Source organism: Pseudochaenichthys georgianus, chromosome 8, assembly GCF_902827115.2.
Source record: "Pseudochaenichthys georgianus chromosome 8, fPseGeo1.2, whole genome shotgun sequence".
NCBI classification, from domain to species: domain Eukaryota; kingdom Metazoa; phylum Chordata; class Actinopteri; order Perciformes; family Channichthyidae; genus Pseudochaenichthys; species Pseudochaenichthys georgianus.
Window position 1 is genome coordinate 30,577,123 of NC_047510.2, and position 62,957 is coordinate 30,640,079.

Below are 62,957 nucleotides of genomic sequence, written 5' to 3' on the forward strand. Positions count from 1 at the left end.
AAAGAAGGCTGACATCTTATATGAAAATAAGGCATTAAGGAATACGTGTATCATTTTCAACAACTATTGGAAAGATTCCCCTTCATTTTGGTACAGACATAAATGATCTGGATTATTTTTAAGTGCTGATTAGCAACTGTAAGCATCTTAAACCAACATTAACCATGTCTTTGTTAGCATGCTGAAGTTAGAATTGAGAGTTGCTACAGCATCTCCCACCGTCTTTTAAAACATAGATACCAGGAAATAAAAAATACATATGGAGAAAAAATAGAACCTGAAATGCATTGAACATTACGAATGTATTATGTGTTATATTTTTCAACTTATATACTTACTTATATAATAGTACTGTATTTTGGTGGGAGTATTTAGGTTTATTTTAGGGTTAGCGGTAAAAAGAAAAAGAGAGATATAAAAGAAACATGATGTATTGTGTATTCAAGGCTTTTATTGTAATTTGTCAATAGCTACAGTGTAGTTGTGACAATGAAAATCTTAGGTCAAGCTCCTCCAACTGTGCAAAACAATAAAACAGATAATAGTGCAAGTAAATACAATTAAATAGAATATAATAGAAATTGTGCCGAATAGTCTAAATACAAGTAATTGGAATATTGATATATATAAGTACAAGTTACAACCAGATGAATGTTATGGATGTTCTTTCAGAAGTCCAGGTGTTTAACATTTGTAATATGGCCATTTTATACAGATGAGTTGCTTTACCTGTCTGTGTTGGCCTTCACACAGGAGGTAGGAGAAGGTGAGAATCAGTGAGGGAGTAAAGGGGGCCAGCAGGTCAGACCAAAGACGGGATTCATCTCCTAACACAAATAGAAAGGGAGGGACAGCATTACAGGTGTATTTGTAACAGTCAATCTAAAAATTGCTCCGTGAACTTTGTTTCTCTCCGTCGCTTTGTGCAAAGTGGCTGAGCCTCCTCCCAGGCATTCCTGTTTACAAGCTTGTTTCCTGATGACGTTGATCTGAATGTGTCACGGTCCGTCATCTGGTATTCCTCTCAGACCCCTGTTTGTATGCTGTGTGAGAGACTTTCGTAGTTAATCCTGTCCTTATTAATTGCTCAAAATGACCTTTTAACATGTATTATTTAAGAGAATAATATACTCGTTCCCTTATCTGATTTAGGATTCTCCTTATTGACCCTTTTGGTGATGTGTTAGAGTTTCTAAATCTGTCTGTTACGTGAACATCCTGAAACAAAGGACATGACATTGTTTTCCGGAGTTTATAAAATCACACATGTGAAATTGTTGATCTCACTGTCATAACCTTAGAACAAAATGGGAAATGGATATTCAAATTCAAATTTCTATTTTGACAAAGGAAATAGACCCTTAAAAGGAAAAGGAAGTGTTGATGTGTGTAAACGGCATTAAAGTGTTTCGACATCTGTTTGGATACAGGAAATGGGACTTGTAGGTTTGGAGGTTATGGAGTTACTTAAGGCCACTGAAAGTAAAGTGAGCAACGCTGGACACTTCTCAACGAAAGCTATCTTGGCTACGTAGCGGAATTTACACTACTGGTAAACAGGGCCGTATCCAGGATTTCCTAAATACCGAGGTCCAAACATGTTAGGGGGGTTCGGGGATTTTTGGGATTTTCATGATCTAGTTAGGTGCTTTTTAAGTCCTGTGGGGGGTCACACATTGGATAATATATTGATTTCAAACCATGTCAGTGGGCTGACAATGTCAGCATCAATTATTTTTAAAGTGTAATACATAAGAATCAGTTGATTGTTACTATTAATGATCTGGACATGCAGAAGAGGCTAAAATGATCACAACACAATGTCAACATTCATTTTCCATTTCTTTCTCCTTTCCATAACCTGCAGCGTCTCTTCCATCGTCTTTAGTCTCTCTGTCTTCTTCCTGTTCATTACTCTCTCTGTCCTCTTCCCTTTCTCTTTGTTCAATCTCTCCCCCGCTGTTCACTTGTTGCTCCTTCTCACTTGTCTCCTCCTCACTTGTCTCCTCCTCACTTGTCGCTCCTGCCAGTGAATCAAAAGCAATTCAGCCATTTAGTTAATTTCACTCGTTTGTTTGCATTATTTTTTTTATTTAAATCTGTTTTGTTTGATTCTCAAAGATGTAAGCAAATTGTGTTTTATACAATTGTATGTTATTATGACATCATAACTGCAATAGATGTATGTTTTAAAATTATGCCTATTGTAAATGAAGACTATTGTTATAGATAAACAGATAGATAAATAGATGGGCTTATGAAGCCTACATTATTTTGTGTACCTGCAGTTCCTCCACAATGTTATATCTTCAATGTTTTACTCAAATTGAAATGAAAGAAAAGCATTACAACGTTTGTTAAAAGGTAATCCTTCTGACATTGGATGAACGTAATTAACTTTAGCTCTCTAGCTAGTTTATTCTTTCACACACAGTGACGTCACGAGCTACCCACAATGCAACGCACGCCATATATATAAATATGCCATTTTCCTGGAGGTGCTAATATCCTGGAGGTGCTAATATAAACAGTTAGCTAACGTAGCCAGGCAGAGCGCACTAGGTTTTTTTTCTGAATTAACGACCGAAGAAATCGCTGCATGTCTTCGGATTACATCTCTGGACTTGAGGGGTGTGCTCTAGGTCGTTACCAGCGTAAACTAGAGCTGTGTGGGTTGTCGGATTGCCTTTACAGACTGCCTGCAGATGTATGGAAAAACGACTCTCGAAAGTGGCCTTCGGTTGATTTTGGCAGCGTCTACGTCTATCTTCTGGAAACACCAGATGAATACCCCACTTGTCACAATAATATTATCATGCTATTGCATATATGTGGTATTTTAGAGTTGACTAGATATTGATTAAGGCAATAGACTATGATATTCTGCTTGCACCTCGCGTGAAATGGCGGATACCGGAAGTACGGTGTCGCCCTCAGCCCAAAACCCGTATGTGTGTGTGAAAGAATTCACGCAATTTAAACCAAAGTATAGCCTATAGCTGCAATATAAGTTAGTGTGCATGTTGTCGGACGTCCACTGACTAACGTAGAGCGTTCACACAGGATCTGCTGGTCATATGATGTCCTGATGAGCAGGAACACAAGCAGCCCGCTGGACTCAGATCTCTAGATACCTCATCACTCCTCCGCTGCTCCGATGCAGGGCTGCGGAGGTTTGTTGATTGTCTTCTTCTGTTTGCTTTAACAGAGGCTACGTAGTTATGCAGCGCCCCCATGGTCAGTAAATGGAAGTACTACAAAGAACCCCGTTTAGTGCAATTATTTCACAAGTGTTGTTACACAGCTCGGAAAATATTACCGAGGTCCGGACCTCGGTGACCTCAATGGTAGATACGGCCATGCTGGTAAACACAGCAATATACAAAAATATATACTGTAAAAAGCACGACCAATCATCTGAGCCGGCCCGGCTAAAGCCTACCTGCCTGTCAGCCTTATCTGTGCACAAACTTATCTCGTGCCCTCCTTGCGCCTTCGTGTGTGTTGGAGGAGGGGCTCTGTAAGGAAGTGGCCGATTTTTTTCCGGCTGTGTATTTTCACATTCTAGCGCACTCCAGCTGATTTCTCCAAAATTACCTACCCCACCTTTAAGTAACATACATCTATGCTGGTGTTAAATAAGTGAGCCACCGTAAATGTTCTAAGCTTAATTTAGCCGCAAAGATTGTAGCTAATATCTAGCTAATTGTAGCAAGGGTAAGTGGCCGTGTGTGATTGTAGACAATGCTCACAGGTTGAATATCACACACACTGTGCGAGTATTCCCACTGTACGGCGTGTATTAATGAAAGTGCAAATTGAGACAAAGCATCCGCTGCAGGACGTTTAGGGGGTAAAGCTCTTGTTCTTCTCTGAAGCACCTGTTTTAAAAGGCTTCACACAGGCCCGGTGGTCAGTAACTATCACTTAAAAGCACCTCAGGTGGTATATGAATCTGTGTAAGGTCTATTTAATGGAAAATACAGTCCCTAAAGATCCACTGAAGAGACATTAAATAAAAGGTCAGGAGGCGGCAGGTAGTTAATGTGACACACCCACGCTTAGCATCTTTGTAATTTGGTAGCGCTTCTCTTTGTTGCCATGCCGTGCAGCTGCTCGCCAAAAGTTAGAAATCCTTAGAGCCCCATAAATCTCACAGATGTCAAGTCCTCCGTGCAGATTCTTGGAAGGCTTTTATATGGAGATAGTGTGCACACCTGCGTTCACAGCCGTATGCCTACTGCATATACACGCCTACAAACAGTCCACACACACTGCAACAAACACACACACTCTCAGAACTCGGTACAGTATCTCACACATACTTAGTAGGACGTTTTAATACTTTGGTTGAGTGGAGGACCCTGTAATCAAAGCGAACAATCAGACAGGTCCAGACAGCCCAGAGGGAAGACTCAGCGAATACCAAACTGCATCCGAAAATGCTTTAAATATCTCTGCCGTACCTGCTTATTACAATATAAAGGTGAGTACTTATCTTATGGATTTGTGGTTGGCGAGGGGATAGAGGAGACGGGAAAGAGCGAGTCATAGCGCCACTTTCTATTTGGGGGATTGGAGGTAGAAAAAGGATATTTATCTGTTGGCAATATTTAATAGGGTGGTAATGAGATATTTGGTGGTGCATTTCAGTTTTAAATATGTGAAATATAATGCAATAAGGGCAGGTTCAGAGCAGGTAGGTGCATAGGAGAGGGAGGGGACATAATGTTTTAACAAGGAGGAGAGGAAATGAGAGGAGTGGTGCTAAATGAGAGGGTGAGAGCGAGGCGTTAGTTGTTAAAGAGCTAGGGAGAGTGGAAACGGGGAAATCCAGGCTTTACCTCCCAGGAGACGGGGGGAGGAGGGGAGGAGGGGAGGAGGGGAGGAGGGCAGGGCAGGGCGAGCGGGCATGAAGATCTGCGACTGATTCTCAACTGCCGATGAGGGTCGTTGAGTACAAACCGGCTTGGCGTATACTGCCGCGGTGATTTCCATCCCCTCCTACTCCAGATACAATGAAAATTGTGTCTGAAAACAATGCCATCTGCAGAGACAGAGTGGGAAGACACTTTGGAGTGGCCCAGTTCAGCTGCAGCCAGGGAACTGTGTCAAGGATGTGATGTCTGACAGCGACAACACAGCAGGGCTCTGTGGGGATTGTCTCTATGGTGGGCCTGTAGTGTGTGTCTCTGTGTGACGTCTGAAAACACTTAAATAACTGTCCTTTTTCAGTTGTATCTTGTATTGTTTGATTTGGGTTTTTTTTTTTTACAACTCTTAAAATGTCCCCTATTATGCTGTTTTTCATCAATATATCACAGGTGTCAGATATATACAAAACATGTCTCTGAAGTGTTTGGCTCCAAACCCCAAACAGATCATTGCAGCATTACCCATAATCCTCTCTGTTTCAGCCCTGATTCCAAAGTGCTGATTCTCTGTCTGTTACTTTAGATGAAAATAAGGAGCCCCTCCCCACGCCCCTCTGAGAGACATTTGGTTAAAAAGAACAGTTGGTGCTCTAGGAGGAGATTCAGGTGATCAGGGGGGGGGGGGGGGGGGGGGGGGGTACCTTGGTTGCTGATTGGCTAATGGTTACACAAGCCAAAACTTGTTATGACATCATAAAGTGGCCAAAATCTGATCAGCTCATTTTCAGACAGGTTTTTATAGAAATGGATCAGGACAAAAAGAGAGAGAATCTTTTTTCCTGAACATTTCAGAATCTCTTTCCATAGAAAAGACATGAAAAAGTGGATTTTGCATAATAGGTGATCTTTAAAGAGGAACTCAATTGGCAAGCATTGAATCCAAAATACTGCTTCTGCATGCTAGCTGCCAGTTGTGCAAAGGAGCCAGGGTTAAAACAAGGGTGGGTAATCTTGAGAAGTTAGCGAGTACGGTAGAGTTTGAAATAATCAAACCGTAAGAGTCAGTTAATGTTGCAAACCCTTTTCCATCTACAGTATCTATAGCAACGTCACTAAACCTATAGCAACATTTACGATAAATTGTCAACACTAACGGCCCTACACACGGCAGCGTGCGTTAACGCTTCAACGCTTCTGCCCATTCACTTTGAATGGGGTGACGTCACGATTCGCCAAACTGCATTGTGGGAGCAAAGCGTAGCTTCTCTCGCGGTGCTCGCTGCAAAAGTAGAGCAATGTTCTACTTTTGCCGCCTCGACGGAGGCGTCAGCCAATCAAATCCCGCGTATGCAAATCTGACAGTACAAGCACTAGCCAATCAAACCGCGTGTTGGGAGAGCCAGACCGCAGTTATTTCCCATATGTCAACAAAAGGAGGAGAAAATGATCGTGGCGGTTGGGAATCACCCGGTACTCTATGACCAGTCCCTCTTTACATACAGGGATACAAACCGGAGGAGCCAGGCATGGGGGGAGGGGGCAGAGACAGTGGGTGAAACTGGTAGGTTTTCGCTTGTTTGGGGAGTTTATATCAAGTGTACTTCGTTTGAATGGACAGCTAGCAAGCAGACAGTATATTTAGCCAGCATGGATGTAGCATGAATGCTTTGCTTTGTATGTCCGGGGCGGGACATTCATGTGATTGGTTGTTGGTCGGGTTGCTCGCGTTGACTCCCCAAGCTCAAGACACGCCCACCGCCGTGTGTAGGGGCCGTAACAGCTAACCTCTTCAAGCCTTCCTCTAAAGCAACTCATTATGTTTATGAAAGTAATCATATCATAATCAACATAAACAACAAACATGGCTTTCATTAGTAGCTGTGAAAAGTATGTTTAGGACTTCTCACAGTCCCACAACAGATACCGGATCTTCTTCTCCTCACTGCTGAAGAACGCACGACAGCCATCATTCAGCGACTCACTGCACATTGAGTGAGCCGAAAAACAATAGCCAATTTGGTTAGTTGCAAAAGGGAAGGACGTGACGCCGTCTTGGCCCGACCCCAACCCTAATGTAAGGTAATGGGTTGTTTATGTCTGACTTTGAAAAAAGCAAAGAGAGGTTGTGCCACAGGCAGGGGCGGACTGGCCATCGGGACGTTCGGGACGAATCCCGATGGGCCGGTACTGAAGTGGGCCGGTCGAACGATGTGGGCCGGCCGGTAACCGGCAGGGCTCGACATTAAATGGCCCGCTGGCCCGGAAGCACTATTTAGACACCCCGGGCCAGCATAACGTACTTTCCACTTGCCCGCTCGGCCCACTAAAAATATTGCTTTAAAAAAATGGTCCTGTGGTATTGGTATTTTGACTAGCAATTTAGTTAAATAGTTTCGTTTATCAACGCTACAACATAGCGCTCCGTGAGTCGGTTGTCGTTGTTGGGTGATCGGCATCTATTGCACGTTTCTGGAAGTGTTTCCTTGTACGATGTGAGGGTCTAAGGACAGAGGGTGTCGTTTTTTCTCATACTGATATTCTGAACAATCTGTGCTGTTGTATTTGCTGTAAAGTGTCTCTACTGTAGGCTATTTTTATTATATGTACAGCACTTTGGCTCGACCAAAAATCGTTTATAAATGTGCTATATAAATAAAACTTGATTTGATTTGATTTGAAAAGCAAACAGCTGTTTGCTGCGGAGCGCAGCGCGGGAGCAGGCTCCCGTGAGCGGGAGCGCGCTCCTTCACTACAGACTATCGCGCCACCTAACCATTCGCCAAATGTTTTTAATACCAGCGGTAACCGGGCAAGCGCAAAACACAATCTTCAAAAGAAAGTCACCGGAGGAGTTAAAGGAGAGTGACAGGGAGCATGAGAAGAAGAGGCAGAGGGAGAGAAAGTTTCAGCCAGCTTGATCGATGGAGTTGGCTGCAGTGCCCCGTCCTAAAACCCTTTTATAATCTATCGATTAGATTTATGATTCGAAAATTATAAAAGTAGGGTAGACATGTGGAGATTATCCGGCTGAACAAAACGTGCATTTATCAAACGGGTTTGTTTTCCACAGACCTTATTTCCAGCTATTTTCCAAAACCCTTGTCGAGGGAACCAGCAGCTTACTTCCTGGTTTCAGGACGCGTCACTGGCTGCACCTGATGCCAATATAAACAAGGTATTCTGTCGGCTCTGTACATCAATGCCGACCGATGCTGACAAGTAAGTGAAGAGTAGACAATATAAAGGTATTGGCGAAATGTTCCAGCAGTTCAGGATAATGAAGGTTCTAATCAAATCAGTTACATATAGCCATTACATGTCTAACTCCTGATGACAGGAAGGCAGAAAGTGCATTATACTCATACTAATAATAGCAGACATTTTTTAACAATGACCACAATATCATTATTTTAATAAACCAAATATGAACAATTGACATTATTTACACTTAAAGGTGGGGTAGTTAAGTTTGAGATACGGCTCGAGATCGCTAGAATTTGAAAATACACAACCGGAGAAAATCTGCCTCTTCCTCATAGAGCCCCTCCTCCAACACACACGAACGCGCACATGACCAATGAGGGCACGAGATAAGTGTGTGCCCCGATGGAAGGCTGACAGGCAGGTAGGCCAACCAATCCGTTTAGCCAGGCCGGCTAAACGGATTGGTTGTACTTTTCACAGTATTACGGCTTCTACAGATGAAATTTTTTTATGGATTTGTTGTCAAAGCACTTCAGATATTCATTGCTATCGGGATGTTCAGAGCATTCCATGGAATATAACAACAAGTGTATCTCGAGCCGGTTTCTGAAACTTACCTACCCCACCTTTAATGTCTACCGCTAATAAATTGTCTACCCACCCCCCCCGACAATTTACTAGCGGTATTTACTTGTGGTACCGCGGTGGGCCGGCGGTACCGAAGTGAGTCGGTCGAGAGTCCCGGGCTGATTTGTAGTCCCAGTCCGCCCCTGGCCACAGGCGAATGTTGGGGAAAAACGACCGTCGCATCACGAGCTACTTCCATCCAATCTTATCAACATCAATGTGGCAGGCTTGGAATTTCGTCATTTTAGGGGCAAGGCCATTTGGCCTTCCCGTTCACATTTTTTTTAAGGGCACAAAGGCCACATGACAGGGCACAAAGGCCACATGACAGGGCACAAAGGCCACATGACAGGGCACAAAGGCCACATGACAGGGCACAAAGGCCACATGACAGGGCACAAAGGCTGTTTGGTTAAATTACGCTGGTCAATCAACATGACTGAAAAGTGTAGCACTAATGTCAACACCAGTCGTTTTACAAACGGCTGAATAGCAATAGTGTTTCTTAAACGTATACGTTAAGTTCAGCCATAAACCACATAAGTCAGTCAGGGGTAGACAGTAAGGGTACAATGGTATTGTCACTGGCCCCACCATTGTAACCACTGGCCCGGAGCATTCGTCCACCAAAGAAAAATCGACTAATAATGAAGAAAATTAACACATTTGTTGCAATAATTTATGCACTAACTACATTACTACTTGTACTACAACATTTTAATCATCAGTTCTTCCTCATTTTCCTCAATTGTTCATATTTGGTTTATTAAAATAATGATATTGTGGTCATTGTTAAAAAATGTCTGCTATTATTATGAGTATTATTATTTGTATAATGCACTTTCTGCCTTCCTGTCATTAGGAGTTAGACATGTAATGGCTATATGTAATTGATTTGATTAGAACCTTCATTATCCTAAACTGCTGGAACATTTCGCCAATACCTTTATATGGTCTACTCTTCACTTACTTGTCAGCATAGGTCGGCATTGATGTACAGAGCCGACAGAAGACCTTGTTTATACTGGCATCATATTGAGAGGTGCAGTGACACGTCCTGAAACCAGGAAGTAAGCTGCTGGTTCCCTCCACAGAAAGCAATGGGATTTCTCCACAGGGTTTTGGCAAATAGCTGGAAATAAGGTTTGTGGAAACAAACCTGTTTGATAAATGCACGTTTTGTTCAGCCGGATAATCTCCACATGTCTACCCTACTTTTATAATTTTCGAATCATAAATCTAATCGATAGATTATAAAAGGGTTTTAGGACGCGGCACTGCAGCCAACTCCCTGTCACTCCTTTAACTCCTCCGGTGACTTTCTTTTATTTGAAGATTGTTTTTTGCACGGCGCTTGGCCGGTTACCGCTCGTATTAAAAACATTTTGGCGAATGGTTAGGTGGCGCGATAGTCTGTAGTGAAGAAGGAGCGCCCTCCCGCTCACGGGAGCCTGCTCGCGCTGTGCACATCGTGAGCAGCAAACAGCTGTTTGCTTTTCCCCCCAACAACGACAACCGACTCACGAAACGCTATGTTGTAGCGTTGATAAACGAAACAATTTAACTAAATTGCTAGTCAAAATACCAATACCACAGGACATTTTTTTTTACTTTTGACAGGGGCACAAAGGCCACTTTGGCCGTGAATTGCATTTTTTTTAACAGGGCATCACGGCCAAAGTGCGGGGCAACGACGTCGTGGCCGTCGTGAAATTCCCACCCTGTGTGAGACCCTATAATGTGTCTCACCTTTTTCACTTTTAGAAAACGGTTGCCATGGACAGCTGATTGTTTATGAATCAAGACTGCTGTTAAATTGAATGGGAGCGTAATTGTGTAGAAGACGGCTGGTGATTCATTTGGATGCAGGGGGCGATCAGAGAGCCTTATTAATTGTAACGCCGCCCCCGCCGCTCTCATCTGAATGATGCTACGCGGACGTACCGGAACTCTCTTCTTCCTGGACTCCACATGGCTTCAACAGCAGCTGCCTTCCTTCTCTCCCTCTCAAACTCTCTCTCTTTATGTTTAATTCCCTTCCTCATCCTGCCTCTCCTCTCCCTCCTCTTCCTCTTCCCTCCACCGGGTTTGTTTGTTCTCCCTCCGCTCCCAGGTGTCTTCCTGCTCCGCTTCAGCTCCTTTTTCCGCTCTGACTCAGGTACAGGCTTCCCCCTCGGCTGCAATACACAACACGCTGATCAATACACACACGCGTGACACACTTATTGACCTGAAACACACACATACTGTTGTACGTCACACACACACACACTACCTCATTCCAGCGCCCTCTCTCTTTCTCCCTCATCCAACAATAACACAACAAACCTGGCTTCCTGTGCGTGGGGGAACAATAGTGGGATAGCTTTGATGGCCAGAGGTGGTTTGTTGTAGACACTCTCTTATCGGCCCCAGCATCAGCAGATCACCTATAGATCCTGGCAGCATGTGTGACTGTATGGAACAGCTTTATCCCTTCCCCAGTGTCAGGATGTATAGCCGACAGGGAACTGCTTTACCAGACAGAACAACACATTAAAAAGCTTATTGTTGCAAGTGTGCTAGCTCCAGGTGACTTTAATGGTGTGTGTGTATTGTTCTGAATGTCCGCATGCTTATAAAGAAATGGGAAGGAACGCACTATGTGGAACATCTTACTTCATTAGGATGTGAGAAAAAGGGTAACTGTATTCCGTCAGAATTCCATTAAAAATACACGTCTGACGTGTTCAGTAAAAGGGATCAATTTAAAATAAAGAACAATGTGTGACCCTTTTTAAACTTCCTGAGCGGCGTCACTATGTAACACTCACACTTTTATTGGCTAGCGCTCCAACACATTGTACGTGATTTTATAAGAGGCGGGACATCTCTAAGGGGTTGACCAATCACAACAGAGCCAGCTAACCAATCAGAGCAGACTGGACTCTGGTTTCAGACAGAGGGTGAAAAGAGGTGCTGCAGCACAGACAGTATGAGGAAAGAAAGAGCTTTGTGAACATTAAAGCATGCAGACATGTAGTAGAGACAAATACTGATATACACCTGAACATGAGCAGGATAGGGCCCCTTTAAAAGTTGTTGTGAAAGTAAATATAGTTTTACTACTTTCATGATAAACCCTCTGTATACTCTGTATTAAAGAGGTCGCTTAGATGAGCGGGGGAGTGCATCTGACGAAGAGATAGGTTGTTGTGCTCCCTATCTCTGTTTCTTATCCTATATCTAATAGAACTGCTCGGGTCTTGATAGATTGAGTGGGAAGTTCATGAGATCTTTCGAGGGTTATCAAGAATCACTTTTATCCAATGACCTGTCCCCTCTCTGTCTGTGTCTGTTCTCTTGTTCCGATTAACCCAGCCACATCTTTGTTCTTGTTTTGTGTCTATATCTACGCCGGGATCCGGAGTCGAGGCTGATCCTCTTGCTGTAGTCCTGTGTCTTGGATCCTCTATCCCGAGTTCTGGATTAAGTCGTGGACTTCGGGTCGTGGCTGAACCTGTCTCTGCGGTCCTGCCTTGGGTCTCGTCATGCTGCTTCCTTGATGGCTTCCTCAGGATTGTAGCTGACATCCTCGTGGGTTCATCTTCTTATTACCGACACATGCATTTCCTAACATTCGGTCTATATGCTGTAAAGTGTATTATCTCTTCGATTTACACACGGCATCTATTGCACGTCTGTCCGTCCTGGGAGAGGGATCCCTCCTCTGTGGCTCTCCCTGAGGTTTCTCCCATGTTCCCTTTAAACTGTGGGTTTTCTCTGGAAGTGTTTCCTTGTACGATGTGAGGGTCTAAGGACAGAGGGTCTAAGGACAGAGGGTCTAAGGATAGAGGGTGTCGTTTTTCTCATACTGATATTCTGAATAATCTGTGCTGTTGTATTTGCTGTAAAGTGTCTCTACTGTAGGCTATTTCTATTATATGTACAGCACTTTGGCTCGACCAAAAATCGTTTATAAATATGCTTTATAAATAAAACTTGATTTGATTTGATTAAACTCTTGTATGAAATGCATTTAACACTTCCACATATATGTCCCAAGAACATGTCCTCACAAGGTTAGGAAATACATACAGGCAGTTTGTGGGACATAGACAAACATACACACACACACACACAAATATCCCACACAGATAAATACTCACACAGGGATCTGAGTTTTGGCATTTGGTTAAAAACAATAAAAGTACACAACACATGTTAACACATGAAGCACACACACACACACACACACACACACACACACACACACACACACACACACACACACACACACACACACACACACACACACACACACACACACACACACACACACACACACACACACACACACACACACCTCTTGTTTCTTTCCTCTGGTGTCATGTGTATCAATACTTCCATTGATTCAATAAGCAACAGGCGTTACCGGGGTCAGTGTTGGGATATCAGTTGCCCCTGGCAACATATCCATCGGCCCGCCCCCACATCCTACACACAGCCCCCGTCCCTTCTGTCCATGCACTGCACTGTAAACCCAATGATGCCCTGTGTGTTTGTGTCCATCACTATGGAGCTACGGCAGCTGTGGACAGCTGTTTAACTGTGTGTGTGATTCTGTGTGAGTTATTGAGTGTGTGTGTCCTGCGTGGGAGAAAGGAGGCGATGAGTCATGGCACACATACCACCAGGACACAACAGCTCCCCCTGTTGTCGGGGCAGGGAAACCCCGGAGGTGTGGGTGTATTGTCTGGAGAACAGAGATGTGACCGTGACATCATAGGACGTCTCGAAGTGGAGGAGGAGGAGGAAGAGGAAGAGGAAGAAGAGGAGGAAGAAGAGGGGAAGAGGGAGGTGGGAAACAGGTGGAGGCAGCATGGGTTTTCTTTCTTTCCTAACGTTAGGAACAAACTGGTGAGAGCAGAATCCGTCACTCATTCCTGAGTTATCGTTATACTTTGATAACTGTAGCTCTCATCAGCTATTAACTTTTATGAATGAGCCTCACTGTTAGACGTTTTCTCTCAGTGGGATTTAGCAAGAGCATTGATTGAGATGTGATGCAGACGGATGAAAACGCGTACTGTTGGATACTTTCTGTGTGCATGTGCTTTTCTGTGCACTTCTGTTGCCGTACAGCACATGGGATATCATGTGTGTTGTTGCCTGTGGTTGCATCGGCCCCTGATTATCACGCATGAATACAATAACTTGTGAGATGTGTTTAATTTCCTTTGCTGTTTTTTTGCTGAAAACATTTCAGTGGACTAAAAACTGTAATATTCAAGTTTCCTCTTTTCCTTTAAGTCAGCCGTTAAAATAATACGTCTTAAAAGGTTCATTGTGCTATACAGTGTCATCTGTTTTTAGCGCAATTCTCACATGCATGTTTGCCACCGCTTAAATCACTCTAAAAAAGACAAGTCAGCATTCACACACACACACACACACACACACACATACCATGTATACATCACTTCAGGGGACATTACATTGACTTACATGCATTTCCTGGAGACTTATCCTAACCTTAACCAACACATGCCTAACCCTAATCCTAACCAAGTCTTCACCCTAAAATTAATGATTTCCCTTATGGGGACCTCCAATTTGTCCCCATAAGGGAGGCGAGTCCCCACACGTGACTATGTAAACAGATGTAGGTCCCCACAAGTATAGTAATGCTAGACCACACACACACACACACACACACACACACACACACACACACACACACATGTCATAACTTTATACAAATAAGTCCGTCCACCACTCACACCACTTTGACCAACCTTTCAAACTAGGCAAGGTAGTTCTAAAATAATTCTGCAGTGCATTTCTTACCTACATGTTTTCACATGAATACATTCTGGCAGATGCTGAGCTGGCCACCATGTTGGATTCCTGCTAAAAAGGCAATCAGTGACCAATCAGGTGCATGTAACGATTGGTAATACACCATGAGTGGTCCGTTGAGTAGAGTTACGCAAGACGTTGGGAGTTATTTTGGATTCAGTATCTGGCCCATGAACATTTCGACTTGTTGACTGCAGGTACCGGGACTTGAACCACCAACCTCTGATCCACTGTTGATACCCACTGAGTAACCTCTGCCCTCGCCATATGGTGGCATCGCAGGTGATTTCAAGATGTGTGCGTGTGCGTGTGTGTGTGTGTGTGTGTGTGTGTGTGTGTGTGTGTGTGTGTGTGTGTGTGTGTGTGTGTGTGTGTGTGTGTGTGTGTGTGTGTGTGTGTGTGTGTGTGTGTGTGTGTGTGTGTGTGTGTGTGTGTGTGTGTGTGTGTGTGTGTGTGTGTGTGTGTGTGTGTGTGTCTGTGTTGCATCCAGAAAGTGTGAAGCAGCATGTATCACTCTTCAAGCCTCCTTAACCTTTGTTGTAAGCCGGTCCAGTTCACTAAAACACAAACACACACACTTATACACAAGGACAGGACCCTCGCACGCGCATCAACTCGTACGCACACACACATGAGCGCTGCCCAGCAGGGAGAGGAAGCTGCAACACAATGATAAGGTCTGGGAACACAATGGGCTCCGCAGCGCACAGACAGAAGCCAGGACCAGTTTAGCTCTGAAAGGTCAACAAGCCTCTCCAAGCTTTCATTCAGTTCCCCCAGTTATCATTGTTCACATTATAATAATTACTCTGATGGCCTTTATTTTGCAAATGTTGGAGAGATCCGGAAATACCAATGAAATATGAAAATGCAAGCCAGACCAGTAGAGAGAGAGAGGGGGGGAAAGGTTACTTTTGTTGGGAGGGTTAACTTCTTTGATGTGAAGTTTCCCATGGCCTGGCCCAGCAGCGGATTGGACTTCAGGTTAGGGTTAGGGTTAGGGGTAGGAATCTTTAGTGTGCAGAACAGATTCATTTTGCCGTCATGATAGGGAATGTACTATAGAATGAAATAGAATAGTGATACTGCAGGGACTTAAGAGGACAAATTACGCACATTTTCAGTTTCATATTTGTCTTGTGTGTCTCTCCTGGGACATGTCTCCATGCTTTAAAGTTCAAAAAGCTCACAATTTTTTTTTTTGCTTAGTATTTCGTGAGTTTTCCGAATGTAGTGAGGACTAATGGGTACACATCAAATGAACATGAAGATCTTTTTTAAATGTGCTGTACGCACTTTGTACGCATCAGTGTTCCTTGGGGTCAATTTGACCCCAGGCTGTTTTAGTATAAAACATAACAATGTCAACATTTTACACATATTTGTGTTGATTGTGTAGGATGACATTGAGGTGACTATCACATGCAAATGTATCATTGTAAAAAGAAACGACCCTCTGCTTTAGTTATTGGTCCTTTAACAACATCAACAATATCTTACTTTAACTTTTTATTTCAACCAGTGAGATTTGATGGTGATTTATGTATTTTTGATAGTCACATAATAGGAATTGTGGATGTATAAAGGGGTCTGTGGGGGGGAAGGTCGGGGTAATGTTTTATTTAAATGGTTATTTAGGTAGTCAACTAAGATACCTAAAGCACCAGAGACATACATTTTGGTTACAATTTGGAATATTTCAAATTGACCCCAGAGCATAACGGTACGTCCACACAGCAGCTTTTCAAAAATCTTGAAAATCTTGGAGCTGGGTGTGTCTGACAGCTTGGGGATTTTTTGCGAGCAATGCGACCAACAACCAATCACATGAATCTCCCGCCCCCGACATACAAAGCAAAAAACCCCGGGGATTTTATGCGAGCAATATATATATATATAAACTCCCCAAACAGGCGAAAACCTACCAGTTTCACCCACTGCCTCTGCCACCTCCCTCCATGCCTGGTTCCTCCGGTTTGTATCCCGTTAATAGTTCTGGTCGTAAAGAACCGGGTGATTTGCTCCCGTAATTTCTCGTTTGGAATATGAGGAAATGAACTGCGGTCTGGTTCTCCCTGCTTACACGCGGTTTGATTGGCTAGCGCTTCTACTGTCAGATTTGCATAAACGTGTTTGATTGGCTGGCGCTTCCAGCTCAGCTTCAAAAGTTGAACATTGCTCAACTTTGGAATCCTGGAAATCCTGGAAATCTTCGCTTCGCTCCCCCACAATGCAGTTCGGGGAAAAGCGAGGCAAAGTGACGTCATCCCCATTCAAAGTCAATGGGCAGAGAAGCGTTGGAAGCGGTGGAAGTTTCTTCTGAAGATGCTGTGTGGACGTACTGTAAAGGGTGTAAAGTAAATCTGAGGATAACAGGAGGGTTAATTGGTTTTATTTATTTTAGCCTTTGCAGACCATTTACAGTACATGCACAACAACCTATATTACACACAACCAGAAAGGGAAATCCCTTTAATGTTACTGATATTACAAAGTAACACAAGAGGCCACACCACATTAAACATCTTTCATAATAGAAGAGTATGTAGAGCATCTCCATACTTTAAATTTGCATTTTCTTAAACACTGTTTCCTTCTTTACAGCAGAAGAAAGTTTATCGATCCATTTGGTTGTCACCTTTCTGAACGTTGCCTAGCTCCAGTCTGTTTCTCTAAACTCGGGGCATCCAGACCAACATCTGCTGCACTGACTATACCTCACTTCAAACACCCAACCTTTCGCTCTGAAGTGTGTAAAACAGCCTTCCAGTGTTGCAACTTATATGAACTACAGTGACGGAAACATGCAAGCAAAGGGATGAATAGGGCTTCATTGACATATTACCGTTTACATTGATAATGCCATCTTTGTTGTCGTGCATCCCATAGAGTGCGCCTGTGACGAGCCTCTCTCCGTAACCGCTGATTCTGCATCAAGACATCAATTCAGCCCACGAGTGGCGCCGACCTCCAGAGTCTGTCTGGGCGGACATCGTTATGATCCTCAAAGCAGCAAAGGAGCAGAGCAGGTCACAGCCCACTCCAAAATGTCACAGCTCTTACATAACCCCCGCATGTATTTTGTGTCGGGACAAGCCACATATACTCGCTCTGAAGTCTTCCAACGAGAGAAAAAGGTCAAGACATTTCAGAGTGGGGAACGGCATGCTCGCCTAGCCTCATGCAAAAGGTTAGCATGGAAACAATTACGGAATGACCTCGTCTTGTGTCTTATTGATTATCTCACAGTTATTCTTTGTAAGTGACCTATGAAGTTGTGGAAGTCTGAGTGTGGCTTTGTTAAATTGTTGTGGTGAGTGGGCAACGTGAAGCCTGTGACCTCAGTGGGGTGCAAAGGTCACTGTCACACAGCATGACTCGTTTGGAGGTGTGGACTCAACCACGTGAGTTGGACCCGAATCAAATCATGACTTCAGAATCGTCTGGATAGAATCAAAAAGGACGTGCAACTCAACTTGGACTTGAAGACCAATGATTTGTGACTTTATTTGGACACGAGCCTTTGACTTGAAAATACTAAGATTAAAAAGTGGGGGGGGGGGAAGGTCCAAATTAAGTAGTTTCGCAAAAAGTAATAGAGAAAAGTTGAATCAAATGGGTATTTCATAGGCAAATAAAAGCATGGATATATTTATACATAGTTCAAATGGAGCTGGCGTTAACGGCCTTGTTCGGGGGGGTGTGAAAATGGTGCCACCAATCATTTCCTAAATAAACAAACTTATTAAACCAACGCTATTTATTTCCAGCGAGCGGACGACTTGTTCAAAAAGACTCAAAGTAAGGACTTGAATGCACTTGTAAAGCAATGACTTGGTCCCACCTCTGCTGTATTGAAGATGTGGTCGTTTTATATATGAGTCAGAATGAACACTGAAGACATATCATGGATTCTATCTTTCAGTTGTAGTGTCACCGGTCAAATCTTTTGATGCCATGAAAGACAGTTTTATTTTTTATTTCGTGTTCAATGCCAATAAACCTGACCTCTGCCCAAATCCTTTTCCCTCTCTGGTAAATATTTAGCAAAGCCCCGAAGCAATGTCTCTGGGGACAAACAAAGCGTAAGACATTGCTGCCAACTTCTAAAAACAGCGTTATTAAAAACAGAAAGCCTGAGTAATGCAACCATAGACATTAGTTTCTCACCATCTGAAAAATGTCTAAAGCAAACCAAATATAGTTCTGCAGGACAGGGTTACATGTGAATATCTTCTCCAAGCTGGATGAGAAACTGTAGTTGGAAAGCGTTGTTTTTGTTGCCATGAGAGTGGTACTTTCTACCGTCTGAAGATCTGTTTTTCTACATGTTCAAAAGCAGTAATCTCACCCAAGAGACAGACAATCGGAGCCTCGTAAGTGTTAATGACTGTTTGCTGATGTTTCAGGCAAACAGTCGTCTGCGTCGAGACAAAGGAATTATTTTCTGAGTGTCAGACAGAAAACTTCACAGCGTTCATGCATTTTATAACCCTGCACGATACAAGGAGAAAATACCCATATGTAAAGTAAATGGTACCATATACCGGCTCATTAACTACAACGGTTCGCACACCATGAGTTTCAAATAGATTTTCTATCCTTCACAAACTGCAATGACGCCCAGAAGCTAAAGATTGATCCATACATTTATGCTGCGCTTTGAAAAATGGTCAGAACCATTTTTAAGTTAGTTAAGGAGTTAAAGTTAAATGGTGTCAAATAATTTTCGAAAAATAGATTCTTGTTCACACAGTGTTAGTTGTATGAAAGCTATGCCAAGTTAAGGTGTTTATGGGGATTTTGGAAAGTAAAGCGCAAATATGATCAGCTGCTTAGCTTAGCATAAACACTGAGAACAAGCGGTCAACAGCTAGCCTGGGTCCATCTAGGATAAGGGTTATTGTAAGTCGCTTTGGATAAAAGTGTCAGCTAAATCCAAGGTAATGTTATATCAACCCACAACATAATCCACGCCTATAGCCAGCAGCTGAGTCATATTGTTACTCAGTCAAACTAAAAGCTAATTGTCCTTGTAACACAATAATATCTCATAAAAATATATAGCATCTTTATTAGTGAGCTTGAGAGGTGCTCGGGTGCAGATTTGGATACCGTTGGATTGAGTCAGGCTAGCTATCTCCCAGTTGCTTTTAGTTTTGTCATGCTATAAGCTAACGGGCTGCTGGCAGTAGCTTCATGTTTCTTGTAAAAATAGAAGAGTTGTACGGTCTTATTTACTTCATGTCGGCAAGAAAGGGAATAAACATATTTTCCAAAAAAGTGCTCTTAGTTTATTTTATTAGCTTTTCTTTTTTAATGCTTAATGTCTTTCATTTTTTTTTGTAAAGCACTTTGAATTGCCTTGCGTTTAAAAGTGCTATATACATAAACTTGCCTTGCCTGTAATTACCCACTTTTTTCAAAATGTGTCCAAAAAGTCTGACCTCAGGTCAATCCAGAGAGTGAGGCATTGATATGTGCATACTTTAATATTCATAGATAAAGAATTTCTCAATTAGAGAGAAAACTTTTTACGTGGGAAAAAACATGTAAAAAACAATATCATTCATAACAATCTAGTAATTTACATAATTAAAAACATGTCTGAAGGGCAACTTCACTGAAATCTATGACATGTGTGTGTTGTTGGTGACACATCACTGTGAGTGTGTGAGTGTGAATAAGTGGCTCTGCATCAGTGCACACGCATGTAAGCGGGAGAGGGCCATGTCCATGTGCTTTTTTCCCTCGCTCGTTAAAAGCAAATGCCCCCCCCCCCCCCCCCCCCCCACCATCTCCTTCCCCGTCCCCTCCTCCTTCTTCCCCTGGCCCTCTGTCTTGTGTGATCAACAATAGTCTATTCTGTGCCGTCCCGTGCGAGTGGAGACACACCCAGAGCCAAGGCCACGGTGCGAGGGGAGATTGTTGGGCGGGGGCCAAGAGAGCGGGACACTGGCTCGTTTCTCGTCTGGGAGCGTGGACCCCGCCTCCAAGAGGGAAGAGGAGGTCCCTTTGGCAACACCAGTGCTCATTTAATGTGGTGATTTCCACACCAGGGGTAGTTCTGGAGTTGCAAAGATTCCATGGAAAGATTTGGGACGAGCTAAACCCATTGAGTTAGTGGTAGCACCTGGACCATGTGTGCAGGGTGCATGGAAGTTAGTTAGCAAGCTAGCAGAAACCATTAAAGCCTTTTTTCAACTCAAATCAGTTTTGGGGCCATATCCCGATTGCATGCAGGTGGATTTTGGACAGCTTGGACAACATAACAACACTTGCATTTTCATTTTTGCAGATCAGATTTCTACAATGTGACTTTGTTTAGATCATCAGCGTGTCTGATTTCACACTCCCCACATGACACTTTTAAACAATTTCATTTATGTCTGCATAGAGAAGAACAGCAAAAGGACATGCATGAAGGTGCCATAGAGTACATCGACAAACCATGTAACAGTGACAAGTCTTCACAATCAAAACCTTGGTATTGACCTACTTACCTCCATTTCTCATGCGTCCGCGTCATGTGGTGGTTAGCCACAACATGACGTCTGTGCTATCTCTGCTTGGTGATGTCTGGACACACATATCAAATCTGATCACTTTGAAATAAGAGTGTGGAGAGTCGCCATTGCAATTAGATGGTTGAAATGAGCTAGCTAGTTAGCTAAAACAAAGTTATGAGTGATGAGTAAATAGTAAAAAATTATAGGTACCGTACTTTTTTCGGACTATAAGCCGCGACTTTTTTCCCCATTCTTTTTGTACAGCTAACGGCCACTAGGGAACCTCCTACATCTATGGATTTCACAGGTACAATTAACCACCTTTAACTCTATGGGCTCTATGACCGGTCCGCGCCCGCCACCTTTAAGGGGCGGGCAGGAAAAGCTGGAGGCCGGAAAAGAGTGAGACAGGTAGCGCGCCAAAGTAAAAGTGGAACCGAGAGACAGAACGAGAGCAAGACAGACGGACAATTTAGCTGCTGCGGCTCATATGCAGGTGCGCTTTATAGTCCGGAAAGTACGGTAATAGATAAACAGATAGTAAGCTAATGGTAAGAATCAAAAAGGCTAAAATGAGCTAACAAACCATTAAAATAGTAAAAAGAAAATTGCTAAAATTAGCAAAGTAGCAAAGAAATAAAAAGAACTGCATAAAAGATTGAAATATTCAGGTGGTAATATTACAAATGCAAATAGAACTGTTGTAAACACTGACAGTTCAATTTGATGCAAAAATTATTGGCACAATATCTGTTTTCATACAATTAGCATAAAAGAGATCCAGCACCATACCGCCCAGTTATTAATCTAATCTTCTGTGTTTCTCACCTCCTGTCTGGTTCTTGGAGCCCCAAAAGTCCCCACCTCGTCACACACACACACACACACACACACACACACACACACACACACACACACACACACACACACACACACACACACACACACACACACACACACACATACACACACACACACACACACACACACACACACACTGGCCACAATACAGTCTCTGATGTGTGCAGGGCCACATGCTGAAGGTCGTTCTATCGACCCGTTATTCTCTATCATGACAATCTGTCCCTAAGTGCCACAGCTGGAGCCCCCACTCACTCCGCTGCCTCCTCTGATAAGACCAGACCCTTCATTGTCTGATAACGTAAATATGACACACCAACACACCATCCCTGTCTGCACCAGCCGGCCTAATTATATAATTATCCCTTGTCTGATTGTGCCCGTGCAGCTGAGACGAGGGAGGGTCTTTTGTGTGGCCGGAGGAATGTGGTGCGCTTGGCATTTTTCAGCGAAAGGGCAGCTTTCTGGAAGACGCTGCCAAAGGAGCGGAGAGGAGGGTGAGATCACGGCTGCTGGTGCCCACTCTTCTCTCTTTTCAGTCTCTATCACTCAGTCCATCTTTCTGTTGCATGTCTCAAGGTCTTTATATCTCTCTCGGGATCTGGCTCGGTCACTTCTGGACAATTCCCTCTTTTTTCTGGGCCTGTCAATCTCATCCTGACTCTCTCTACCCCCCTTACCTCAACCATTCCCCCTAACAGTTTAGTTGCCAGCAGTGGGAACCCGGAAATGTTGAGTATCCCAAGGTTTTATGTTAAAAATCTATAATACAGGTTCCCAGCACATAGAAACTGCCGGATGCTAACTTGCGTATGTTGGGCAATGTGCACATTTAGCATAAGTTGCGTTAATGAAAGGGTTACGGCCCGTCCACACTACAGCTTCAACAAAAGCTTGGAGCTCGGCGTGTCTGAAGCTCGACCAACAACCAATCACATGAATCTCCCGCCCCTGACACACAAGCAGCGGTTTGATTGGCTAGAGCTTGTACTGGCATATGATTTGATCGGCTGATGCTTCCACCGAAAGCTTCAGAAGCTTCAAAAGTTGAACATTGCTCAACTTTTGCAGCCTGAAACGCCAGGAAAGCTCCGCTCTGCTTCCCACAATGCAGTTCGGCGAAAAGTGACGTCACCCCATTCAAAGTGAATGGGCAGAAGCGTTAGAAGAAGCTTCCAACGCCGCTGTGTGGACGGGCCGTCAGGGTTAGGGTCAGGGATTTGGTAGAATAAGTGTTTTTGAGGATGCTGAATCCATTTCTGACATTTTCAGGATCAATTATGGCAGTTTTAACCAGAAGGTGGCCATATTTGTACTCTCTGTACCATGAGTAGTGTTGCGAACATAGGATAGCACAAGATGAAAAATGTTTACCTCTACTTTGGACAATTTGTTTTCAAATAGAAAGCAATCTGTCCAATCCAAATTATCCAGAGTCCCCTAAAACTTTAAAATTGACCTTAATTTCATCAAAATCAACTCACCCGGAGTACAAATATGGCCTTTTTTCTGGTTAAAACTGCTATTTTAGATACAGAAACGGATTCAGCATCCTCAATAACCCCCAAATCCACTGCAAATGTGTCCAAATCTGCCAATCCATTTGTTAACCATGGTCCACACAGGCTATAGGCTAATGCTAATTCAAGCTAATGAATGCAACTCATGCTAGTTTTGCAAATTGCCAAGCAAGTTAGCATCCTATACTGCACATGTCTTACATAAAACGTTGGGGTACTCAACTTTTCCAGGTTCCCAATAGGAATATGAGCTGGCTAACAGGCTTAAACCTTCAACTCCATGTTCCCTCTCCAAGTCTTCAAGTTTGGCAGATCCAGCTGTCTTGCAGATAACGTGGCCTTTCGAGAGGGAATGCGATGATAAGAGCGGACGGACTGTTTCAGAGAAGCCGTGTCTGATAGTGAATGTGGAGGCGAGCGCTCCGCCGCGTGTTAGGAAAGCATTGCCATTGTTTCTGTTAGCTAGCTGTTGAGGGGATAAGAGATACTGGAGCACGAGCAGGTGTTAGCAGAGATTACAGCATGCGCCTAGAAAGCATGCACCTCTTTCTTGAATCAAAGTCAAAACCAACAAGGCGGGCGTCACATAAACTCGTATCCTACAATAGAAAAACCAGACGTTTACATGAAGGGCCTCCCAGTCTTTGCATGTCGTCGCTACAGGTGATTCTATGAGCTTTATTACTTTATCGCCTTTTATACTCACTAATGAAAACAGCAGGGCGAAGGGTATTTTGGCGCCAATGCTTTGCCAATGAATTCCTCTGTATGAGCTGCAGTGTAATTCAAGAACACAGTGTCATTCCAGCAGACCCAGCACAAAGAGCACTTTCCCAAAAAATAATTAGGTTAAGCGTCAACTTTTCCTAAATGCATGTCTAGTTTTTGTAGGTGAAACAGCCAGTGGTGGAAAGTAACAAAGAACATTTACTTAAGTACACATTTTAGGTACGTGAGTATTTTTATTTCATAATACTTCTACTCTACTACATTTTGGAAGCCAATTTTGTACTTTTTACTCCACTACATGTATTTATTTAAGATGTATTTACTAGTAGACATACATTCAGATTTTTATACACAATACTTACAGTAGGATTTTTTTTTTAAATATGATTATTTGGTATAGATTAAACCATCCAACATTATATTTCAGTAACTAACCTAACCCTAACAACGTTCATGAAGGGGCTGACAGAATGTGCATTAGCAGCAAACAAGATGTTTTCTGTTAAAAAAATATTTCACAGTTCCATCTTTTTAAATTTCTTTAAAATAAATATTTTTTAATTAGTATTTTCTGCAATGAGTACTTTTACTCCTAATACTTTAAGTGCATACTGTGGTGACCACCTATTTAACCACTGGGACATAATTCAAACTTGGAACTACAGTTGCGGTTATTGTTCCCACACGGACATGTTATGGGTTACCTATAAATAGTGTGTGCCCTCTTGGCTCTCTCTCTTGTCGACCCGGGCTGCGACCCGACAACATGTCCTTTACAACTTGTGAATAAATAACTATTCTTGCACCTTCCTTGCACCGCCTCTGACTCCATATCTCTCGGCACTACACTGGTGACCCTGATACGTCTTGAGAAGTTTCCGGGACGGAGCCGAACACGGCAAAAGGAACTCGAGTTCCTTTCTCGAAATGCCGGGGTTTGATTGGAGACGTCCGTGGCTGCCACCGGCACGCGGACTGAGGCTCGGTGCGCTCCGCAGAAGGCTGGAGACGTTGCTCGCCGTTCCCGCATCGGCTTTCTATCCAACGGGGGGACGATGCACGGCCTGCTGGGTCGACCAGCAACCCCATTGCTACCTCGTGGGTTTGTTCTTCGGGGCGTGCGGCTGCACGTCCCGGCTGCTAACCACGTGGGGCTAACGACGGCTGGCAGCTACCCATGGCTGCCAGCTAGCGGCTAACCACGTGGGGCTAACGACGGCTAGTGCTAACGGCTATCGGCCCTTTTGAGTTTTTTTTCTGGTGCCGGAGAGGAGGTTCGACCAGCCGGTTGACCTCGTGTGGACACTCACCTTTTTCACCACCTCGACGGCGGTTCCAGACGCCACTCACGTTATCATCGACGCCTGGGCGGTGCACTCCTGGACGCCGTCTCACCTCGACGGTTTTGGACGTCGCCCATGCTGCCATCGGCCCGTGGGTGGCGCGCTCCGGAGCCTGTATGGCCTCTCCTGCCTTCCGGGGATATCCAGACGCCACTCACGTTCATCGACGCCTGGGTGGCGCGCTCCGGGACCCTGTCTGGCCTCTCCTGCTTCCCGGGGATGCCTTCATGCCCGCCGCCGCGGCACGTCTGCCTGCGGCCGGGTTGCTCTCCTGCTTCCCGGGGGGACTGCTCCTCTCTTCCGGGGATACCTCGACGCCTGCCGAGGACTTTGTGCCCGCCGCCGTTGTGCGTCTGCCTGCGGCCGGGTTACCCTCTTTCCTGCTGGGTTCTCCGCAACACCTAGTGCGGCCCCCTTACGACGGCCCGCCCCCGGTGTGGGTGCTCTCGCCCTCATTAGGGCCCCTGCCCTCTCCTGTGGCCCCCCTTTCGTGGCCCGTTCCATGGCCCGGTCCTCACCTGCGGCCCCACCCTCCTCGGCCCTTGTGATGTTTCCTCCACGGACGTGGGGATATATTTTTTTGCCATGTTTGAATTCTGGGGGGGCTTGTGTGGTGACCACCTATTTAACCACTCGGACATAATTCATACTTGGAACTACAGTTGCGGTTATTGTTCCCACACGGACATGTTATGGGTTACCTATAAATAGGTGTGCCCTCTTGGCTCTCTCTCTTGTCGACCCGGGCTGCGACCCGACAACATGTCCTTTGCAACTTGTGAATAGATTACTATTCTTGCACCTTCCTTGCACCGCCTCTGACTCCATATCTCTCGGCACTACAATACTCCTAATCACGTTTAACTAAGTTCCATTCTCAATGCAGTACATTTACTTGATATTGAGTATATTTACAATGTGGTATTAGTACTTTTAGTCAATTAAAAAATACTTTATTCCACCACTAACATCAGCGACCTGAAGTCCATGTTGCCAATCAGCTGTAGAGTTAGAGAGAACAAGTTCATCAGAGACCTGAGACAGCATTGTTAAACTGTTAGTAGGATATCTGCGTGCCGTGTGCAGCAGGAACGCTGGTAACCAATAGCACTTGAGAAATTCCCACAGAATTCCAATCTGCCAGTCTGATCCCCCCTCTGGTGATCGCCCAGCGTGGAGTATGTGAAAGAATGCTGTCGTGACAGAGCAGGACACCGGGGCCCAGTATTCCCAGATCAAGCATCCTCAAATGCCCTCAGAGCTTTCTTTTTTTTATTGACATACAACAGTAAAAATCGGATCACGAAGTACGACCAAAGACGGTGCTCAGAGACCCCGAGATAGTGTTTAGATAAACAGAGACGCTGGATGTCAAGAGTCGGACCTCTCCCACTTTCGGCATGCCTGAGAGGGCTCCATTGTCTTGCCCAGCAGCTCAAACAGCCCTGACTAATTGTGATGAATGTTCAACCTCTGTCTAAACGAGGGGAATCTTTCAAAAGACATGCCGGCACGGGGCCAGAGGAGCATTTTCCCATCAGTGAGACAATCAGCCAGCGTCGCTACACAGCGCCGCTGCTGGTCAGGGCACTTTGAGAGAAAGGGAATCTTTAAAGTGCAGGTAGGGTTTTATTTTGAAGTGCCATGCTTTTTGGTTGAGCTTTTTCCGATCAAAAATCTTTGTATTGCGTTTCGACAATACATAAACAGTGTTTGTCCTTTAGAGATGGAAAGCTAAATATATGCATACAAATGAGACAGTGGTCTGTACTGATTGTCTGTATAAAGAGAAACAAATAATGACAAAGAACACACACAAACAATAACAATGACTAAAGGAATCCCCTTCTGTACATTCACTGCCAGTGAGCCTCATACACACGATTGTTTATCAGGAACATTGATTAATATATGCGTGTAATACATATGCATAATATAAATACATGCAGCAAATACCTATACCTATTGTTGAGCTTTTTAAGTAAGTTTGGCAAAGCCCTTCAAAATAAAAGCCCCCTCCATGTATCTTAGTGGGTTCTCACCGTGCATTATGTCATTGGGAAACTTTTTTTTCTTTTCTCTTGCAAACAAAACCTTTCCTGCTCACCCTCCGTTTCCCTTCTCTATTGTACGAGCCAGCTGACAGGTGGAGAGGGAGGCCAGACCTTTCCTGGTATTCACTGTCTATGAATATCTGAATGCATGTCACATTTTAAAGATGAACACATGTTTAAGGCTGGGAAGCACCAACAAGGTTTTTTGATACAACAACATTTGAGAATGATTAAAGGTGGGGTAGGTACATTTCAGAAACCGACTCGAGATACACTTTTTGCTATATTCCATGGAATGCTCTTAACATCCCGATAGCAATGAATATCTGAAGTGCTTTGACAAAAAATCCATAACAAAATTTCATCTGTAGAAGCCGTAATACTGTAAAAAGTACAACGGATTGGATGGCCTACCTGCCTGTCAGCCTCCCATCGGGGCACAAACTTATCTCGTGCCCTCATTGGTCATGTGCGTGTTCGTGTGTGTTGGAGGAGGGGCTCTGTAAGGAAGTGGCAGATTTTCTCCGGTTGTGTATTTTCAAATTCTAGCGATCTCGAGCCGGTTTCTCAAACTTACCTACCCCACCTTTAAATGTTAACTTATTTTAAGCCTTAAATGTAGTCTTTAATCTTAATTAAGGTTTAGTTTAATTATGTTGCACAACTTTAAACTCCAATTTTACACTTGAGGGGGTACAACTCAATATAGTGGGTTTACCAAATCAGATTAGTTTGTAATTGTGTGGAGCTCTGGGGAATTTTAAATTCTGGATTCACTGATTTTAAACCTAAACTCTGATTAGAACTATTGTTAGATTAAATCAATCCTTGTTGGATTACAGGGATACGTTTAAAGTAATATTAGAGATTACATATATGCATGAGTGATTGATATGTGGATAAATTGCTCACATATGGTTCCAGTTTGAAGGTGATTGATGACTGAATGTCAGAGCACTATGCCGAGGGAAGGATAGCTGAATGGTGCCACCGTGTGGTAGTATACATTAATTGCAGTACTGTCCACTTTTAAACACTTTACATGCAACTCACTTTGTATTTAAAGCTTTGTCAATTAATCTGCAACTAGTTTAACAAATGTTTCAAGCAATTACTATTTGGAAGGATTCTCTGCTTTTGTGCGTAATTTGAGCAAATTAAATCACGAGGTCCAACACATTTGATGAAATCCTGATGAGTTTTAATGATTATTTTTGTTTCTTACTTTTCTTTTATCTAAAGGGGCAAACAATGAATTAGGTAACTGTACAAAAATAGTAGAAAGACAATGCGTTCTTCACAATTCCCACAGGTTGATCTGAGAATAGATGACACTAAAAGGAAAGGTAGTAAATGCTGTAAACACAACAGATAACATTTTGTTACAGGTTATAATGCAGCTTTTCTTTAGAAATTCAAATATACAGATAACAAACAACATTTGCAGATCAATATGTTGACAGATCTTTATTGCACGTTCTTACTTTAACTTCTTATGTTTATAGAAAAATATATTATATACGGTATGGTAATATCAGATACTCTATAACGGAATTCAATACATTATGACGGAAGATTGCTGTTTTTGAACCACATGCACTTATATACGTTATTGTACTTGTGTGTTTTCAGTTTGAAATGCATCGACAACAAAACTATTGACCACTACTGAGGCATTCCCAAGAGAAGGTTTCTGGATAGTGAGGTGGTGGCAGTCGACGTGTCTGAACTCAGCTGCGAAAAGGCCGAACAGACCGAAGAACAGCATGACCAGAACCCACTCACACACCGCAGCCCCCGAGGGAGAGCCGGTGTTGTAGAGAACCACCACTGAAGAAGAGAGGAGTCAAGGAGCGGGGCACTAAAGAAATGCATGACGTAAAGTATTGAACAGTGATTTAAAGGTCCCTTATTATGCTGTTTTTCATCAATATATTACAGCTCTCAGATATATCCAGAACATGTCTCTGAAGTGTTTGCCTCCAAACACCAAACAGATCATTGCAGCATTACCCATAATCCCTTCTGTTTCAGCCCTGTTTCCAAAGTGCTGATTCTCTGTCTGTTACTTTAGATGAAAATAAGGAGCCCCTCCCCACACCCCTCTGAGAGAGATTTGGTTACTTTCCCCGTACCTTTTCCGTTTAGTTCCGTAGTGCCTAGAATTTTGCGAGAACTTAGTTCATGAGAACCTTTACCCCCATTTTTAGTGCCGTTAGAGAGGTGGTACTTTCCTGGGGAGAAAAAAGTACCAATTTCTGATTGGCTGGGCGAATTGCAAACCCCGCCCCGTAAAACTCTGAAAAGTTTTTTGAAGCCGCCATTGTATTTGCTGGCATTAGCATTATTAGCATTAGCATTAGCCCCGCGCACCGACGGAGAGAGAATAACTTATGGCAACACAAAAAAAAAACATGGGAGCGGTGGAGATGAGGAGGTGTCGACGTTCTGGCGATTTACTCTGAAGCCAGTCCCCGGGGACTTCGGGTAGCAGTATACGCCGTGAAGTTGTTTGCGGCCTGCCAGTAAACCCGAAGAAGAAGAAGAAGAAGAAGAAGAAGAAGAAGAAGAAGAAGAAGAAGAAGAAGAAGAAGAAGAAGAAGAAGAAGAAGAAGAAGAAGAAGAAGAAGAAGAAGAAGAAGAAGAAGAAGAAGAAGAAGAAGAAGAAGAAGAAGTGACGTCAGCGGCTTCGTTTGCGTAATCTTCCCTCAGGGACTTATTCCGGTGTGAACGCGATCGGCTCTTAGGCCCCGGCCACACGAGGACGAAAACGGTCGTTTGCGTTACTGTTTAGTGTCATATAGACCGTTCGGCCACACGAGGACGACCGAATACGGCACTAAACGACTGCGGAAACTATAACGGGATAGAACGGCATACGCAACGCTCTGGGGGGTCCAACGGCTCCGTGTGTTTACGCCCTATACGATCATTTTCTGATAATGATGAGGCAATAGCCCCGCCTCTCCCCAACTCTGCTGCTCACCCCCGCGTCAAAGTAAACTGCACCCTGAATTCAGATTATTTATCTTTCTCTCGATATGGACCTAAACGCGAGTGAAGTCTAATCTGACAGGACGGAGACACCTCTCAAACTCCCTAAACTAGTTATAAGTATGTTTATTTTTACTGTCGGCCGGGTCACTGATTACTGGATGAGCTGCTGCATGAGACAGACACTGACGCTGTCTGAAGAGAGGGAGGAAAAAGAGAGGCTCCGTGTATTTTATCATTATATTATATAGAGTCGTTATTCATTTGTTTTAAAGCTCAATAAATAACAAAGAAGACCTTTGACCGGGACTTTTATAATTTTGTCCGGAAGATTTCAACTTTAATACACGCTGACTGGCGAAAAACTCTGCCCGGTTCCCTCGGCCCCCACCGCGGAGAATAAACAGAAGGGCAACCATGACAACCATGCTTCTTCGCTGCTTTTGTGGAGGAAGTTACAGCGCCACGTACAGGCTCGGCATATGTCCTGCAGCTTCTCCAGCGGTTGGAGCTAAACGGAGCGGTCTCGTGTGGGCAGACACTATCCGGTGAATATTACGTGTGGACGGAAGCTTTTTTGCGATTGCGTTTGCGTTAATCCTATGCGTTTAGCCGTTTTTGTCCTCGTGTGGCCGGGACTAAGTTCCATGGGGTACTAAGTGCTGGGAACTAAGTGCGCAAAGTACTTGTGGTGCTCTAGGAGGAGATTCAGGTGATAAGGTGCAGGGGGGGGCGGGGGTGGTTACCTTGCTTGGTGATTGGCTAATGGTTACAAAAGCCAAAACATTGTTTATGACATCATAAAGTGGCCAAAATCTGATCAGCTCATTTTCAGAATGTCTTTACACAGAGCCAGGGGACACATGTTGATTTAGAAAAGACATGAAAAGGTGGATTTCGCATAATAGGTGACCTTTAAAACATGTAAAATGTGAATTTGCCACACAGGATCAAAGACTAAATCTTCCTATTTCTGAGCAATGAGATCGAGTTCATGTTCGTGTTCTCAGCCTCTCTTCCTCTTGTGTGTGTTTCATGTTCTGGTTTGTGGTTGTTTGGGCGCCATCAATATGAAGGACCTTTTTAAAATAGAAACTGTACATGTCTCGCTTTATACAGCCTTAGTTAAATCTGTCCTGCAATCTGTCGCGCAAGTACAGTTTTTATTTTTAAACAAATAAATACAGCTGTAACTTGAGATTGATTTAGGTGTGGCAACGACATATTGAAAACGTAAGCTTAAGATAAATGGATTAAATAGAAAAAACATAATTTATAAAACAGATAAAAGAACCTAAAAAGTAATGGACACATTGTTAAAAAGGTAAGATAAATGATTAAAATAGATCAAAGTCATTCATAAACACTTGAAATAGTTAGCTTACTTAAGTTATGGATAAATAATTCAATGGTTAGCTTCAAATTAGTAAATTGTTGTTTTATAACTAGAAATAATGTTTGTTAAAGGTTGAAATAGATTGCTTAACATAATGGATTTTGATGAAACTAAAGCTCATTCATTTTAAATAAGTATAAATGAACACCTTTGGACTGACTGGGTTACAGATGAACACTTTAAGCTCAACATAACTTAGATTTTATTTACTCCGCACCAGACACTTTTTACGCTGCGATGGACAGTCTAATGTAAATTCTGTGACTGTTATTTGTGTATATATTGATTGTTGTGCTTTTATTTAGATCTTAATGTGTTCATATGTATAAATGTGTCTGTTGATTTTTATATATAGGATGTACATATTTACATACATATTTTTATATATATTTGTTTTTGTATTCGAGATTGTGGGAAACGGTATTTCGATCTCTCTGTCCGTACACACAAACTGAAAGATTGACAACAAAGTTGACTTTGACTTGACTTTGAAATAGATAGCTAAACATAATGGATTTTGACGAAAAGTAAGCTCATTAATGTTAAATAAGTATAAATCGACACCTTTGGACTGACCAGGTTACAGATAAAACCTTTAACCTCAACATAAGTTAGATTTTACATGTACTGGATGTGTTTTCTCTCATGCAGACAGACAGTAAGGATACTCAGGACGACCAGCAGGGTGCAGAGGCTGCAGCAGAACGCCCGGACCGGCCCGACCCAGCAGCGGTCCTGAGACGGACCGGCCCTGTAGGTCAGGAGCAGCTGCACCCAGAAGTAGGCCAGACCCAGGAAGAAGGCCAGGAACGCTCCCAGCATGTGAATGCTCTTTACGACCGACTGCTGCGAGGCAAAGGCAGAGCGAGGAGAGACTTCAGTCAGCACAGAGGGATTATCGGGGCTTAGATTTCATTTATTTTAACATGTATTTATTGATTTTTTACATTTATCACATTACACAAACACAGATAAATAATAATAAACAATCAAATAAAAAGTGTGCAGTTACTAGAAATCAGTTTAAAGTACAGACTGAGAATATAATTACATTTGCAAATTAACAAATTTAACAAAAATACAATAAAAGCACATCCACAAACAGAGCAGAGTACAGCTTACTATTCTCCAAATAGCCGAACCATATTCAACATTTCCTCACAGTAGTTTAGTGTTTTCACTTTAACCTTCCAAAGCTTCTGCAATGTCCCCATGTTTTATGAATTCCAAAAACACTTCCCAAACGGTGAAACATTCAGAAGCTTTCGTCCCTAGTATACATGTGAGTTTCTCAAGAGCCAGACTCAAAGTGAAATTGTTTAGCCAGTGGCCCAGGGAGGGGCAACCAACATGTTTCCAGCACAAAGCGATTGAGCGCCTGGCTTGCAGAAGGCAAAGGTTAACGAGGTTTCTTTCCGTAACCGATAGCGAACAGTCTTCTGGATAAATGCTTAAAATAAACGGCTTAGATTTGATTATTATTTACTTTTGTAAGTTGTTACCTGGAAGTTGCCAATAATGGAGATGCCTACAGAGGAGATGAATCCCAGAATAATACCGGCGATGTTGGCCTTTCCATGATTACCAAAGTCCTTCACCTGCTGGAAACGGATGATGACGATCCACAGGGCTGCGAGACAGAGAGGGGAGCAGAAGAAACACATTGTCAACAAACAGTACCACCACTGGTTCACATGTTGGGATAACAAAAGAACCATTACCTCGAAAATAAAATAAAATAACGATTTAAACATTCAAATCAGTTCTACTGCAGGGTCAAGAAGACTAAAGTATGAGGAACAGAAATCTAGCAAATAATCAGTATTAAATAAAAGGGAAAGCTCACTTTATACAATCCAAATAAAGTACACAATAAAGGAAGAAAAGATAAATAGCAGTGTTACAGCTTCTGCTAGTCCAGCAATGACATCATTAAATCCATAATGACCTAAAACAGAGCAGATGTTGCACATCTGGGAGAAGAGACAGCTCTGAGGGTTGTACGATCCACACTCGCTGACGGGATGTGAGAGAAAAGAAGCATTATTATTAACATTAACTCCTACGTTAGGATTCAGGGTGACGTTTTACCTTAGTTACTGTTACCGACCTGATGTAAGGGAATCCTTCTGTGAGGTTGACTGATCCGTTCGATACCGAAACAGCAAACCTAGAGGGAACAAACACACATATTGGGTGTTAGAGAGGAGCATACATTTTACTTCATCATTTTATTTTTTATTTTGCTTGGATGGGGAAAAAAAATTGATTTTATATTTAGTTATTGGACTTTTAAGCAAGAAACAGACCAATGATGGATCTACTGACAACATATGTCAGCTTTAGATTGTTGTAAGTGACATATGTATAAATAATGTTACCAAATGTTATAATACATTGGTCTTCAACACAGGGCCCCTAACCCCCGAGAGTGTCTTTGGAGTTACTGCCAGGGGGGCCACACCATTATTGTCCGACTTAAAATTAAAATATGTCTGACACACATTACAGTTACATGAATTCAACATAGTATCAATAATTGTGAATCACCATGACCACCGTCAACGAGCATAAAGTCATAAATGTGTGAAAATAAATATAAGGCCAATGGATACAGTCGAATCGAGATAGCTGAGGAAAGACACACACACACACAAATATATATTTATATTATTTACAGTATTTCCATATGGTGTCTGCTGTAACACCTGTTCAGATTTACTAGTGATCAAGTGAGCAGCCAAGTCTTAAAGTGAGCTATAAGTAATGTATAAATGGTAAAACTGCTAAAAACTAAATAATGAATACAATGACTTACTATAGTGCCAATGGAAACGTGTTAAAACAGCTCAACAATGATAGGCACCGTTGACATAATAAGCTTAAAGTTATGTTGAAACACAGTATACTGTAATAAAATGGACAGACTTTACATATTTAGCTAAAAGTAATGGACATTTTATTTGAGTTCTCAAGAAAACAACAGTTCCTCCGTCGAACAGTTTGGATACATGAGATGTGATTATTAAATGAAACCTCAAAGACACCAGCACTTATTCAATAAGGAAGCTGAATACTCACACAGTCCAGATGCCCACAGTGCCCAAGACAGCCTGGCAGATGGGGAGCAACGCCCACAGCCACATGTTGGTGCAGATGGGGGGGGAACACACACACCCACACACACTTCTGCCTTACAAACACAGGAGGTCAAAGGTGAAGCAAAACTCACAGGGAAGCAACAAACCTCACGAATAAAATACTGGTTCTTGTGTCAAGAAGCTGTGTGAAGGTGCAGCTCTCTGTTGAACCCGCACTCAGAGCTTCATTCCATCATTGCCATTTTTACCATAATGACACTAACAGGTGTTACGCTGCTGTCCAGATGTTTCACACACACAGTGAATAAGCCATATAACATCACTAGGATCACAATGCTTACCTATGTGGTTATTTCAAGAGTTAGCTGTGCAATAAAATGGTCACAGCAGATTTTTCACTAAAAGCCCCCCTTTATTCCCTGCGTTGTGGTGCACTACACCGCGAGTTACGGTAAGTTACGGCTTCTTCTGTTTCGGGGCTGGGTTAAACTTTGAGCCTTTTAGATTTACAACCTCTTGAACGAGTTCCTCCCAGATCTGACGGTGGGTTTCCTCGGTTTCACAGTTTACCTTTTCCTTTCCGGGAACTGAAAGCTAACCACAAAGTCTAAACATTAAACCACACAGTACAGAGCAAGCAGGGCCGCCTTAATGCACGGGCTGACCTGGGCGGAAGCCCAGGGGCCTACGGAGATCAGGGGCCTATTATGAGCCAATACAAAAAAATTGAATTACAAAAAAAAAAGTTTTTTATTTCGGATGTTTTTAAAAAACATTTAAATAAACAAAGTCTTGGCTTTCAGAATATGAAACTTTTATTTCCAAAATCACACGATAAATACATTTTTGAAGCTTGTAAAGGGAAGATGAAAGCTCTCACTCGCCACTCACTCCTCCTCCCTCCGGCTGAAATTATGAATGTAAGGCGTATAGTAATCATAGATAACACGGCAGGGTCCGTTACAGTTTGTTTTCATCTGGTTTCAAATAAACAAAGTCTTGGCTTTCAGAATATTAAAATTGTTTCGGCAAATTCAGATGATAAATACAACGTAGAAGCTTGTGACGGCATAATTACAAGCGGAGAACGGAGTCACTTGACGTTGCAGCAGGCATAACAACAGCCTGTGTGTATTGTGTTTGTTTCCCCGGGAAACAAACACAATACACACAAACGCAAAAATACACAAACACACACACTCGTGAGCTTCTCCCAGACCAGTAATCCAAACGAAAATATCTTCCCTCCGTAGTATTTTGATCATTTGCTCCGCTAATCAATCAGATCGATGGATTCCAGAGATGACTCCGAAACAGTCAGTGGGCACCACTTCACAGCCAATCAGAAAGAGAATATGTTTCACATGTGACTTATTCAAATTGCGAGTGATTGAGTGACAGATGAAGGTTGTTTAGGAGAAAAAGTTTGAGAAGAGAAAGTTTGAGTGGCGCTCGGGAAAGGAAATTGTTGAGGGAAAAGGAGTTTCGAGACAAGCTATTACAAAACATGCCGAAGCTTACAGGTTATTTTAAACCTGTAGGCCAGGATGAGGAGGAAGGACAGATGAGTTCTGTACCGAGCGGCAGCGGTGCCGGCCGCGGGGCCTCTGAGCCAAGTAGGCCGTCTGGTTCTGATAGCGATGGAGTAGCGGGAGAGGAAAAACAGACAGGAGGGAGGGAGGGGAGGAGATGGACTTGCTACGTGGAGGGGAGCCAACGGCAACCGGACAAATACATGAGGGAGGCCCGATACGTCACTCATCTGGAGGAGAGGAACAGGCGCGCGTAGAGCAGAGTGGAGAAGTGCGATCACAGAGCCTGCTGAGGCTATAAATGACTTTCATTTGTTGTTTAACTAGGGGGCCTACAAAACCGATCAGCCCCAGGGCCTGATGGCAGGTTAAGGCGGGCCTGAGAGCAAGGAGTGAATGAAGCGCGTCCGCAGCAACCTGCAGTCTCAGGAGGATCGTTATCAATGTGAAGTAAGGAAGCAACGGATTAATAATTCACTAAAATATTTACATTTCTTTTCATGAAGCGGTAACAAATATGACCATTGGTACCCCGTCAATAAAGATAAAATGAAGTCCTAAACATAATTTCTGAGCACATTAATCACTGTTTTAGTTTTTTTTTTTAAATAAAAGCCAAGTTTTCACATTGGCGGTTTTGGGGCAGTGGTTAGCGCGTTGGTCATTAAGGGGCGTTGGTGAACTTCAGTTCGAATCCCGCCTCGGCCGCCACTGCGTCAGGACGTTGTGTCCTTGAGCAAGACACTTTACCCGCATTTTCTCCTGTGGGTAATGTCCGCAGTAATGACTCTTACAATGTGTAATATGTCTAATATGTGTACTTGTAAAGCGCTTTGAGCACCTGTAAAAGCGCTCTAATAAAAAAATGTAATGCATTATTATTATTACATTCTAGTCCATTTTTATTTAAAAACCGCAGGCAGAAATGAAAACAGTGACAGAAATGTATTGTATTTTTTTATTTGAGATTCAGTGTTCACAACCAACATGACGAGGACTTGTCTTTTGGCGTGTGTGTGCGCGTGCATGTGCACATCAGAGCTCAAGCTCAATTTTGACATCCATTTTAGCCTTAAAAGGCTCCAGCAGGGGGCGCACTTCTTCAGACAGGAACCTGGTGACCTGGACGAGAAAACAGGGAAGAAATAAAGAAAGGAATAGATTATTTTACCAAATCATTGTCATACATTTTGTTAATATTAAGCCTCAAACGGCTTCTGTGAAATATCTAGACAAGATAACTGATTCATTCAAGGTTTATTGTCATCACAAAACTAGGGTGTAATTATGTAATGTATGAACTTAGGTCGCAGGTTCCTCAACAGATAGACAAGATAACCGTCTTAATAATAACTCACTTATCCTATTTCTGGGAAAAACAGAGAAATAAGAAGAAGAAATCAAATTCAAATGTATCCTGGTAAAAAACAAACATTGAAATAGTTAAATGAATTACAAGGAATCAAGTTACAAGATGATAATGTCTTATCATTTCATGGAAGGATCTTTTAAACGAAATAACTGGAATGGAGAGCTCTTGATTTTTGGATTTGGATTTTTCATAGGTTTGTTTTGACCGCCCTGTAACCCGTTCTTAAAATCAAACATTAATAATAATACATGTATTTTGTAAGTGCTTTTACAGGTGCTCAAAGTCGCTTTACAGAGGTAGTAAAAAAGGACAACAAATACAAATAATAAGTCCCATTAAAAGCCAATAAAACAACAATCACACATTAAAAGCCAGTTTGAAGAGGTGAGTTTTTGTTTTTCGAAGGTCATTAATACAGAGATATTCAACATAACCTGAGAGCTGTTAAATAAAGACGGGGGGGGGCGTCAGTGTTCTACCTGCTGGGGGGCGCGTCCGATGAAGGTCTTGGGGTCCAGGACTGAGTCCAGGTGCCCGAGGATGGGGGCGAAGTAAGGGTCTCTCTGGACTCTGGCCAGCAGGTCGTTGTCCCCCCCCTCCTGCTTGACCACAGCCGCCGCCTCCTGGGACAGAACACGGATCTTCTCGTGGCAATCCTGAAGGAGGACAGTTTTATTTTAAGTTTAGGAACGTCAACTTTTGTCCAAACATATCCAATCCATCTGTTGAACCTTTTGTCTTATATTCAAAGTGAAAATCATGAAAATAATGCAAATTGGTCGTGATGACCTGGACTGGAATTGGTCAAAATGGATCAAAAACAATGAACACAGGCCATAAGAATGTTAAACACCTGAACTTTTGAAAGAACATCCATAACATTCATCTGTCTGCAACTTATATATATCAATATACCAATTACTTGTATATAGACTGCACTATTTCTATTCTACTCTATTTTATTTACTTGCACTATTATCGGTGTTATTGTTGCTGCACAGTTGGAGCAGCCTGTGACCTAAGCTTTTAATTGTCATAACTACACTGTGGCTAAGTACACATGACAATAGAAGCCTTGAACTTCGTGAAAGTGGAAACTAATATGAATATATATGGCAGCTTTGGAACATGAATGCAGTGCCGCACCTGTCTGTTTCCCCCGGCCTTCACCATGGCCATGATGATGTTCTCCGTGGCCATGAAGGGCAGCTCGTGGCGGATGTGCCTCTCGATGACTTTGGGGTAGACCACCAGCCCCTCTGTGATGTTCTGCAGAGTGCTGAGGATGATGTCCGCCGTCAGGAAGGACTCGGGCAGGGAGATCCTCCTGCACATGAGCAAGAAGGAAACTGTTAGGAAAATATCACTCGTCACCGGCTTGAGCTTCAATATCAGGATCCATGTATCTGTGATCCTCTCCAGAATGGAAGGAGTCGTCACATACAGAGCATCCACTAGTTCCTGAGCCGTGTCCTTCACATGCTGATATCCAAGAGAGGGAGTCACACAGTCACAAGATGGAGGAATAGAAAGCAGTCTTCAATGTTTAGTTCAGATTAGCTCCACGTCAGAAATGAGCATGCTTGTCACATGTCTCTCTCCATAGAGGCTGAATCCTCATGTTCATTACAGAACTATCATGTGCCTAAAACAGTCCTGAGGCTCTTCTAGCTAAAATGTTCGATAAATAACGAGCAATTACTTTACAACCACGACGGTTTTTGCACTACTAAATGTTAAATACTGTTAATATTTACATTAGTATATATATATATATATATATATATATATTATTATGCTGCTGTGTTTATTGTAAAAAAAACAACAATTTCCTTTGGGATGAATAAAGTCCTATCTTATCTTATTATACATCCTCTCATGTACGCAGTGCATTCAGTATTTTCCCAACAGAAACATTGGTTTATAAGAAGAGGAAGCAAGAGAGAAAACCCCTTTTATCTGTGCGTGTGTTTGCGTGTGGCGTTGACCTGTTGGCGCTGTCGTCCAGCGTCCTCTCCAGCCACTGGACGGAGGCGGTCTGCAGCGGGTCGGACAGCAGCGCCACCAGGTGCCGGGCGAGGCTGCAGCAACGCTCCGCACGCATCGGGTTCCTCTTGTAGGGCATGGCACTGGAGCCTGGGGGGATGGAAGACAATGTGATGTCGATAAAGGCTGCACTGATACCGGCATAAGGCTCGTCTCGATTGAATATTTCACCTCCTCCTTTCCCTCACTCGTGTCGCTTCCTTACGTCTTAGCTCCGCCTCCGTAAGATGCGAGTGAGCGACACGAGGACAGAGGAGTCCTCAGGTATTAATTGGGACGTCTGTTAATGATGACACAGCACAGCTGTATCCCCTCTCATCGGGCTTAACTGAATAACCCTTTAGAACCGGCCCATTTCTTGTTAAATATGTATTTAAATGAATGAATCTTTCTCTTGTTAGTCAAGGAATTCAATGTGTGAAGGTTGGTCCTGCTTTAGTGTTCCGTTGTGGTGTAAAATGTACATTTCAATAAAATTATAATGTGAAAGCCTTTACTCTGAAAATGTGAGTCCTGTAGATCCCCACATTCAGGACTGTGAATTTTAAATAATTTAACTCCTGAATATTTTAACACAAAACTATAAAATAATTGTTATTTATCAAGATCTAGCCATTTATTAAATAGCTTTCTTAATAGCTATGTTTTAGTGACGTTGAAGATCATTAAACATGACTTAAATTCTTAACCTTAAGAAATGAATTGCACATAATAATTCCGACGGAGCTGTGAGCACTTAGACATTTATGTGATGCTTTTCCACTCATCTTCCAGTTCTCCGTTTTCCTGTGTTGAAATGGACCAGCTGTGAAGGTGGGGGCGGGGCTTGTATACGCGAGTAGTGAAAACACTAGCGTAGTCTGCTCTCGTGTATCCTCCCTTTCGTCTCCTCCCTCACCCCTCCTCCCTCACCCCTCCTCCCTCGCCCCTCCTCGACTCCTCCGTGTGCATTTCAGCTATTGGGACGTCCTTCAAAATGGCGCGTCTTGATCGATTTCCGGGTCAAGTCCCAGAGGAGGGGAAGAGAGGAGTCGAGGAGGGGTATTGGGACGAGGCTATAGAGTGGTGCAGTGACGAGTCCTAAAACCCGGAAGTGAGTTAGAATATTACCACTACCGGTTCCCTCGTCTCAGAGCCAACGGGGTTTCTCCATAGGGTTTAGGAAAATAGCTGGAATCAGGTCTGTGGTTGAAACACGTTGAAGAGACGGATCACGTTTTGTTCTACGACATTGAACACATCAGCAGCTGGTGATTTCTGAAGAGTTGACGTGTCTGAAAAACGATGGTTGTTACCAAGTGGCTGAATAGGACTACAGAAGTTGTCGAGGCCGTTGTACGTCATTACGCCGAACACGTAAACACTCCACTAAGTTTCTTTGCCGTGTTCTGCTTGAAAGCAAGTCCCTGCCTCCTTTAAGCTGTTAAAACAAAAGCTTCAACCTTTTGAATATGGATCTCAAGTTGTTGTGACGTTGAAGTCGTGCTGCTGCTGTACTCGGCTGTAGTTCGTTTATAGCATAACGTTTTGCTTCTGGCGATTAGATTTAGGATTAGAAAATTATAAAAGTAGAGTAGACATTATCCGGCTGAACAAAACGTGCATTTATCAAACAGGTTCCTTTTCCACAGATCTTATTTTTTACAATATTCCAAAATCCAATGGAGAAATCTCGTTGCCTTTTTGTCGAGGGAACCTTTGCGCAGCTTTCTTCCAGGTCGGCCTACAAAGATACGTCGTCCCTGCACCACTCTATTACAGGATAATAGAAGATAAGAAGATAAGAAGTATTTTATTGATCCCAATCTGGTAAATGTTTACGTTGCAGCAGCATAAAAAGACAAGGCATTAGAGAACTTAAAAGACTAGAAAGAAACATTCCAAAATGCAAACATCTCAAGTAGAAATGAAATGTGTGTAATATGTGCGTGAATGTACCAATCTGATCTTTCTCAAACGGCTCCTCGATCTCCTTCAGGTTGGCGAGCAGGCGGATGTCTGTACAGATCTGCAGAGGACAGACGGATTAGAATTAAGCATCAATTTAAAGTTGTCAGGTCCAAACACAATAGATTTCCTTCAGACTCCACTAGATGGCGATGTTTCTCCATGCGTCTCCTCCTCCTGCAGCTCACCTTGTGCACAGAGGCTCCCATGCTGGCCAGGCTGGAGACACAGTCCACGTCCACCTTCCGGCTGTACGTCTGTCCGGTCACCAGGTAGGCTCTGTGGGCGAGGGGAACAACATCACCGGGGTAATAGCAGAGCAAGTCTCTATTATATATATATATTATATTATCTATATCTTATTGTGGCCCTGGCATTTAACGGTTTAGGCAAGGCAAGTTTATTGATAGAGCACCTTTCAACACAAGGCAACTCAAAGCGCTTTACAACGATGAAAGACATTAAGAAAATGGCATTTAAAAACAGTCATTAAAAAGCAAAGATAATAAAATAAACATTAAAAGACAAAATACATGAATAAAAGATAAGATGTGAATAGTTCAAATATTTCAAAAAGAAAAGTCTTCAGCCTGGATTTAAAAGCAGTCAGAGTTGCAGCGGACCGGCAGGTTTCTGGGAGTTTGTTCCACATACTTGGAGCATAGTAACACAACATAGGCTTGTCTGTTTGTCATGTGGTACACATCCATCACATCCATCACACACATCACACTCCTTCCAGTGATTCTACTGAATATTAGAGGCAGGGATCGGAAATGTGTCCACAGAACTTACTTTTTGAAGCCAGCCATCTCTGTCACCATTCTGTCAAGATCTTCCACCTGATGGAGGGAAATTATTAAACGTGAAAATTGTAAACTTTGATTCGTATATACATATCTCTTCCTATGTCACTTTGAATTTGGGAACACTTTTTGTTCTTATGGACTATTGGTTCATAGTCGATGCAGGTGAGAAAAAAAAACAGTTTTTCTTCAAGAATTCTAAATAAACCGGGGTGAGAATTTACCAGCGTCCTGTTGTGTGTACAAGTGTCATCATGGTATTAAGTGTATAAGTCTTTCTCTTCAGTCCTTCAGTGTGCCATATACCTTCTTTATGCCACTTACCCAACTATGTTTAACTTTACAGTCTAATCGAGTTCAAAATGAAGATTTTCAAGATCGGTGTGAATCAAGCAAGGCTGGAACCCATCGCAGATGAACGTTGTTTAACCACAATTTTCATAGCAGAGTAAACCAGGCTGGCGATCTGTGATTTGTGCGAGGTGTGAAGTTACCATAACAGTCTGTGATACCATATATACACTTAGTGTGTTTGTACCTTGTCATGTTCCCCCTGAAAGAGCTGCAGGAAGCTGGCCTGGGTGCCGGTGGTGCCCTTCACGCCTCTGAAGCGCAGATCATCCCGAGCTCTCTGCAGGTTCCTCATGTCCATCGCCAGGTCCTGAAGCCAGAGACACGCTCGCTTCCCCACCGTGGTCAGCTGGGCCGGCCTGAGGCAGAGCAGAGTTCATACAATAAATAAAGTAATCCATAATAATATTTAGTAAATAACAAAAGACGAAACTGCGATAACAGGCTCCTTTCAACATTTCAAATAACTAGTCCGACAGGCCGAAACACCCTCTTGATTATCTGCAGTTAACACAACACTAAAGCATTCATTTTAAGACCAATTAAATCATATATACCGTACTTTTCGGACTATAAGCCGTGACTTTTTTCCCCATTTTTTTTGTACAGCTAACGGCCACTAGGGAACCTCCTAAATCTATGGATTTTAGAGGTAAAATTAACCACCTTTAACGCTATGGGCTCTATGACCAGTCCGCGCCCGCCACCTCTAAGGGGCGGGCTCCAGCAGGAAAAGCTGGAGGCCGGAAAAGAGTGAGACAGGTAGCGCGACAAAGTAAAGGTGGAACCGAGAGACAGAACGAGAGCAAGACAGACGGACAATTTAGCTGCTGCGGCTTATATGCAGGTGCGCTTTATAGTCCGAAAAGTACGGTACACAACAATTGTAGGCCTTATTTTAAACAAAAAAATACTTTCCTATCATTTAAAAACCAAAGAAAAGTAGCTATCCCTCAATATGTTACAACACACTTCAGATCCCATCGATGTCAAATTAAAATTCCAATGAAAAAGGAGCCCCAATTGAATGGTAATGACAGGAAGTGTTTTAAATGATGGTGAGAGTATTCAGTATTCAGACTCACTGGTAGTGTGTGAAGCCGAGCGTGGGGAGGTCGGCATATTTCTCCGCAAAGTTTGCCAGTCTGTCAATGACTCTGGCCAGCTGGAGCAGAGAAAACAAAGGGTCTTAGTGCATGGTTATTGCATAATACACTCTGTATAACCTTGCATGTTTAGTTTCTTTATGGATGTATGTGTCGTGTGAGAAAGAACGACTGCAGTGCTTATTTCTACTTTGTTGACTTGTTAGTGAACAGCTGAGACCTGCAAAGACAGATGTAACAATGATGCATAACTGTGCGTGTTCCTGGCAAACAGCTGAGCCTCACCTTAGGCAAGAGGATGTCGAATCCGTCACGCAGCATAATCAGATCCTGAGGGGGAGAAACAAAAACAGGAGACATTTTAAAGGAAAGCACTACACATATAATCCTATAATGCTACATTGTGTAATGTAGATGGCATTTGTTGGAAATAGTGACCCTTTAAAGATGTTTTATTATTACAAGACAGGTGGGAGAGATGATATGAGATTACATTTTTAGTACTTGTTTTTAATTTCAGCTTGAGCAACTTAAAGGTGGGGTAGGTAATTTTGGAGGAACCGGCTCGAGTGCGCTAGAATTTCAAAATACACAGCCGGAACAAATCTGCAACTTCCTCACAGAGCCCCTCCTCCAACACACACGAACGTGCACATGACCAATGAGGGCACGAGATAAGTTTGAGCACAGATGGAAGGCTGACAGGCAGGTAGGCCATCCAGTTACTTTAGCCGGGCCGGCTCAGATGATTGGTCGTGCTTTTTACAGCGCCACGGCTTCTACAGATGACATTTCTTTATGGATGTTCAGAGCATTCCATGGAATATAACAAAAAGTGTATCTCGAGCCGGTTTCTCAAACTTACCTACCCCACCTTTAATGAGGCCCTATTATGTTGTTTGGGGTTTTGCCTCTCCTGGGACATTCGGAAACAGTTCTAAATTGGTTTGAATCCTACTTAAAGGATAGAAACAACTTTGTTTCTATAGGTAAATACACATCTGAGTTGACAAATATGACATGTGGGGTTCCTCAAGGCTCCATCTTGGGGCCTCTTCTCTTTAACATCTACATGCTACCACTGGCTCAGATAATGAAGAACAACAAAATAAGTTACCATAGCTATGCGGATGACACACAAATGTACGTAACAATTTCACCAGGAGACTATGCTCCAATTCAAACACTGAGTAAGTGCATTGAACAAATCAATGACTGGATGTGTCAGAACTTTCTCCAATTAAACAAAGATAAAACTGAGGTAATGGTTTTTGGAGCCAAGGCAGAACGTATAAAAGTTAGCGCTGAGCTTCAGTGTGCAATGTTCAAACCAACAGATAAAGCCAGAAATCTAGGTGTAGTCATGGACTCTGACCTGAGTTTCAACAGTCACATTAAAACAGTTACTAAATCAGCCTACTATCACCTAAAGAATATATCTAGGATTAAAAGACTAATGTCACAGCAGGATTTGGAAAAACTTGTCCATGCCTTTATCTTCAGTAGACTCGACTACTGCAATGCTGTCTTCACAGGTCTCACTAAAAAATCTATTAGAAAGCTGCAGCTGATTCAGAACGCCGCTGCTCGAGTCCTCACTAACACTAAGAAAGTGGATCACATCACTCCTGTTCTGAAGTCTTTACACTGGCTTCCTGTGTGTCAAAGAATAGATTTCAAAATACTGCTGCTGGTTTATAAAGCTTTGAATGGTTTAGGCCCAAAATACATTTCTGACCTCCTGCTAAATTAAGAACCATCCAGATCTCTCAGGTCTTCAGGGACTGGTCAGCTTTCTGTCCCCAGAGTCAGAACTAAACATGGAGAAGCAGCGTTCAGTTATTATGCTCCAAATATCTGGAACAAACTCCCAGAAACCTGCAGGTCCGCTGCAACTCTGACTACTTTTAAATCCAGGCTGAAGACTTTTCTTTTTGTCGCTGCTTTTAATTGAACTATTCATATTTTAAACTGCACTGTAACTTTTATCCATGTACTTTTTATTTTAATGTTTATTTTATTAGCTTTTCTTTTTTAATGCTTAATGTCTTTCATTTTTTGTAAAGCACTTTGAATTGCCTTGCGTTGAAAAGTGCTATATAAATAAACTTGCCTTGCCTTGTAGTGTGTTATAAAGATAATCACTAAATAACACTCGCGCTACTATTGGCTAGCGCTCCAATACACAGTGTGCGTGCGCTAAGGGGCAGGGCATCTCCAAGCAGTTGACCAATCACAACAGAGCCGGCCAGCTAACCAATCAGAGCAGACTGGGCTCTGGGTTCAGACAGAGGGTGAAAAGAGGTGCTGCAGCACAGGCAGTATGAGACAAATAAAGAGCTTTTTGATCATTAAAGCATGGAGACATGTCCCAGTAGAGCAGGGGTCGGCAACCTTTTTGATATGAAGTGCCATTAAAACAAATAAAAAGTATCAGCGTGCCGACAATACTGAATTATCAAGGGGGGGGGGGGGGGGGGGGTGAGGAGTTTGACGCTTGTGAACTGTCAACAGCAGGGTGGGGGAGCCTCGCTGCGGGGAAGCAGTGTGTGGACCTGTCAGCGCAACTTACACGATGCCGAATTTAACAAACACATTTAAATAATTGGGTCCATAATAATAAGGACGATCGTCCGTTCTCCAGAACACACAGATGGCCAGTCCGCCCCTTTGTGGCATATTATTTCGATGAGAGATGAGCAGATCGCCACTGGGCTTTCAACTAAAGACACAGCCGATCAGCACCACGGAGGAAAGTCGCCTGGAGTCAAAGAGAGCGGGGCTGCGTTGCGTGCATGGCTTCCTTCTGCAGGTAACGGGCAGACGCGCTCTGGCGGCGGTCTCGTTCAGGATCCGAAAATAAAATGTCAATATTTTGCACACTTATTCCTAGTGTGCCACTGGTTACGGTGCCGCGTGCCAGGGGTTGCCGACCCCTGCAGTAGAGGAACCAAATAGAAATATGAACCGGAAAATGAGCAGAATATGTCCCCTTTCATTTCCTATCTCTCTTTTGTCAATAGTGTTTTATTCAAATTCAAGCCTCCAAATATTTGGTAAAAGCATAAAACTCCCTTATCTCTGTTTCCTGTTCAGTCCCAGGCTTTTATTTTATTCTTTATATGTGGTCAGAAAGTTCCTCAATGTATCATGTCATTGTATATTTTGGTTTATTTTTGTCATTGCTATTACTGTAATGGTCTGTTATTATCATTAATGTTTTGTCATCTTCTTCGTATTTCTTTTGTATATAGCACCTGCATTGGTACTCTGTATTGTCTCCTGTCATTGTGTCATGTGTGGGAAAAACAAATAAATAAAGTGTTAAAAAAAGAAAAAGAAAGTTCCTCAATTGTAAAAATATGACATTGATTAGAAAGTGTGCGCTGTCCGGGATAATTACCGTGTTGTCTCCCACGTAGCAGGAGGTGGCGCCCAGGTGGATGATGGGAGCGGCGGCGGGGCAGCAGTGAGCGAAGGTGTGGACGTGAGCCATGACGTCATGTCGGAGTTTACGTTCCTCCTCGGCCGCCATGGCGAAGTCGATGTCCTTTTCGTGGCTCTCCATCTCCACAATCTGGACGTCGGTGATGGGCAGACCCAACGCCTGAGGAGGAAGAGGAGGAGAGTGATGAAGAATAAGATAAGACTTAATTTATCCCGAAGGAAATTGTTGTGCCAGAGTTACAAAAATACAATAACCACAGCAGCATAATAGTAAAACTGTACACTAACAGTGCAGTAAAAAGGAGAAATGAAATATCTACAGGAAACATCGACGGTCACATCGTTAGTGTAAATATTACCAGTTTTTAGTAGTGCAAAAAACCGTAGTGGAAGAATTAAGAGGTTGCTGATAGAGATGTACAGTCAATGTTATTAGAGCATGGATTTTGTTATGATTTGATATCCTTGTTCTATTAGGTTAAAATAGTCACGTCACTTTGGGATGATTGAACAGATGAAGACTTCTGTCCTCTCTGCAGTGTCGACAGGCATGTGCTCTCCTCGTGAGATTAGATTAAAGTGTCTCTGTCGGGATAAAGCAGTCATGTGATGGGACAACAGAATTGACAAATAGAGCCTGAGACCTGAATGAAGGGTCTCTGCAGATGTAAGAGTTTAAAGACCACACGGAATATCATGTAATAATCCACAAACTGGAAGAAATATGAAGAGAAATTGGTGGCCTATGCATCCAAATAATCCAGAGAACTACTTTAGGTAAATGTATTTATTGACATGTTTAAATAATACAGAAGTAATAGTTATTTATATGAGGTTGTAATGAGGCTAAATGTTCAATCTAAACATTATGGGTTGTTTTACAAAAGCTTTGAAGGCAGGGTTTGTGCAGGATTTAAAAAAGTTAAATGTTTGTAAGACATGGTTATTAAATGTCATTCTATGTTACACTCAAGCCTTTGAAGTATGAACAAAAACGAGAAGCCTATGAATTAAAGTTACCCCTAAAATTACTTTAAGTTCATGAATGTATTGACATGTTTAAATAATACAATAATCATAAATAACAAGTCTAAATCTAGCTAAAAGTAAACACTAAATCTTAAGAAGCTGGAAGTGAACGCTTCATGAATTTGCTTTAAAGAAATTCTGATAACCCTTTTGATTATCTGCAGATAACAGAACAGCAGAACATTATATATGGCTAATGAAAAGCATATTTAAGGCTATCGAGGCATTTTAGGCACTTTAATGTAAGACTGTGAGGGACTTTAAAGGAAGGTCAAAGGTCAAAGGATAGTCTGTTAGAAAGTCTATAAATAGTGACTGAATAAAGAAATATTAAAAACGTTAGGCTGAAACATGCAGCCTCTCCGGGTTGTTCTGGATCCTGTTACTGGGACATTCTCTAAATGCTATTTTCACACACGAGCCGCACAGAGGCAGCCACAGGCCTCGTATCTCTGCAGCAAGTCAACAGAACATCCCAAATGTAGAGAGGGTGGACTCTGATCAGCTGGGATTAGTGTGTGGACATGTGAGAGAGGGTCTGTCTCCAGTTAACCCCCTCCTACTCCCGTCTGCTTTAATATAGCTAATGCAGAATTCACTTTAAGTCATTATAAGATTTGCAGAATTAGCATTTGAGTGTTTTTGATGCCAAGAGAGGAATATTAAGCACATTTCTGCATGTGATGAGCCTTGATGCCTGTGTGCTAAACATGATGGACCTTAGAGATCACGTGACTGTTTCGTCTGCAAGCTAAATGTCAACATGTTCCAGAGGGTGCTTCTTTTTTTTTTAATAACCTATGACGGCATGGTTGCAGGCTGTGATACCAAACATTGCTCAATCCCACATTTTCATTAGTTTGAATTGTGATAAAGACCACACGGTTCCAAATGAAATTTAAATATGTAAGGTATTTGGGGAACTGTTAATGCACATACAGGATATTTCAATTTGATGGAGCATGTATATAAACTGATACAGAGGCTATTCATGTGTGATACTGTCAGACAGTGAAGGTTAAGAAGATTTAAAGAAGCTACTTAAGTGGACCTGCTACTGCACTGACACTGTACTTTGAACATTGTAAATATATTATTAACATTTTAAAATTGTAAACCCCGTTTATCTAGGCCCTTTTTGTTTTGTTTTATGTAAATATGTCACACTGTGAGACTGCGGGAAACGGTATCTCGAGATTTCTGGATGTATAACACATGTAGTAATTTTGACAATAAAGCTGACTTTGACAATGTATACATCTGTATATTGCATCAGTGCCAAAAAAAACTCAACCAGAAAATGTGTTACGGCTTGTTGCAGTGATGCTGGTGGATTTTTGCCAACATGTTCTGTCAATGGTTATCAGTGTAAAGAACGCAAACACGATATTTGGTGTAAAACAGAAATGAAGTTCAATATAACCGGTTTTCTTACTAGACTCCATCGTTATGAATAGTCCAGTAGTACCTGGTATACTAAAATACAAATGTACACATTTGTTAGTTGTATATAGCTCATTTTCCTCTATACCTAGAAGTTAAAACGTATGATTAAATTAGTAAATGTTCATTGTGTTTGTAAGTGAGGTGACAATCTAAATGTATTCATGGTTACTGAGTCAACTTTTGAACTTGAAAAATAACATGATTTCTGAAAAACTGTTGTATTTGTTGCCCTAATAGATTGTCTTGATACTTTATATGATGTGTTTAGTTCCCAGTTGTATGGTACAATGAGCAGAGATAGCACTTATGGTGACATGCATCATGCAGAAACTTCCCAAAGGCTGTCCCTCCTTAAAACTATATATAGAGCAGGGAACTTGATAGTGCTCTCTAAAGGTCGTAAACTTTAGTTCACTTACAAAGCATGACATATTGTGCATATAAACAAGAAAGGGCACAAGCTAGCTTTGTTATTTTTGCAGCTTCAATGTGTCAAACCTTCTCAGCCTTGGCCAGATAGATCCACAGTTTCCTCCAGGTGGTGAATTTCTTCCTGTCACTGAAGTTGTAGGCCATTTCCTTGCTAGCATACCTGGACACCAGTGGTGAACGGTACTTCATGAACTCGTCTTCTGCCTCCATGTTTGTTAAACGGGGTTTAGTCTGCTAACACACTAAAGTCTGCTCTGCACCTTCACACACACACACACACACACACTAGCTTCCGAAGTAGCCGACTGCAAATTGTAGCATCACATGGAGAGGTTTGCGACAGTACACGACGACGTACGCCGTGAGGTCAGCGTGCGACACTTTCTATCGGTTTACGGCAGAGTGGCAAGTCTAATTAAAGTGTTTGTTTAAAAACAGCTGCGACGCAACAGAGTTGAAACAACGCCCCATTACGTGAGAGTACGTCAACGGTTAGAACATTTTAGAGGTTTTAAAATATGATGTATGCACTATGAAGAAAATAATAAGCATATGTTGGTTAAACACGTGATTTTGCTTGGGTCGTTGAATGTATCTCGCCATATAGCGTGCATAATGAACCTGTTCAGGAGCCAAGGATGAGCTCAAACATTCAGGGTGATTTATAATTAGTACACCCACCATCCGTTAGAAATGACTCACAATCAGTGCTTTAAATTCATAGCAAGTATCACAATAAGATGCTATTTATTGAAGGTGTTATATATAAGCTGTGGCTGCATGTCTTATATCAATATTTCAATTCATTCATGCAGTAAAGCCCACATCCCCTCCCTGCTTCACACAAATGTTTTTGATGTCTGCAGGCTTCATATAAATAGCTGTGTTTGTGCACGATGATGCAGCAGCTGGGGAATACATCCAGCTGTAAACAGAGAACAGAGTGCTCCCTTTCTGCCCCCCTCCTTTCCTTATTCTCTTTCATTCTCTCCCTCTCTTTCTCTGTCTATCCATCTTTCTATCTGTCCTCCTGACTGCAGTCTGCATACAGTGCCGCGCTGTTGCTGCTGCTGCTGCTGCTGTGTGATACGAGCAAGTGGGAGGACCAGCTCTCTCTGTATTTCCTCAGGAAAAAAATGACGAGACATCTTCTTGGAGCTGCTGCAGCACGGGTGGATTTGGCTACCAGACTCCTGCATTGCACAATCTCTCCCCTCTAGCTCCGGCAGATAAAATAGACAAGAAAGGGAGACGAGGAGAAGAGCTGCAGAAGGGAAAGGACGAGAAAAAAAGGAGCCATAGTGGTTTTGAGGGGGTGTGGAGGGTAATAGGTTTGTTTTACTAAAGAGAAAGAGGGGGAGAGGTTGAATGGCAGAGGGAGGCAGGGGTACACAGACGATAGAGTGGGTTACACTGCAGTAGAATGAGGGTAAGGGAGAAAGAGAGAGTCGAGAAGCATTCGAGCTGCCAGCCTTTCAAACACCACTCAGGATCCGTCGCTTTCTGAAGAGGCTAGAAGAGGAATCCAACCGTGGAGGCGAGAAGGAGAAGGAGGAGGGGGGCCGAGGAGGAGGAAGCCAGAGGTTCAACACACAAGATGGCTGCTGTGTCCTCTGCCTCTGGACACTGGTGAGTAGGTTTTCACCCTTTGCTGCACACCTTCCCCCCCCCCCATCACTCATCATTCAGTCACAGCAGCATCCGGGGTAAACCCTCACAGCCATCTCATGTTCACGCAACCAAAACATCCTCAATACTGGGAAACTGTTGCTGGGAACAACTTCCTGTGTTTCACATCGAAAGTGTCAGCAGTGATGAGTAATGGGGGTGAATCAATTAACTTTCCTCACTCTATGTTCCTCCCTCTTGACATATTCACACAGAGCGGGCATCTACCCTCTTGCCTTCCTGGTGAACATTCATATCTCTGACGTCGTTTATCAAAACATGTATCCTCTTCATGTGATTGCTAAATCATATTGTGTCGGTGTCCACATGTCACTCTCTTTGGAAGAGGTCCAAAGTCTGTCCTTTTTCTGACCCAATTCTTTCCAAATGCTAGGGACAGATTAAGGGGAGAGAAGGGGATGAGGACAAGAGTGAAAGAGGGGGCGAGGAAAAGGAGGTATAAGAGGTATGAGGTAACAAGGAGCTCAGATAAGAAGAGGAACATCTAGAGAATGAGGATAGAAATAAAGAAGAGTGGATACAGGGGAGATTGAAAACACTAGAGTAATGAGAATGCAGAAGAACACAAAAAGACGTGGACAAGACCAGACTTTGGAGACAGAACAGGAGATTAGAACAAACCAAAGGACCAGGATCATTTCCTCTAGGAGCCAAAGTCAGAAAATAAAAAGAGATCCGACGTGTTTAAAAGATAAACGTTTAATTTCAAAGCAAAGTATACGTACAACAGCGACAATAGCTATAACTAGAGGCAAACAAAAGAAAGTGTTCTGTGTGTGTGGACAAAATAATGTGTGTGACCGCTCTCACCTGAGCTCTGGATTCATGCCCTCATATAGAAACCTGGGGAAAAAGGAAAGTATGATAAAGATACGATTTTGTTTGTTAATACCAATTTGGTAAAACGTTCATATAATTTGAATATGAAAAAGAGTAGAAAATAAACAAACCTAAAATAGAAACATCTCAAAATAGAAAATACAACAGAACTAAAATGTACAATATATACACATTGACAGCGAAAGTTTACAATATGTAGACGATCTATCATATAAACGCTATCGGCCAAATTCCAGCCCCGGGCAAGGCTCCATATTGGACCTCCGAAACAAAGAGAATCCATTTACCTAACCCGAAGCACAAAAAGTGATCCAACTGAATAAAGGGGCCAAACAGAGATACATTTGACCACACTGTGTTTCAACAGGGGACCCCAGAAGCCGACAGCCCCCTGAGCGCAGACTCCTGATCCTGGGGGGGCCTCAGTCCGGTAAGACCTCCACGGCCAACTGCATCCTGGGAGATGAAGTCTTCGATGTTGCGACGGAGACGACCCACAGCAACGTGGGTCAGACGGAGATCTACGGGCGGCGGGTCACCGTGGTGGACACCCCGCCATGGGCTATCCCCAGCGACCCAGCGGTGGAAAACACAGAACCCGACCCCGAAGAGAACGCCGGAGCCGAGTCGGAGAACCCGGCACTGCCTCCGCAGAGCCTGGACAGCGAGGGGCCCTGCATGGGGGCCATCCTCTGCCCTCCTGGACCCCACGCCATCCTGCTGGTGGTGTCGGTCACCCAGCCCTTCACGGAGACCGAGAAGAGGGCAGCAGATGAGCAGCTGGGGGCCCTGGGAGGAGGGACCTGGAGGTATTCTATGGTGGTCTTTACTGGGGTGGACAAGCTGCCTAAAGGGGTCTTCATTGAGGAACACATCGCCAACACTGGAGAGGCCCTGCAGTGGCTGGTGGAGAGATGCGGCAGCAGGTACAATGTTTCTCTTTCATTCTCTCTGGAAATCGATCCTTAACAAAGACACTCTTTCCCTGTCTTGTCTGTGTTAGTTTAAGCAGAACAAAGTACAAACTAAAAGAGCACTCAGAGAACAAAGACCTACGCCAAGGACAAATGTACTATCTCCCAATGTTAATGAAAGTGAAAAATAATTTGTGTATCTGCTCCTAAATGTAATGGGTTCTTTCTTGGCCCGTGCTACACTCTTCCACCAAGTGTTATTAAAACGTCACCCATAGCTTTTACGCAATCCTGCTGCCAAACCAACCAAACCGAAAACATACCCACCCCTTGGCCTTCGGATAATTACTGAATACTGTGGTTGTAGCAGCAGTTGAATGGACATTGTCAATTGTCAAAGTCTCTGTACTTTAGTACTACTGCATGGATGATAAAGTGCCCTTTTTTTCCTAGTCCAGTTCAAATACGCTTGCAATCTGATAAATTGCTTTAGGAGATGTCATTTGAGTCAGCTTTAGTTGGGGCTGAAGGCTACAAGTTTGTAAATGGATTAAATCTGAGGGGATGGAGCAACAGAATCTACAACTAGCATAACACACCCTATCTCTGACAGAGGTTTGGACGGTCAAGTTGCATTGTGGTTAATGTAGGTGGAGCACCTTGTTCACAGGCTGTCCTCGCCAACTGTACACATCATGTTATAAACCATTAACCTTTGATTTAAGGGGTACTCCGGCGGCTTAGTATTGCTGCAGAGGTGGAGATATTCTGACTTCATACAGTTCAGATTGTAAAACACCCAGTCCTCCAATGTTCACTTTATATTTTGAGGGTTTGAGTTTCAAGCCTAAGCTGTGATAACCTCCAAGATATTGCCAGTCTTTGTTTTCTTTTTCAAGTTTTCATATTTTCATTTCAGGGCCAGATACAGTAAAAGGAAAGTGGAAAGTCCAACATGTCCAAACACCACCTACCAGTTCTAAAGAATCTAAGGGGAAAACAAATCTCTTGGAACAGAGAGTCTAGTCATGGGAGATTTTTTGTTTACAAAGACCGAACTGATTGCTAAGTTAAAGCTCTACGCCCACTGAAAGTGAAAATGTTTATTCATGAGTAGGACCCAGCATGTTGAGTAAAGTGAACTTAATGTGGAAAATTGGTTCACGGTCCCTTTAAAAACACGTTTTTGTTCCCCCTGCAGGTATCATGCCTTTGATAACACTCGTAAAGAAACCGAAGACAACACGCAGGTTCCCGAGCTGATGGAAAAGGTTGAGGAAATGATCACTGACAACCAAGGTTTGTTTTGACATTAATATTAAGGAGGTTTTGCATTATCAATGGGCGAACAGTGGATAATGTATTGCTGCTGCCACGCAGGCTGGTACTTTGAGGTGAACGAGTTGATTTTACTGGAGGAAGAGCAGGCCCGTCGAGCTCTGGAGGAGGAGACGATGAGGATGGAGGAACATGCGAGGCAGAGGGATCAGATGATCGGAGGACCTCCCAGAGGTATGAGGGGGTTGTGTGTGTCTGTGTCAGAGTGTATTCATTTGTGCAAGTGAGTTAGTCATGCGGAGAAGTAGACAGATGAGGGCACGTGTCATAATGCTGCTCCAGAGAAAACAGAACTCCAGTATTGGTGTTCCAGGAAACAGCTTACTCATTATCAATCAATATTTCTCTCTTTATTCCTAACTAACGCAGTGGTCAGTTGGAGGGAGGCCATGAGTAGTGCATGCCTGTACCACGCAGGCCAATTACTCAGCCCCTGGAAGTGCTTGTCACAGCAATTTCGAGAATCGTTCGTCCAATAGACTTCAAAATCGACACTGAATCCCTTGGGTCCTCAGCAACACAACGTCAAATGTGAAGTTGATTGGATCAATGGTTCCTGTTCTTGATATAGACAGACAGGGATTCATTCCTTTATAATTAAAGATGCTGCTACAACGCCAACTGTGGGCCAAATGGGACCTAATCTGGAATGTTTTCTGTATTTATTTGCTATGTTCTATACTAAATATGGGGATAATGCTGAACTTTGGTTGGAGTAGTAGCAAAGATTGACAGGTTGCTACTAGAGGGCATAGAAGTGTTTGGGTGTTGTCCACAACTTAAACCTTTCACAGTGTGTGTTCAGTTCACAAAAGTAATTGCAAGATTTAGGTGACCTTAAAATGTATTTTGTTTGTAATGTGCTCCATAAGTCAAAGGCTGTGGTGGGAATGCATGTATCAAATGTGGATAGAGAATCAAACAATTCAGCTGTCTTTGTCGTATTTTATTTCTTGCAAGAAAGTCCAGTCAGTCACACAGAGAGCATACAGTCTGCAGAGTGAACGACGAGGAGTAGAGTTTGGGTTGCGTATTTAAACACAGAGAGAGGAGAAAGGGAGGGGTGAAGCTTGGTGATAATGAAAGGAGAATTCTGGAAGTTTAGGGAGTTAGAGAGGCCACATCAGGAAGCTCTCAGTTCGACTGAGTTGAAGGTCATACTGTGGGTGCACGTAGTGTAACTAACAACATTGCAACAAATCATCTTAATAAGGACTGTTCCCAAGCTTAGCTAAGATGTGTGAGAAGTAGTAAATATAGATAAACATTGGCAAATAAGAATCACACAATGATATTATTAAAGTAAGTAAGTGAGTATAATATTTTTCTATTACAAAGGCCAATGGGTGACATCACAGGGATTACATCCACTACTCGTACAGTTTATAGTCCCAAAGAACCCAGGGGAAACAATTTGACTTTGACTTGTGGTTCAAACGTTACATTGCAATCATCACCAAATTGAACAGCATTCGATGGCACTTCCTTTGATCCCACGCAAAACTCCGCAAAGTGTGAAGTGGATCGGATGAACGGTTATAAAGATATGCGAAGCACACAAACTCACAAAGACTGACAGAGATTTCTTGATTTACAGTTAGACAATTTCTCATTATCTCCTGTTGTTTTTCCCCTCTATCTCTTGCTCAATATTCCACTCTTTCTTTGTCTGTCTTTCTGGTCTTACAGAGTTAAGACTGCTCTTGTTGGGCTGGAAGGGCGTTGGAAAGAGTTCGGTTGGAAACTCCATCCTGGGCCGTCGGTACTTTGAGTCGGGTCAGGAGACAGAGCTGTGCTTGAGGAGGCAGGCTCTCGTGTCCGGCCGTCGGATCACAATCGTCGACACCCCCGGCTGGGACTGGTTCTCGGTGAGGCGAACCCCGAAGCGCATCCGGCAGGAGTCCCAGCGCGGAGCTGCCCTCCTGCGACCCGGACCCCACACCCTGCTGCTGGTGCTTCCCGTCGTATCGTCTCTCACCGCCAGGAAGAGGCGGACACTCCTATCCCACATAGAGACTCTGTTTGGGGACAATGCGTGCCTCCACACCATGGTGCTGTTCAGTTGTGGTGATTGGCTTGGCCGCACGCCCATAGAGGAGCACATTCTTAGAGGCGGGCGGGAGCTGCAAAGACTACTTGAATTCTGCGGGAACTATTACCACGTCCTGGACAGTAAGATTCCTGGCAAGGACAGGACTGTGTCAGTCCTACTGGATAAGATGGAGGAGATGATCAGAGAAAACGGGGACAAGGCCTTCCTCCCCATACAGACCGAGTGGTGTAAGTCAAACCATTTGTGTTAATGTCTAAAGGTTGTGTCTAATCACTGAAACAGTCTTATTATATATTGTTCTAATTATTCGTCTTGTGTCTGACAGTGAGTGAGGAGAGCTCTTACTCCTCTGACAACACGGAGCCTGAGGACGACTGTCGAGGATGCCAGGTGCAGTGATACCTTCGCACTCAATGGAAAGTGGAAAGTCTCCAACAGGCCCAAACACCACCTCACGTAACTTAAACCTCATCTCGATATCCTACTCCAATTCCAAAGAGTTTAAGGGAAAACAAATGGCTTGGAACGGGGACGGGGAGTCTCCTCAATAGTAGCTCTTTTGTTACAAAGACTGAATTGATCGCTAAGTAAAAGCTCTACCCGGACCGAAGTGCAAAATCTCCTCAAACCAAGAGGAGGAGAAATATTCAGCTTCTGCTTCAAGGGACCAGAGCCTGATCCCTGTCCACAAGCATGTACACAGATATTTGCTGCTGCTTAAGAGACCCTGTTTCAACACTGCAGAGTAAAGAATTACTCATAATCCCAACTATGTCCTCAGATTCAACTGATACAAGTAAATCAAAGCCAAAAAGACAATATTATCATGACCACTAAGATTTGGCAGTAGCACTAATGTCTGCACTAAGTTTGACTCTTTTGGTTGTTGAAAGACTAAGAGAGGGTTTGCACCTAAAGGCCTAGCTCCTCAATCAAACCATTGCAAGGATAAGCCATTGTTTCAAACGTCTAAAAGGTCAGTTAGCGTCCACAAAGGCAAAACTCAAACAGTCCAGAAGTTGTTAAAAGGTGATGTAAAGGTTGTAGTCGAATTGTTCATGCAGTTGCCTTGACTGTGTGACATACTCTATGCTGTGACTAGAGTGTGTGGCTTAAATATCAATTTGGTACATTTTACTAATTTAGAGGCTGTGTAGTTAGCTAGCTGGTTTTGCTCATTTCACCATGCTTTCATGCATCTCTGGCTACAGATAATGAGCCAACAGTGGGGTGGATTGTAAACGGTTAATACGTCACCTCATGCGATAGGAAACTATGGAGCAGCTGACTGCTAATCTTCGGGCAGTTTCCTACCGTGTTGCGCTAGCTAGCTAAAGTATCACTTTGGTAAAGTGTACTAATGTAATGGCTGTGTAGTAAGCTAGCTGGTTTTGCTAATTCAACTGAGCTTTCACGCTAATCTGGCTACATAAAATGGGTCAAACTGTCTGCTGGGTTGTAAGCGGTCCATCCGTCACTTCATGCGCTAAAAAACTACGGAGCAGAGAACGACTTTCTTTCTGGCAGTTTACCAGGTTGCGCTAGCCAGCTAATTATGTGTCATTTGTGGTCAGACAAACAGTATATTCATCAAATTCAGCGGTAGTAAATGCGAAAATAGGCTACTTGTTTACTTACCAGTCATCAAAACAGGAAATACAATGTTTTTTTATCCAATGCGATTGCACATAAAGGTACGCTACCTGTAATTGATTTGAAAGGTGCATACCAGAAATAGCCGCAGTTCGTCCACAGACAGACCCAGACGAACCGCATCAAGGTAGTTAACGCTACATATATTTCACACTAGTTACCCCTTTCTACATCAAGTGCCATTAGTGTCATTCACTTTGAATTAGTTTGAATCAAAAAGGGTTCAATGGAAATGGTTTGAGTGAAAGAGGACGAAAGAATATAAATCCGGAAAAAAAGAACAGTGTGACAAAAAATTCAAATGTTTACTCGAATTTACATTTTGAATAGAAGAAAAAAGGGATTTAGACATAAGCAATATTACAAATGTGATCATTAACATTTGATTAGTTTCTGCTCAGGGAGTCAGGGTTAAATTGCTTCCTCCAGGGCAAAATCTGGTACATTTACAGAAACGCTGATTAACGCCAAACGCAAAACTGCAGACGTAAGTCACATATTAATTCAGAGTGGAGTCTTTTCTCTGAGTATCTGCTGTAGTTTGCTGGAAGTAAAAGAGAGTCCGTGTTTGCGCTTAGGTTGTAATTGGTTCCTTTGGTTCTTGGAAAAAACAATATTCCATTTTAGTAAATCACTCTGAGCCCCCCTCTGCTGTAGCGTTCACGCTGGACAGTTCCAGGAGAGGCTGAATTGAAACTGTGTGCAGTCTCAGATCCCTGCGGAGCAACTTTGGGCTGGCTCTGCTTCACTGTTTTTTGGTCATCCTGCATCCAATACATTTATCGACAAGGCAGATTCAGCTACGTGCCTCAGCATCAAAGCGGGAGAGTGGGAGTACTGTGCAGCCATGCGGCAGGGCAGTATCCTATAGGCTTCATCAAGCTTTCGCATGCTACAGAAACAACATAACCTCATGAACCATTTGAGCTCACATAGGGCTTTTACTACCTTTTTCTACATCAGTGAGACATCTAAAAAATAAATAATTATACTCAGCTCTCAGCGGCATGTTAAGACAACGCATGCAGATAAACGGGTGCCTATAGAGTTGAAGGCAACCTCACTTCGTATTCCTCTGACTCTTGCTAAATCTATGTGAACTTCTGGTGTGTCATTACATCCCTCTACCGCAAAATAAAAAACATAAAAGTGGACGAAAGAAAATTCACACTCTGAAAGGTACAAATAAAACCGTATAATATGTGACCGATACCACTGCCATGCTGTAAAATGTTTTTTTCTACAAATGGTGTAGTCTAAATATAAAAAAAAAAACCTGACACTGCTTTCCCTGTGCTTTACTGACTCTGTGCTTCATCTAGTGATGTAGGCTACCGCAGCACTTTGTGTGACGAGCATGACTTTACAATTTGATATGAGGAAAACATTCATTTGGAGTCTTAGAGTCCCACCTCACCTGTGAATATATTGTATATGCCGTGTATATTTACAGTGAAAAACATGTTATGTTGTGCGGCTTTTTGCGAAGCATTTTACACTGTGTAAGTTCTACCACTTTACTGTGGCCAAAGTGATGTTACTTCCCGTGTTGTCCTTCCTAAATGGTGATTGCAACATCAGTGTTTTGCTCATCCTCAGACAATAAAAGATATGGATATATAATATTGTGTGTTTTGAGATTTTTATCTTATCTCCTCAATCTTTCTTATATTCTTCATGTGCTCGGTCATGTGTGCAGCTAATCTCCCATTTAACTGCACCCATTAGCCCAATATATTTAAATCAAATGTATGACTTTATATCCAAGGGCCTGTTATGGTTGTGTGATTTTTGAAAACCTTTTTTATTGCCTTTTTATTTAATACCGTAATTGATGCTGACTCCTCACTCCTAGCCGGTAAGCCTCGTGATTAACAACTGCTTCAGGAGCAAACCGGGGTTTTGGCGATAGGATAAAAACATGCCTTACCTAGTCTGTCTTTGCCATGTCTTGGCCTTTTTCAAAGCTATAAAACTGACATTATAGAAATCTCTGTATCGTTTTGTACAGGAACATTAGCCGATTAACGACATAGCGCTAGAGTTTTTGTGAAGCGTGTATCGAGGCTTGTATCGTTTTTGGCCAGTGACGTCATCGATGACAAGAAGAAATAAATAAAATAATAAATAAATGCTTAAATAAATATGGGAAAAAAAGAATGTATAAATACACTGATCAAAAATATAAAAGTTTTCAGACCCCCCAGTAAAGCAAAACTGCACGTTTCAGAGTGGCCTTTTATTGTGGCCAGCCTAAGGCACACCTGTGCAATAATCATGCTGTCTAATCAGCATCTTGATATGCCACACCTGTGAGGTGGGATGGATTATCTCGGCAAAGGAGAAGTGCTCACTATCACAGATTCTTTCAGATTTGTGAACAATATTTGAGAGAAATGGTTATTTTGTGTATATAGACAATGTTTTAGATCTTTGAGTTCATCTCATGAAAAATGGGAGCAAAAACAAAAGTGTTGCGTTTATATTCTTGTTCAGTGTAAATACATAAAAGTTGAGAATAAAACACCTTATTAATTCATTAATTAGTTTCTCTAACAGGGCTGCAAAAGAGGGGTTTGAGCAGTAGGCATGGCTACAATGGGTGAAGAAAAAAAACTTCACAGACTTGTTTTGTATAGGTATGGCCCTACAATATATTTTTCAAATATAGCATGATAGGTCCACTTTAAGGAGGAGCAGCTTTGTTGTTGCCTGTGTATGACAGAGCATAAGCTGCCATGAGGTAGTTTACTGTTCAGGGACGAAGGATCCCTGGCGCACATTCTTTTCTATGGACCAGAGCTCTAGTTAGATTCAGGGTCCATAATTGTTTAGTCTCGCTGATAAAGAATGTTGATTATTACACTCTGAACTAGTTAAAACCTCGCGCTGCAGAAGAGTTCTTCAGAATTGGTTTGGCAACCGCTGTGTCCACTCGTCGTGACACACCACCTGTTTTGTTAACTCTCCGGCCGTAACTCCAAATAGACCGTCAGTGTTTGCCATCAAAGCTCCAGCTCTCCTCGTGTCTCTCCGAGTCCTGTTTACAATTGCTTCAGAAGTTTCCCCCACAGTACCCACAGAATACAAGGCTACCAAGCAGAACAACATTATGTGAAACACAGACACAGAAATTAATAAATATATTAATGTTCGTAAAAATAAGTATAGAAATACATTAAAGATATGTGTGTTCTGTTTTATTCTCTACTTATATTTTTTTAGTTATACATTTATTTACTTAGTGTTTATTTATTCCTGTATTTATTTCTAAACGTATTTATTTCTGTTTTTTTCACGTGTATTTATTCTGTATTTATGCATTTATATATTTTTTACTCATGTCATGTTCTGTTCTCAATACCTGGCTGCTCGTTGTGCGCATAAAAGTTAAAATTCACTCTCAGTCACAGCAAGACATTGGCTTTGGTCCAGAGGTCTATGCATGCGGTTCATCACTCAGGGCGGGTGGCATCTTTTGTCTTCTGCTATGCTGATGTTAAATATGGAGGAATTGTCCCCACCACTGTTTCTAACAAAGTGAAGCCCATGACAATGAAAACCTTCACAGACCAGTAGAAAGCATCGATGGATTAATAATGGGGATGTAATGCTTTGCTCAAAGGTTACAGTTACTGCGGTCACTTCATACTTCAAGTGCTTTTATGAGTATCTTAGATTAGTAATTTGAGAACTTAAATACAAGCAGAACTAATCAAAGGACAAGACACAGCAAGGCAAGGGAGGAAAAACACAAGGGCACCAGGTGAAGAGAATCAGTAATCAAACAGGAGGGGAAACACAGAGACAGGAAGCAGACAGGGGGTGAACACATACTCAATCTGTCATGACCCACTAAAGGTATGCCGCAAAAAAAGGCAATTGTGATAGAATTGGCACCAT

The 62,957-nt window shown here is 42.7% G+C and overlaps 3 protein-coding genes across 3 annotated transcripts; 1 reads left to right on the forward strand and 2 right to left on the reverse strand.

Annotated features, from left to right (window-relative positions):
* Positions 1–28,860: 28,860 nt before the first annotated feature.
* On the reverse strand, positions 28,861–35,567 carry tmem150b (transmembrane protein 150B). Its single transcript, XM_034089988.1, has 7 exons — positions 35,395–35,567; positions 35,034–35,145; positions 34,063–34,122; positions 33,901–33,968; positions 33,455–33,582; positions 32,621–32,798; positions 28,861–29,392 (listed from the first exon to the last, which is right to left on the reverse strand). Exons 2-7 carry the CDS (start codon positions 35,096–35,098, stop codon positions 29,172–29,174), a joined length of 720 nt encoding a protein of 239 aa, XP_033945879.1. The 5' UTR covers positions 35,099–35,145; positions 35,395–35,567; the 3' UTR covers positions 28,861–29,171.
* A 1,962-nt stretch (positions 35,568–37,529) lies between these two features.
* adsl (adenylosuccinate lyase) lies at positions 37,530–50,940 on the reverse strand. Its single transcript, XM_034089725.2, has 12 exons — positions 50,634–50,940; positions 47,617–47,820; positions 44,499–44,543; positions 44,193–44,272; positions 43,295–43,466; positions 42,746–42,792; positions 42,139–42,229; positions 41,942–42,011; positions 39,946–40,093; positions 39,104–39,284; positions 38,437–38,613; positions 37,530–37,707 (listed from the first exon to the last, which is right to left on the reverse strand). The coding sequence occupies exons 1-12, from the start codon at positions 50,775–50,777 to the stop codon at positions 37,621–37,623; spliced, it is 1,446 nt and encodes a 481-aa protein (XP_033945616.1). The 5' UTR covers positions 50,778–50,940; the 3' UTR covers positions 37,530–37,620.
* Positions 50,941–53,447: 2,507 nt separating this feature from the next.
* Positions 53,448–60,666, forward strand: LOC117451215 (GTPase IMAP family member 8; the record flags this gene model as incomplete). The annotated part of the gene is made up of 5 exons (XM_034089403.2): positions 53,448–54,022; positions 55,212–55,309; positions 55,391–55,522; positions 57,038–57,628; positions 57,727–60,666. Coding segments are annotated over 5 exons (1,470 nt in total), but the record flags the coding sequence as incomplete, so codon positions are not given.
* Between the last annotated feature and the right edge of the window lie 2,291 nt (positions 60,667–62,957).

Coding starts and splice junctions, on each gene's coding strand:
- tmem150b (XM_034089988.1), bottom strand. CDS start 35,098: ATGTGGCTGTGGGCGTTGCTCCCCATCTGCCAGGCTGTCTTGGGCACT. Junction 34,123..35,033: donor ACTGTGGGCATCTGGACTGT/GTGAGTATTCAG, acceptor TGTTCCCTCTAG/GTTTGCTGTTTCGGTATCGA. Junction 33,969..34,062: donor GAAGGATTCCCTTACATCAG/GTCGGTAACAGT, acceptor ACATCCCGTCAG/CGAGTGTGGATCGTACAACC.
- adsl (XM_034089725.2), bottom strand. CDS start 50,777: ATGGAGGCAGAAGACGAGTTCATGAAGTACCGTTCACCACTGGTGTCC. Junction 40,094..41,941: donor GTTTGAGAAAGATCAGATTG/GTACATTCACGC, acceptor CCATCCCCCCAG/GCTCCAGTGCCATGCCCTAC. Junction 37,708..38,436: donor TCGGACGCGCCCCCCAGCAG/GTAGAACACTGA, acceptor TTTCTCGTCCAG/GTCACCAGGTTCCTGTCTGA.